General features: G+C 39.3%; 3 long non-coding RNA genes across 4 annotated transcripts; 1 reads left to right on the top strand and 2 right to left on the bottom strand.

Annotated features, from left to right (window-relative positions):
• Positions 1–123: 123 nt before the first annotated feature.
• Positions 124–2,490, bottom strand: LOC135971111 (uncharacterized). Its single transcript, XR_010587193.1, has 2 exons — positions 2,342–2,490; positions 124–525 (listed from the first exon to the last, which is right to left on the bottom strand). It is a non-coding gene; the product is annotated as an uncharacterized lncRNA (long non-coding RNA).
• A 15,469-nt stretch (positions 2,491–17,959) lies between these two features.
• LOC123573979 (uncharacterized) lies at positions 17,960–33,692 on the bottom strand. The gene is made up of 2 exons (XR_010587408.1): positions 33,127–33,692; positions 17,960–18,259 (listed from the first exon to the last, which is right to left on the bottom strand). It is a non-coding gene; the product is annotated as an uncharacterized lncRNA (long non-coding RNA).
• An 8,270-nt stretch (positions 33,693–41,962) lies between these two features.
• On the top strand, positions 41,963–43,940 carry LOC123573978 (uncharacterized). 2 transcript variants are annotated; one of them, XR_010587407.1, is made up of 3 exons: positions 41,963–42,076; positions 42,744–42,883; positions 43,768–43,940. It is a non-coding gene; the product is annotated as an uncharacterized lncRNA (long non-coding RNA). The 2 variants fall into 2 exon arrangements; XR_006698742.2 differs by lacking the exon at positions 42,744–42,883.
• The last annotated feature ends 28,149 nt before the right edge of the window (positions 43,941–72,089 follow it).

Raw genomic sequence — 72,089 nt, 5'->3', positions numbered from 1 at the left:
CTGAAAGTCTGTCAATTCCTAGCACTTCACGCTTCCCCTAAAGAAAAATCCGATATAAGGCTAACAGTCTGCTGTGCCTGACTGGCATAGCCCTCCCTGATTATAGGAAGCAACACATTCAGCTTTGTCTTGTCAATATTTTTGATGTTTAGTGCTGGTCTCATGATTCTTTGACCAACTCCCCTGATTCTTTTATCATTTTTTTAACCTCTTCCTGTTTAATACTACTAAGAGTAATAGTAATGATGATGATGATGATTTTGTAACCGCTACTCACCATACGCCATGCACTGTGACAAGGGCTTTCATTGTCTTAATATCTGGCCACCAGCACTTCTTAGATTTTCAGGTAGCACTCACACCTGAGGCTATTCCTGGCTTATTCCGTGTGCCAGTCGTTTGCTGGTTGCCTTCGATTCACTCCTCATCCTTTCTCTGCTCTGTCACGGAAGGCTGACTCCTGAAGACAGGGTTTGCCAGGCTCTTCTGTCAGCTGGCTTCCAGCTCATTTTTGCTAATGGGAATCTGTGGTGAAAGATGAAAGACCAGAAGGGAGAAAGAATATTTCTTTCTTCTCTGCTTCTGGAGGTGGCTTGGCCAATAGCTGTGTTTCTTCCCATTGCTCCAGCTCTTTGAAAATACCTAGTTTTTTTTGGTGATAAAGGCATGATGCTGTAGATATCTAGGTTGTTTGGCAATCCTGTTTGGATTCTCAGCTTTTACAACACCCAATAATACATTCTTTTTTAAAAAGCTTCAGTCTTTCTAATTTCCTAGACCATTGATAGAATCAGCAAGAATAGGTGGTAGAATTTATGTCAGGTAAAACTGAGAGTCTTGAGATTTAGTCCCAAGTCTGTCTCTGAATCACTTGTGACCTTGAAACAATTACAGGTTGGTGCCTCAGTTTTGCTATCTGTGTAATGGAATTGTTGATCTTTAAAGGCCTCCCTCCTGGCCCTCCGCCACCACCCTGCCCAATTAGAACCTTCTATAATGCTGGGCTTGCAAGAATTGGTTTAACATTTGTAAGAATTATAGCTGTTCTATTCTCTCATGTAAGAGTTCAAAAATTGCTTTATAATGAAAATGCAGAGCCCACGTTTAAAGAGCAGGAAAAAAATGTCATTAAAAGTGTTATAAATAAAGTTTTTCCTTTAAAAATTTGTATTATTTATAAAATATTAGAGAGGTAATAGTGATATATGAGCAACAATTAACTTAAAAAGTACAAAAATTGGCCGGGCGTGGTGGCTCAAGCCTGTAATCCCAGCACTTTGGGAGGCCTAGACGGGTGGATCACGAGGTCAGGAGACCGAGACCATCCTGGCTAACACGGTGAAACCCCGTCTCTACTAAAAAATGCAAAAAACTAGCCGGGCGAGGTGGCGGGCGCCTGCAGTCCCAGCTACTCGGGAGGCTGAGGCAGGAGAATGGCGTAAACCCGGGAGGCGGAGCTTGCAGTGAGCTGAGATCCGGCCACTGCGCCACAGCCTGGGCGACAGAGCTAGACTCTTGTCTCAAAAAAAAAAAAAAAAAAAAAAAGTACGAAAATTTTCTGGCATTATAATATTTTCTGGCATTATAATATTATACAATACAATATATAATACCACTTTATTAATGTGATATCCTGATTACTGGTAAGATTTTTCAGGCTTGCTTTTCCACAGACACATTTAATGGATCATCAAAATTTAAACTTTTAGAAATTTTATTTTCAATTGATGCAATTGAAGGTGACATTAGTTTCTCTTGGAAAATGACAGATTGCCAATAATTTTTGATAATTTTAAATTTTGATGAGGATCTTACTGCTGATGCAATTGTTATTGGAGCTGTTAAGAGTATTTTGTAGCCTGTTACATTTGGGATTCATTTCTGATAAATTATTATTGTTATTATATTTTAAGACTAGTCAAGTATAGTAGTGAGAAAGGGGAAAGAGTAGAACAAAGAGTTTGATCTGTATCTGACTGAATAATCAATTGAGATAACTCACTACCCTCAGGTCAGCCTGATAAATTGTTTTGAAGTAAAAATTTTAGAATATGTAGAGCTGATGATTCTCTTAGAGCAATTTTTCTAAAAATATTTAATTCTTTATACAAATTAGTTTTGTATGAGACTAAATTTAATTTTAAATGTAAATGTATACAATGGCATCTTAATGTCTCCTTTGACATTTCCTATAACATGTAGAGGTTGTATAAGAAACTAAATGTGGCTTCATGATTTGTATAAAATTCAAAATAATGGTTTATGCAGTCTACCAATATATCTTCAATTATAAGGTAAAAACTAATTTAAACATGGTCTCAGCTGCCATGGTGGCACCTACCTGTAGTCCCAGCTCCTTCAGAGCCTGAGGCAGAATGATCCCTTGAATCCAGAAGTTGGAGGCAGAATCCCTTAAGTCCAGCAGTTCGAGGCTATAGTGTGCCATGACCATGTCTGTGACTAGCCACTGCTTTCCAGCCTGGGCAGCACAGCAAAAGCCTGCCTCAAAAATAAATAAATAAATAAAAGTGAAATTGTCTTACTCATTAATAATTTGTTCATTTGAAGCTTCATATGAAACTAGTGTATTTTTCTATCAAATGCCACCAACTTTAAATTTATTTTATATTTTTAAGCCATGATCTTTAAATTTCTTTTCCATTTCCAAGCCTATTTCTGTTTCTAAGCAACTTTGTAATGTTGAGGCTGTTTTCAAAATCTGAGATTCTAAACTCTTTAGAGAATTTGAATGACTCCCTCATATGCTTTCTTGCAGTGTCCATGTGTGCACTTTTATTTTGTAATAATCTGATGAGAGTTTACTGCCTGTGTCCTGGCAATTCCTGTCCTGGCTTCAGGCCAGAATTAATATTTGTACAGATGCCACAAGGTTAGGCTCCAGGGACTGATGACCAAGCCTGTCTCCCTCTATGGGTCCCAGTGATGCCTATATGCAGAATCCCTTCTTTCTCCCTTGGCTGCAGCCACTGCTGCTGTTGCTGCTACTTTTGTGCTGCTGTCACTCTCCCTGCTACCATCCTGGTCCCATATCTAGGTCCAGCAGCCTTAGTCAGGTAAATATAATCTTTTTGTCTACCTAAGACCTTGAAAGATGAGCAGAATACTGCACAAGAGGAGCCAGGGGTGTTTATCTTCTTTGTACAAGAAATTTTTGTAGCCTCAAAGGTGAGGGACCTCAGTCATTGAGACTTATTGGCACCAGTAAATCTAAAATCAGGGGTCCAGACACAGAGCCACAGATGCTCAGGAAAAGCCGTAGCATTGCCAGGGGACCCAGGGGATTGAGCACAATTGTTTCCGAGATGTTCAACATCATATTCAGTATTATAGGTGACTGGGAATCTTCCAGAAGTGGTGTTATGTGAAGATTGGTGTGTTGGAGCAAACAGTATCTGACCACCTTGAGGAAACTTGAGAAGTTTACTTACATGTCAGCATGTTATCTTTAGTATTTCTTGAATATTCTATATGATTCATTCACTGTAGGTGTGAGATATATTGTACCTTTTTTTTTTTTTACAATGATACTGTAAAAAAATGTTTTAAAACAAGTTTTGAAAACTTTTTGTTATGGAAAGTTTCAAACATATTCAAAAGTAGAGTGAATAGATAGTATAATGAACCCCGCTTTAGGTACCCATTAACTCAGCTTCGTTGATTTCATGACTGAATTTTATCTACATCTCCTTTCCCTTCCCTCAGTCCTAGGTTATTTTGAAACAAATCCCAAACATCCTATCATTTTATCAGCAAACATTTCAATAATATATTTAAAAGATTTACTATTATTTCATCTAAAAAATGAATGATTCTTAATACTATGAAATAGTTATTAGTTAAATTTCTTTAATTATCTCAATTTTTTTTCAGAGTTTGTTTGAACCATGATCTAAACACACTCTGCATACTGCTATTAGTTGGTATGCTTCTTAAATCTCTTTTAATATATAATTGTTGGCTGGGTGCCATGGCTCATGCCTGTAATCTCAGCACTTTGGGAGGTTGAGGTGGGCAGATCACTTGAGCGCAGAAGTTCAAGACTAGCCTGGGCAAAATAGAGAAACCCTGTCTCTACAAAAAAAGACATAAAAAAGTTAATCGGGCACAGTGGTGTGTGCCTGTGGTCCCAGTGACTTGGGAGGCTAAGACAGGAGGATTGCTTGAGCCTGTGAGGTGGAGGTTGCAGTGAACTGAGATTGCATCACTGCAATGCAGCTTGGGTGACAGAAGTAAAACTCTGTCTGAAAAAAAAAAAACCCTGCTGAAAAGAAAAACCCCAAATATATATGTGTGTGTGTATATATATTCATATATATATTCATGAATATATATATGAATATATATAAGTGCATATATATATATACAGTTGCCCCATCTCCTCGTTTTTCGTTTGTAATTTATTTGTTGAAGAAACTGGGTCATTTTGTCCTGTAGAATGAATCATCGTATGGATTCCACTTCTTGCATCCTCCTATGGTCTGAATGTTTGTGTCCCTGCAAAACTCATATGCTGAAATTCCAGCCCCTAAGGAAATGGAATTAGGAGATGAGGTTTTTGGGAGGTAATTAGGTCATGAGGGTGGAGCCCTCATGAATGGCATTAATGCCCTTCATCAAAGAGATGCAAGAGAGATCTTGTGTTCCTTCCATCATGTGGGGACACAGTAAAAATATGGTTGTCCATGAACTATAAGTGGGTACTTGCTAGACACCAAAGCCTTGATCTTGGAGTTCTCAGCCTCCAGAACTGTGAGAAATAAATTTATGTTTTTTATAAGCCATTAGTTTATTGTATATTTTTTAGAGCAGCCTGAATGGACAAAGACACACCTCTAGATGATTGTTTAACATATTCTGCTGTTCTTTGTATTTCTGTAACTTGTTCCTGGTATTTCTGTAGGCTTAAGAGATTTATCTTTGATTATTTGGTGTGTGGCTACTTCATAGGTGGTCTTGTGTACTTCTATCCAGACACAATAATGTCACTTTTTTGTGATGTTAACAGCCATTAAATCTTTTTTCAGATCCATTATTTCATGAAGGTTTACAAAAGGATTATATTTAAATTGTATTATTATTTATTGGCTGGGTTATTTCTACAAAGATAAACCTTTCTGTATAAAATATGGTTATTATGGCCTGAAGTATAGTATGCATAAAAAAACAAGACTTATGCTTGATTTTTTCTCTTTATTTACCAGTTTTCGAAATAGTGAATTGCTTCTCCAGCATCCTCCATATGTGACCAATGAGAGTTTTTAAAGGAATAATTATGAATTCATGACTTTAAATTTATTTGATGTGTTTTAATCCCTACTAATGCCCACATTGTCTTATCTTTGGCCAGTGAGAGAATTGCTTGGCTCTAGAGTCCTTTGACAGGCTCACACTAGTCTTTTATAGTTTCCTTGCTTTTTGGTATAGTCTGATATTCCAGCTTCATCTGGTACATTTTCTGTCCCATGTTTGGAAACAGCTATTTCTCCAATGTATCCTGTGTTTTTTAGAGGAAATCATGTTTTCAAACTACAGTCAAGTTTCTAGGTTTTTCCAGTAAACAGAGCCAGGGGTTTTTAGAAATAAAATAAATGATGAATTCATACTGATACTTCTAATTCAAACTCAGCATCACAGGGTTTTTGTTTAACATTATCAATCTTACGTCATCTGTATCTTCTTTTTCCATGAAGAAAGTGGTTGCTTCTCAAGGACACCAACATAATTATTCATTTGCTTTGTCCCACAGAACATAACCCCCCAAAATAACTGTGTCAACACTATAGCAACAATGTGTTTACTGCAGACAATTTATAATTATTTTATTTTATTTTTAGAGACAAGGTCTCACTTTGACACCCAGGCTGGAAAGCAATGGCACCATTATTGTAATCTTGAGCCCAAAATAGCTGGGACTACAGGAGCACCCCATTACACCCAGCGAATTTTAAAAATTATTTGTACAGGCAGGGCCTCACCAGGTTGCCCAGGGTAGTCTTGAACTCCTGGGCTTAAATGACCCTCCTACCTCAGGCTTCTAGAGCCCTGGGATTACAGGTGGGAGTCACTGCACTGGCCCAATTTATGGCTACTAGGATTAAACAATCAAATTATTGTGTTGTAAAGTCACTGGAAATAATTTGTGTGATCTATTTTTAAAATTTTGTTTTTGTTTTATAGAATTTAATTTTTAAATTTAATTTTGTTTTATAATTATGTAAAATATTTATGTGTCCTCAAAGTCAAATATACAAAATTAAATATATTCAGAGTAGTGTAACTTTTGCTTCTCCCCCTACTCTATCTTCTCTCTCTCTCCCATTATTTTTTTAAAATTAAATTTTTTGTTTAGTATTCTATTTTTTATAGAGTATATATTATTGTGTCAAGAAGATATATAAAATATGTCAGGGTCATTAGCAAACTAGGTATCTTTCACAGTCTGAAGTTGTAGAGTCTGGGGGTGAGGAGGGAAAAGGAGGATGGAGGTAGGCATTGGGCTTCTGATGGGCATGGCAAGAGTAAATACGGCCTGGAGATTGAAGAGTCTGCCGTTGCTTGCTCAAGTAAACAAAGGAAAATGCTATACATACCTGGGAAGATATTAGAAAAAGTAGAATGATAGTGAGAAGCAAGGTAAAGATTCATTCAACACTTATCAAGAACTCATTGTTTTCCAGGAATGGTGACAGGGCAAGACTGATCAAGTTTCAGGGAAAGTCTAATTTCTTAGTCAGTATACATTTTCATTTGTGATTACTTGGGTTCTCTTATTTTATTCATATAGTAATGAAGTTGTTGAGAAGAAGTTGACTTTGGATTGGGCATATCAGGAAATGTTTCAGTCCAGTTCTTAGGTTCTATAATGTCTTGTTTCAGTAGATGGCTCTTGATAGATAGACAGCCAAAGAGATAGATAGAGAGGCAAAGAGAATAAATTGAGAGGCAAAAGATAGACAGGAAGACAAAGAGAAAGGGCATCCCAGGAAGAAGGGGACAGGTGACCTAGGTGTGTTTGTGAGCATTCATTCATGGCTGTTCTCATCTTTTCTTTTCCTTTTTTTTTTTTTCAGATGAAGTCTTGCTCTGTTGCCCACCCTGGAGTGCAGTGGCACGATCTTGGCTCACTGCAGCCTCTGCCTACCGGGTTCAAGCAATTCTCCTGCCTCAGCCTCCAGAGTAGTTGTGATTACAGGCACATGCCACCACACCCAGCTAATTTTTGTAGTTTTGTAGAGACAAGGTTTCACCATGTTGTTCTTGAACTCCTGACCTCAAGTGATCTGCCCACCTCGGCTTCCCAAAGTGCTGGGAACACAGGTGTGAGCCATTGCCCCCGGCCAGGTAACTATGGAAGGTGATGGAGATATATATATATATACTTTTTTTAAGAGATGGGGCCTTGCTATGTTGCCCAGGTTGGTCTCCTGGGCTCAAGTGATCCTTGCACCTCGGCCTCCCAAAATGCTAGGATTACAGGTGAATCATATGAATCATTTCTAAAACTAGGACTTGGGCCGAAACAACTCAACATGCTTAAAATACTAGATGATTTGGCAGAACCAATCAGTATTGTATAAACGAAACATTTTTAAATAAGGAGAATTTATTTTCTCTCATAGAATTATGTTATCTAGAGTAAGATGATTAATTGTGTGTGTCCACTTGACTGGCCACAGGGTGCTTAGACTAAATATGATTTCTGTTGTGTCTTTCTAGATGTTTCTGGGTGAGATTCACATTCAAATTCATGGACTCATTAAAGTAGATGGCCCTCTCCAATGCGGGTGGGCATCATCCAATCTGTTGAAGGCGTGAAGAGAACAAAAGGGGGAGGAAGGAAGAATTCACCATTTTTCTTGCTGCCCACCTGCTTGGGCTGGGACATCTCATCTCACCTTCTCCAGCCTTTGGATGAGGATTTACACCTTGGTTCTCAGGCCTTCAGGTTCTAACTGGAGCTACACTATCAGCTTTCCTGGCTCTCCAGATTGCAGTTGGTGGATCACGGTACTTTTTAGCCTCCATCATAATGTAAACCAATTCTTAATAATAAATCTATCTATCTATCTATCTATCTATCTATCTATCTATCTATCTATCTATCTCCTCTCTAGTTCCATTTCTCTGGAGAACCCTAACACATAGAGTTAGAAATTAGGTTTTTTGTTTTTTGCTTTTTTAGAGACGGAGTTTTGCTCTTGTCGCCCAGGTTGGACTGCAATGGCATGATCTTGGCTTACCGCAAATCCCATTCTCATGCTTCAGTCTCCTGAGTAGCTGGGACTACAGGTGTGTGCCAGTATTCTTAGTAGAGATGGAGTTTCATCATGTTGACCAGACTGGTCTCGAACTCCTGACCTCAGGTGATCCACCCACCTCAGCCTCCCAAAGTGCTGGGATTACAGGCGTGAGCCACCACGTCTGGTCAAAATTAATTTTTTTTTTAAATTTAAACAAGGCCTGTCTGTGAAAAAGGCAAAAAGAGATCTTTTAAACAATCCTGTTATGTCACAAAAATCTCAGTTGCTCTTATCACAGCTCTAAAAGTGAAATAGTCAGGTGAAATGGGAAAAAATTGTTCTTGATTATTCTAAATGGTTGTAAGGCACCACTTGTTATAGTGCTGCTTTTATTTTTTCTGTGTTACTTGTCAGGTTTGTGAGGGAGTAAAATATGTTCTTGGATACAGTAGTAAGAGAGAGAAGAAATTACTGCATTTCATCAACTTAAGATGCCACTGACTATAAGATGTACTGTTATTTTATGCACATTAAGAAAGAGAAAAAACTGTCATTAAACCATAACACAATATAGATCCATTTCAATTTCAGAGATGTTAAAATGTGAAAATAAGTGTGCATTTTAGAATCAATATGATATAGTAATTATTGACTGCCTACTATGTACCAGGCTTTGTTGCTGATCCTTGACAAACACTATCTTCATTAACCTAGTGATGTGTACCCCTGGCCCTATTTTACAGATGAGAAAAAAGAGGCACAGTGAAGCTAAATATATTGGCTAAAGATCACAAAGTTAGTAAGCAGAACAAGCTACTTACCTACTTGAAGAAGAAACTTTCTCTTTTCAAACCTCTGTTCTGTTCTGTTCTTTTTTTTTTTTTTTTTTTTTTTAACTACAATAGTCATTTATTCTCTCTAACAGTTACTATTGGTGAGGAATTTTGGAGTAATTTGATTGAGTGTTCTCGCTTAAGGGTCTCTTATGAGTTTGCAGTTAGATGTCAGCTGTGGCTACATCATCTGGACACATGACTGAGGCTGGAACATTCAATTTCAAGGTATCTCACTCATATAGCTGTTAAGTTGGTGCTGGCTGTTGGCTAAGAGTCTTAATTTCTGGCCACATGGGCCACTCCATGGCTTGAGTGTCCTCTCAACATGGTGTCTGGATCTTTGGATTACAAAAGGCCGATGTGGAAACTGCAATGCCATTTATAATTTATCCTTGAAAGTTCACACACTTCTGCTGTACAAACTTCTGTTCTTACTTGTGACTCTTTTGTCAAGCTGTGCCTTGATAAATTGTAATACTTTTGAGTCTTTGAGGAAAGTGATCTGTTTTTAGTGTGGGTACTTTTCATTGATCTCAAACTCTTGTAGCATAATACTGGGAAGATAATGAGTCACTGAGTTTTAAATCATTACTTGAGTAATGTTAATGAGAATCTTTTGGGGTATATATTTGAATACCAAATAGTTTTTGACTATCCAAAAAGTGGTTTTCCTTGTTCTCTAGACAGGGACTTTGCATTTATCAGTGTTCTTAAGTAGATAAATAGAAAGAAAGAAAGATAAATCGATAGATAGATTCAGATATAGCTATATGAGAGGAGATTTAGCAGGGGAATTGACTTACATGATTATGGAGGCTGAGAAGCCCCACAACAGGCCATCTGCAAACAAGAGACCCCGGGACACCTGTAGCACGTCTCAGTCGAAGTCCAAAGCCCTCAGAACCAGGGAGGCTGATGTTTAACTCTCAGTCTGAACCTGAAGGACTGAGAACCCGGGGGACCACTGGTATAAGTCCTGAAGTTCAAAAGCCAGAGAGCCTGGAGTTCTGATATCCATGGTCAGAAGAAGAATGTATCCCAACTCTAGAAGAGAGGAGATTTCTTTTTGTCCTATCTGGGCCCCCAGCCAATTGGGTGGTGCCAGCTCACATTGAGGGCAGATCTTCACTGGTCAGTCTACTGACTCACCCACAAGTCTCCTCCAGGCACACCCAGAAATGATCCATTACCAGTTCTCTAGATATTCCTTCATCCAGTCAGGTTGGCACCTAAAATTAACCACCACAAGGGCTTTACTTTATATGTCTAACATTCCTCAAAGAGTTCCTGGCCAAGGGCTATTGTTGTGCTCCATAGTAGAATGCTAAAGAATGCCTTTTAATAAGACAGTTCCTTACTGCTTTTAAAATGCTCTGGGCTATTTCCATTCTAAACTACTGAAGCATACACTTGTGGAAAAGCAGCAAGGATCCTTAACACATAATCTGGTGGAAAGCAGACAGGTAAGCATTTGTCTTTGGGGTGAAACTTCCCTTTGTTTTAGTGTGGACAACTTGAGTGAATTCTTTTAGTAATATATTTGTAGCGCAAACACCTATCCATGTTTTGGGGGGAAGCCCAGGATGTAAAGTAATAATCTCAAATGCAAAAGCTTTAGAGTAAGCTATTGTTTAATAACATAAATGTAGTGTTTTAGCAAGTTAATGAAAAAAAAATTACCTAAATCTGGATTTAGACTATCCTTTACGTGAAAATGATTGTGTTAGTGGAATTACGTGTCCTTTTGTTCAAGCGGTGTCCTTTCAAGGTTGGGAACCATGGCAGGAAGATCACACATCTGGTCTTCCTTTCCCCTCAAGACAAATAGAATTCTGTGATAAGGATATAGACCAGCTTGAAGCTAGATGAACTGGACCGTAGGTGTCCTACACAGGAGCTATTTACGAAGGAACAGCCCTGATTTGGAAAAATGTTTAAAGACTCACTCTAGTGATTGTCCTGGGTGTGTCTTTGAGATGAGGGCAGCTTCACCCTGAAGGAACTGGGTTCTCATGTTTCTGCCATCCTGAGGTGAAAAAGAAAAGGGTCTTGGACAATGGAGTGAAGGCAATTAATCCTTGTATCTTGGGAGCAAAGAGGGAATTGAGATTGTCCTCTGGTATATGGAAGGGTCTGAAGATTTCTACAGATGAGGGTGCAGCTGATCCCCACTCCTATCAGGAAAAACTTGTGGGAGTCGGGTAGAGAGAGTCAACTTGTGTTTGGGCTGTGGCTTTCAAAGTAACCACTTTTAGTCATGCAATAGGTTGCCTTCAAGGGGTATTCTATTCTTTCAAATCTTTTAGTGCAGCCTTATTTAAGGGGATAGGCCCCTCCTAGATGTGCCTTGGGGGCATTAGTGAAGAGGTCTATGTCCTTGCTTGGGATCTACATGACACTGGGGAGGCAGAAAGAGTCTACGGCAAGGGGTTAGGTCTGAGTGGAGATGCTGTGCACGGATTGGTGCAATAATCCAGTAACAGTATCTGTCTTGGGGATCCCAAGAATTTGCAGAACTTGCCATCATTCCTCAGGTTTTCACTGCTATACTTGAGAAAGTAACCAAATGAAAGATGTGACTTTCTGCTTTTACAGGGATGTAGGTCAGGCTATTGTCATTTGGGCATTGAAGAGAAGGTTGCCTTTGGAAAGCTGGAGAACTTGGGGGAAATAGCTGACTTGCACATCCTTCAGTACTCCACTTAGCTATCATTCCTTCTAATGTCTCCCCAACTTCATGTCTGAGTTCAGTGTCTTTTCTAGTGTTCCTTTAGCCCCTGGATGCTATCATTTACACAAGCAAATAATAATTACAACAGACTCTTATTGAGTACTTACATTGTGCCAAACACTGAGTTAAGTGCTTCACATGGATTATCTCATTCAGTAATTTGGTAATCTCCATTTTTCAGCAGAGGACACTGAAACCTAGAGAAACCATGTGATTTGCTTCAAGTCCTACAGAGAGACACTCATAAGCCAGATTTTGAACCAAGATGGTCTAGTCCAGAGCCAGTACATGCAGGATTTAGAATATACTAATTTTATTTATCTCCTTGTTCATTTTTTTTAAGTACTATGAGCTTTCTTAGGATAGTCTCTTTCCTTTATATCTGTATCCTTATCTTTTAATATAGGGCTGGGCACCTTAATAAGTGTTTGACAAATGTTTATGAAAGGGATAAATGAAAGATACAGCCTAAGGCATAAAATTTTAAGACAACACACTGAAGCTCTTATAGTTTATGACTGAATAAATAAAGTACTCAGCTCTCCTCTTGGTACATAATTATCATTTAATAAATGTTAATTATTTGTTATCATTAAGGTAGTTATTTTATTATCATTTAAGGCTGGAGGATCACTTGAGGCCAGGGTTTCCTTTTTTTTTTTTTGAATCTTCTCACATCTGTATTTGAAAGGCACAGCTAAGCCCACCCTTGATACAGCATTTTCCACTTCTCTCTGTAGAGATCAAACGACTGAACACAAGATAAGCTGACTGTATACAGACACAGGTGTGGGTGTTGCTTTTTTTAGAATCATTTTTGTCTTTTTTTTTTTTTTTTTAAGATCCCCTTTCTTAAAAGACAAGCTAGTACACTGGAAAAAGAATAAAATAAAATAAAATAAAAACCAAGACAACTTTAGTACCCTCATCTTTATTTGGGAAGGTGGGGGGAATCCTGGGTCGCCCACTGTCACCCTGCTCTTCCCAGCTCAGCTAAGCTCGTCCCTTGTGCCCCCGCTTTTGTGGGCGATGGGAGAGGACTGGGTGGGCGTGGAGGCCTCTGGAACTAGCAGAGGCGGTGAATGGGGCAGGAGGTGGAGGTGGGAGCATATCTGGGACCTGGGGTCGGGGGAGACTTGGGTGCCCAGGACAGGAAGGGGGCAGCTAGCATTGCGTGCATGCAGTATCAGAGTGAGAGAGCTGTGGCGTGTGCCCCAGGGAGCCCGGGCAGACTGTCAGTTACACGTGTTCAAAATGGGGGGGGGGGGAGAAGGGCCGAGGGTGCTGGGCTTGTCGAGGTCTTGCTGCCTTGGGACCTGGTTTCCCATCTGACCCTCCAGGCCTTAGCTTGCCTCACGTGTCAGGGCAGGTATCCACCTATCCAGGCTGCAGGGGAGGAGGAGGGAGGCCGGGACTGGGGTACGAAGAAAGCTAGAGGTGGCCTGCAAGCCGTGCTGGGGCCCCCGCAGGCGGCCGCCATGAATACTATGGGAGTTTAGCCAATCCTGAGCTCCACTGTGTCTTGTGCTAAAAATTCCTTTCTCTCTGTGTGAGGCCAGGATTTCAAGACCAGCCTGGACAACGTGGTGAGACCCCTGGATCTCTGCAAAAAAAAAAAAAAAAAAAAAAAAAAAAGTTATATTTATTAGAAAAACAATTATTTTTGCATAGGAATGCATCATACGTCTCAATTTTTCAAAATTTCCTTCACTTTAATCACATATTTCCATATGATTTTAGAAAGAGGTGAATGGTTAGTTTCTATGCAGTATTTTGAATGTATAGGAGTTAAATGTCACTTTTGATAGAGTTTTCCCTTGAAATTTGAGCTGTGCTTGCTTGAAATATGAATATATTTAACTAGAAAAGCAGGCTGCTACAAGTTCAATGTAAGAAATCTGTCGTGTAACAATTTGAGAATGAGGATGACACTAAATGTAAAAGGTTTCTTATCATATGTGTCCAGCACCATAGCCTGAGGACAAAAGCCAACTGCCAGATTAGAGGAATATTGTGATTTTAGTATACAAAACTAGCTTTCTTATTTTTTGCTTCATAGCCAATCTATTCTCATTATTCTTACTACAAAAGTTCCTAAATTGATTTTACATTAAAAATTTTATAAATATAAAATGTATTATGATACCTACTTACGGTATTGGAATATCCTGATGTGGATGTCTTTGATGAGGTAGCTCAAGTAAATTATTATATTCTCATTATTGTTATATTTATCATTTACCCATTTGTGGCAGAGCCTGGTTGTTGTACCTTCAAATATCCATTCTCTTCCTCCATAGGAACAGAATCTTGCATTTATATGGAGGCAATACACCCAAATAATGGACTTAGCCTTCCTTGCAACCAGGTGTGGGTGGATTCTCTGTTCAAAAAGATCAAAATGGAAGTGTTGTGAGTTATTTTGGGAAAATCTCTTTTAAAAGGAGAGAGTAGATCCTTCTTTCCGCTTATTTTTTCCCATTGCCTGGATTGTACACCTAATGCCTGGAGCTCCAGCAGCTATTTTGGAACATGAGGTGACATTGAGAATAGAAGCCATAAATGACAAAACAAAATGTAGAAAGATCCTGGGCCTCTAACACCATGAAGCCTTAACACTAGCATTGAACTACCAATTTCCTGCCTTCTATTATGTGAAAGAGGTATAAACTTTCATCTTATTTCCACTGTTACTTTGGGTCTTTCTGTTACATATGGTCAAACCAAATCCTACTAAATAAACCATTATTTTAATGAGGTATCAGAAACTTTTCAAGAGAACTTTCTTTGTATTTCTATTAGTGTGTCGAGGTGCCTTCATTGTGTGGTGTTTTGTTTTGTTCATCTCTAACCTCCTGGTCCTATCTTCCCTTCTCTAATACTCTCGTTAATTTCTCTTTAAGATGTCAGCTATTTTGAGGACCCTTATTGCTATACTCCTGTTTTCAGTATTACTCTAAGGATCTTATCATTTTCTCAGATATCTCTCTTTTCTCTGAAATTTGCCTGGGGCCGCAGCATAAATCTACAGTTACAACCATGAAGATAGAACTTGCTCATTAATTCAGAGGGCAGGAACTTGTGAACACAACTGTTCTAAGTGATATTTTATTTAATAGGATTTGTGGATACTAATTTTTAGATAGTGTTTCTAGGATGATAGATTAGCAAATAATGAGTTGAATACAGACAGTCTTGATTTCAGCCAAGCATTTGATAGTCTCTAATGAGAAACTGCATACAAAGAACCCTGACCAAGGAGTCTAGAGCTTTGACTCCCGGCTCTGACATTCATAGCTATAAGAAAAGATATCTTTTGACTTGGAAGACATCGAAACTCCTTGAGCCTCTGTTTCCTTATCTGTAAAATGAGCTGTGATAATGATAAAATGAGCTGTGATAAATATTAAATGAGTTAATGCACATGTAATAATACAAACATTTTTGTTTTTAATTCTAACGTACTTTGCAAACATAATGTACTTTGCAAACATAACATACTTTGGGTCAATGGTAAAAATCTGGGTCCAGAACTAAGTATAATCTTGCTAGCTATGTGATTTGGGCCAAATTATTTAATGTCTCTGAGCCTCAGCTTTCTTACCTATAAAATGAAAATGACGATAGTACAGCCTTACATGGGCTGTTATGAGAATTAAATGAAATAATGTATGTGAAGACTCCAAGGCAGTACCTGGTACTCAAAAAATGAAAAATATTATGGTTATATATACCATATATATTATGGTATAAAAAATACTTGTGGTTATTGCCATTATTATTTTCTTGGAGATAAATGGTGAACTTGGAGAGAAATGTCTTGCTGACATTTAGAGTAGATAAATGGATGTATAGTTGACCCATACTATAAAAAGAATATCTATTACTAGCTTAAAATCAACTTAAAGGAACAAATTGGGTAGAATCTTGCAGGCTCAGCCAATGTTTTTATTAATGTGATGTGTGAAGATCAAGTTTGCTTATTACATGTGATCATAACACCAAGTTGGGAGGAATGAAACCATGGATGTAATATAATGGAAAAGACTTGGAGTTTGAAGACTTTGGCTTTGAGACCCAAAATTCAACCATATGACTCAGTTTCTTCATCTGTAAAATGATATTAACACTAGCAAAATACCAGGAAGATGCATTGTGAGTATATGTTTTAAAGTATCTCACATAATTCATGACTCATTCTGAAAAATGACAGTAGGTTTGCTTGTTTACCATTTAAAGTAGATCCAATAAATGGCAATAATATAAATACCATTTACCAGCTTCAAACTTATGCAATTTCTTTTAAAAATAGGAAATTTGAATTATTTCAAATTTTATTCACAAAATGTACCTTTACTAGTATTTCCAATTCATGTACTAAAAATTTGCATAAAATGAATCAACCTGGGCTGCTACTCAGGAGATGGCTGGATTGTTTGGATTCTGAAACCAGTCTGAAACATTGGGAAGATTTGAGAAGAGCAATTTGACCAAAACCTGATGGTTGTTCCTAAAAAGATCAATTTTGATAGAAGACTGACAATATACTTTTTTTTTTTTGGTTTCTCAGCCTTATCTCGGAGACAATGATGCCCTGCTGGTGTGGGGTAAAAGCTGGTTGGAGTTGACAGATAAGCTAGATTTATGTATTAAGTTGGATAAAACTGAAATTTGAAGCTATACTGGGTACCTGTTATTTTCCTGTTTGTCATTCAGACTACAGGAAGGGTCTAGCCACAGATATCTACCAACAATGGCTATATCAAATGCATTCTTTCAGTCTTACTTGACTTCTAAAGCCTTGTGTTTTTATGGCTTTGCCATAGCTACTGTGGTGAAGAACTCTATGTGGGCCCATGCATTTCTCTTACCTGAGGCTAACGCTCAGAGTCTCTGGCCTGTCTTAGCATTACTAGATTTCTATGAAGTCCTACAAAGAAGACTAGCTGCTAGTGGCTGCTGAAGTGGCCACAGCCTGGGTGTTTAGAGGAATCCACTCCTCATAGAGCAAATCTTGATTAGGGAGAAATAGGAATCAGGATGGAGCTAGCAGATAAATTCCCTCTCTACTTCTCCCTGCAGTGGACTGTTCGGAGTTATGATTTTTCCATATAGCCTGTCCAGACATGTCCTGCATGGCCAAGTGGGAGTCAAGCAATGCTTGTTTTGGAATGGTAGCCAGTGTGATCAATGCATTATCTTACATTTGCTTTCCATCCTCTGCTTCTTCAATTGTCTTTTCCTTTTCTCTTGTTGCCCTGGGATTACACTTGTCCATAAGCCTTGCCTCACACTCATTTTTTTTTTCTAAAGAACTCAGACTAGAGCACTTACTATGAGCAGTAAATTCAGCTAGGTACTGAGTCCGTACCTTCTAAAAGCTACCATTTAGGTTAAGAGACAGACACATGAAGCATACACTACAATACAAAGCCACGCATGATGACAACACATGATCTCATCTTTGAGATCCTCCAAAACTTGGGTAGTTATCTCGGGTTCTGGTGATTTCTTTTTGCACTACTCATCACATCCTGATTTGCCTCTAACGTTGCAGTTAGTCCTCTGAGATTTATTTAAACTCTTCACCTTATGTGAAGGCCAGCATTTTCCTTGGAGTTTCAATATTTTGAATGTGTTTGTTTCTGTGGATATTTTGCTTTAGAAAATATGCCACTTAGTTTTTCTTTAATAATAGCATTTTATCATAGTTCTCTTTTCAAATCAAATTACTGTCAGATTTTTTGGCTATTTGTCTGAGTCAGATAATTGAGTATAATGATGTTGTTTATCCATAGACATTGTTTAGACTAATTTTTGTCCTGCTTTGTGAAATTAATTTAGCAGTCCTTGCAGCCGAGCTAGCTGCCTATATGGTACTATGGTGGGTGTTTTGGACCCAGACTTTATATTTTTGAACACAGTTGTCTTGAAGTGGAGACAAAAATGTGATTCAATTTGAAAAGTACCAGAAATTTGCTTTAGTTGACTAAAGGTAGAAGATAAAATGTGTTGTGTGGGAAGTCTTTTTCTTCATTTTGGGAGGATTACTTTGTTGAATTGTCTTATTCATGTGGATATAAATTAGGTATATAGGTTAAATATTGCTGCTTAATAAATCATCCTAAAACTTGCAACAAGAACAGCAATTTATTTTTCACAAAGTTTCTGAGGGTCATTAACTCAAGAACAGCTTAGCTGGGTAGTTCTGGCTCAGGGTCTGCCATGAGATTTGTTAATCCATCACTTGGCAGTTACGATGTTGATCAGGGCTGTAGTCTTCAAAAGCCTTTACTGGGGCTGGAAGATCCATTTCCAAATGGGCTCACTCATAGGGTTGGCAAGTTGATGCTGGCAGTTGGAGGAGGCCTCATTTCCTCATCACTTGGATCTCTCCATGGGGCTGTTTTGGTATTCTCATGACATGGTAGCTGGTTTCCCCAGCATGAAAGATCAAAGAGAAAACAAGGATGGGGTAGAATGTTTTAAATGCCATAGCCTTGAAAATCACACATTGTCACTTCCACTGGATTCTACTGGTTGCACAGACCAACCCTGATACACTGTAGGAGGGAACTATACAAGGAAGGTAATGAGCACCAAGAGGCAAGAGTCATTAGGGAGCCATCTGGAGGCTGGCTACCACATTAAATTTTATCAGTTATTTTTCTTGAAAGCCTTTTAACTATGGAGTAATCCAAATGCAAATCTCATCAGACAGTGATGAGAGGTATTTTGTTTGATAATAACATTCTCAAAGGCTGACCTGATAGGAGATCAGCATGCATCTCTGCAGAGATTAATTTAATGGTAAGTGATTTTTCTTCCTCCTCTGCTGGAGAGACCACAAGTGGTAGTGAGAAGGGAAAAAACGAGATGCCCACTGGAAGGATTCATGGGGATGGGGTAAAATCTTAAGTTCTTTGCAGTTATAACTTGAGTAACTCAAAGTTCCGGTGGCTCACACTTCCGGCAAAATTCCCACAGAAAGTTATGTGATTCTCGAAAGGGGCCCTGGCTTCATGCATGCCCACAGTCCAGCCCATTAGGAGCAATCATCACATGGGACTGTTGTGTTCTCTCTCATGTTCCAGCTTCCCTGAGTCCACATCTGCAGCCTCCACTTTGCCTGTGATAATAGTGCCTATTATAAGAATGCCAAAATCTTCACGGAATATACTTTTTCCCTGAAGCTACAAATCCCCTAGGAGCCAAAGGGATGCTGGGCCCAGTGCAGCAGTCACACAGGGAAATCAGCCCCTTTTCTAACTTTTGGGTCCACATCATTGCCAGGGCCCTGAAGCTGCACCACCTGTGCCCAGACCATCGCAAAGTGTTTCATGAAAACAGGTCCTTTTTGCCTTTGATTAACTCTCCACCAAAAATGCACAAGGACCAACAGTAGTATTTAGGCACAGTTAGTCTAAAACCACAATCCAAAAGGAAACATGCCTCCAAAGGAAATGGTGTTTGCAGAAAATCAGTTTGTCCTATAACATAGATAACATTTTCTCATCTCGGCTTGAGCATTCTTTTTTCCTTGAGTGGTACTCTCAACTATTTCTGTTTTCATTATGGCCTGTGACTTGCATACCCAAGGACCCTTTCTAGTAGGCCTTCCTAGAACAAAGAATGAGTCTTCTGTAATGCCTTATCAAAATCTCTACTTCTAAGGCCTGTTCATGCCTGTAATCCCAGCACTCTGAGAGACTGAGGAGGGAGGATCACTTGAGCCCAGGAATTCGAGATCAGCTTGGCAACATAGCAAGACCCTCCATCTCTAAAAAAATTAAAAATTAGTCAGGCACGGTGCTTCGGTGAGCCATGATCATAGCACTGCACTCCAGCCTGGTGACAGAGTGAGATCCCGTTTCAAAAAAACAAAAATAAAAACAAAAATTCTACTTCTTGCATATCAAAAGCTCTTGCATAGCTAGACTAAATTCTTCTTGGTCATGGTGTATAATTCTTTTTACACATTGTGGGATTTGATTTTCTACTGTCTTAGAGGATTTTGTGGCTAAGTTAATGAAAGACACTAGTCTGTAATTTTCTGTTTTCTGGAAGAGATTGTGTAAACTTGGTGTTAAATTTTTGGTAGAATTCTACAGTGAAACCATCTGATAATTGATTGGCTTCTCCTTCCTGCTTTCCTTCTCTCCCTCCTCCCTTCCTTCCTCTTTCTCTTCCTTCCTTCCTTTCTTTTAGTAGATTTTATTTTTTAGGGCAGTTTTAGGTTCACAGCAAAATTGAGCAGAAGGTACAGAGATTTTCCACATGCTCTCTTGTCCCCATGCGTGGGTACCCTTCCCCATTATCTACTTCCCTCACCAGAGTGGTGCATTTGTTACAACTGATGAACCCACATTGACACATTATTATCACCCAAAGTCTGTGGTTTACATTAGGCTTTATTCTTGGTATTATACCTTCCATGGATTTACACAAATGTATAATGACATGTATGCACCATTATAGTACTATACAGAGTTGTTTCACTGCCCTGCGAATCCTCAGCCTATTCATTCCTCTTTTCCCTGGCAACCACTGATCTTTTCACTGTCTCTGTAGTTTTGCTTTTTCCAGAATGTCATATACTGTAGTATATGACACACAGCACAGCACATAGCTATGCATAGCACGTAGATTTTTCAGGTTGGCTTCTTTCACTTAGTAAAAAGCATTTAGGTTTCCTCTATGTCTTTTCATGGCTTGACAGTCATTTTTCTTTAGTGCTGAATAATATTCCATTGTTTGGATGTACCACACTTTATTTATCTGTTCATCTATTGAAGGACATCTTGGTTGTTTCCAAATTTTAGTAACTGTGAATAAAGCTACTATAAACATTCGTGTGCAGGTTTTTGTCAATTATATCCAGTTGATTGATGGGTCATTGAGTTCAACTATGTCCTTATTGATCTGTCCTAATGGATCTGTCCATTTCTGACAGAGGGGTATTGAAGCCTCTAACTACAGTATTGGATTCACCCGTTTCTCTTTGCAGTTCTATTAGTTTTTGCCTCCTTTATTTTGATGCATGCTTGTCAGGTGACAGGTTGTTATGTGTTCTTGGAGAATTAGGCCCTTTATCATTACATAATACTCCTCTCTATCCCTGAGAACTTTCCTTGCTCTGAAGTTTGCTCTCACATTAATATAGCTAATCCTGCTTTGTTTTGGTTAGTGTTAGCATAGTATATCTTTTTTTGTTCATTAACTGTTAATGTATGTGTGTCTTTATATTTAAAGTGGGTTTCTTGCAGACAATGTAGAGTTGGGTGGTTTTTTTGATCAATTTGGATAATCTGTCTTTTAAATGGTACACTTACACTACTGACATTTAAAGTGATTATTAATATATTTGGATTAATATCTAGCATATTTATTACTGCTATTTGTTCCCCCTTTTTCTTATTCCATTTTTGTCTTCCACTCTTTTTCTACCTTTTGTGATTTTGATTGAATATTTTATGGTTCCTTTTTTCTCCTTTCTTCACATATCAGTTGTATTTTTTTTTTTTTTTTACCTTTTTCTTAGTGGCTGCCCTAGAGTTTGCAATATATATTCACAACTAATCCACATTCAAATAACACCATACTGCTTCACAATTAGTGCAAGTACCTTATAGTTAAAAAATAATCACAATTCCTCCCTCCCATCCTGTGTGTATCACTGCTTGCATTCATTTCACTAACACACACACACATTCACACACACACACACACACACGCACACACACACACGCACACAGAAGGATACATAATCAAATACAGCAGACCCCTCTTATCTTCAGTGGATACCTTCCAAGACCCCCAGTGGATGCCTGAAATCAAAGATAGTACTGAACCTGACTGGCATTAAGTGGAACACACTTCTGTTCACATCTTCCACCCATAAATTTAATGCCTTTTTCATCTTAACAAAGTACTTATCATGCACTATGGCTGTAACTTTTGCAATCTGAAGTCTGACAGCAAAACTAGCATGCTTTTTTTTTTTTTTTTTTTTCTGCACAGTTCACGGATTGAAATTCATTCTTATTATAGAATGTAGCAGCCTTGGCATATGGTTTTTTCCCTTTCCCTATTAAGTAAAAAACTCACCTTTTCATTTAAAGGCAGCACTTTAAGGCTTCTCTTGGCCCATTCAAATTGCCACCATCATTACTTTTGTGCTTTGGGGCCATTATTAAATAAAATAAGGGTGACTTGAGCACAAGGACTGCGATACTGAAACAGTTGATCTGATTGCCAAAATGGCTACTAAGTGGCTGACATGTGGTTAGGGTATACAACAGAGGTCCCCCTACCCGCCTCCGTTGCGGACCTGGATCTGTTTGTGGCTTGTTAGGAACGGGCCCGCAGAGCAGGAGGTGAGCACCCGGCAAGCATTACCGCCTTAGCTCCACCTCCTGTCAGATCAGCAGCGGCATTAGATTCTCATAGAAGCTCGAACCCTATTGTGAACCAGTAGGCTAGGGATCTAGGTTGACTGTTCCTTATGAGAATCTAATGCCTGATGCTCTGAGGTCGAATAGTTCCATCCGGAAAGCATCCCCTCACCACCCCGCCGTTCTGTGGAAAAATTGTCTTCCACATAACCCGTCTCTGGTGCCAAAAAGTTGGGGACCGCTAGTATACAGCATAGATTCTCTGGATGAAGGGATGATTCATGCCCCAGGCAGGATGGCATGAGATTTCATCACACTGCTCAGAACGGTGGATAATTCAAAACTTCCAAATTGTTTATTTCTAGAATTTTCCATTTAATATTTTATTTTATTTTATTTTTCTGAGACAGGGTGTCTCACTCTGTTGCCCAGGCTGGAGTGCGGTGGCGCCATCTTGGCTCATTGCAACCTCCGCCTCCCGGGTTCAAGTGATTTTCCCGCCTCAGCCTCCGGAGTAGCTGGGATTACAGGCATGTGCCACCAGGCCTGGCTAATTTTTGCGTTTTTAGTAGAGATGGGTTTTGCCATGTTGGCCAGACTGGCCTCAAACTCTTGTCCTCAAGCAATCCACCTGTATTGGTCTCCCAAAATGCTGGGATTACTCGTGTGATCCACTGCCCGCAGCCTCCATTTAATATCTTCGACCTTGGTTGACCATAGGTAAAGGAAACCGAAGAAAGTGGAATTGCAGATAACTGGGAACTATTGTACATTGTTGCTATTATTGTTTTGAACAAACTCTTCTCTGTGGGATTAATTAAAATAAGAACAAATAAAACTTTTAATTTTACCTTCACTTGTACCTTCTTTCTTGTTCTTCCTTTATGTAGATATGAGTTTCTGACCTATATATTTTCCCTTCTCTCTAAAGAACATAACATTTCTTGCAAGGCAAACCTATTGGCAATCCATTCCGTCCATTTTTATTTGTCTGAGAAAGTCTTTATTTCTCCTTCACTTTTGAAATATAATTTTGCAGAATTCTAGGTTGGCTTTTTTCTTTTTATCTCGACACTTTGAATGTTTCACTCCATTCTCTTCCAGCTTGCATGGTTTCTGAGAAACTGAATGTAATTCTTATCTTTGCTTCTCTGTAAGTTAGGTGTTTTTTTCCCCTCTGGCTTCTTTCCTGATTTTTGGTTTATCTTTAGTTGTTCTGTAGTTTGAATATGCTGTGGCATAGTTTTTTGACATTTATACTGCTTGGTGTTCTCTGAGCTTCCTAGATCTGTGGTTTGGCATCTGACATTAATTTGGTAAAGTTCCCAGTTATTATTATTTCAAATATTTTTCTTCCCTTCCTTTCTTCTCTTTCTTGTATTGTCATTACGTGTATGTTATGCCTTTTATATAGTTGTCCCACAGTTCTTGAATATTCTGGAGGGTTTTCAGTCTTTTTTTCTCTTTGCTTTTCAGTTTTGGCAGTTTCTGTTGAGATATCCTCAAGTTCAGAGACTCCTTCCTCAGCCATGTCCAATATACCAATAAGTTCATTATTCTGTAGTTCCGTGTTTTCGATCTTTAGCATTTCTTTTGGGTTTCTTCTTAGAATTTCACCTCTCTGCTTACATTTCCCATCTGCATGCATAGTGTCTACACATTAAAGCCCTTATCATCTTAATCATAGTTGTTTTAAATTCCCAATTTGGTAATTCCAACGTCCCTGCTATATCTGGGTCTGGTTCTGATACTTAACTCTGTTTTTCCACATTATATTTTTCACCTTTTAGTATACCTTGTAGGTTTTTCTTTTTTGATGTCATCTGAAATAAAGATAATTTATTTTTTACTTTTCAAACTGAAGGTCTTTTTTTTCCTTGCATGATTTTCCTGGCATCACCAGAACGATGTTTAGAGGAAATAATAAAAGTGAACATTCTTATCTGGTTCTCAGTCTTCTGAGGAAAATGTTCAGTGTTCAGTCTTTCATCATTAAAAGTGAGACTGAAGCCTGGCGCTGTGGCTCACGCCTGTAATCCCAGCAATTTGGGAGGCCGAGGCAGATGTATCATTTGAGATCAGGAGTTCAAGACCAGCCAGGCCAACATGGTGAAACAGTCTTTATTAAAAACACAAAAGTTAGCCAGGGGGTAGTGGGCACTCCTGTAATCCCAGCTACTCTGGAGGCTGAGGCAAGAGAATTGCTTGAGCCTGGGAGGTGGTGGTTGCGGTGAGCCGAGATTGCACCACAGCACTCCAGTCTGGGCGACACAGTGAGATAGAGTGAGATCCTGTCTCAAAAAAACAAAACAAAACAAAACAAAAAAAGTGATGCTGGTCACAGATTTGGAGTCTTTATCAGTCTTCTGTAAATAGCAATCATTTTTTTTTCTTTCTACATAATTTTTTCTTGATAGCCTTACATGATGTACTGGGTAAAGAGAACTTCGTAGATAAGCCTTTAGTAATGTGGTGGTAAGGTGTGAGGTGAAGGGAAGCCTTCCATATCCCTATGGTTAGGTCTCAGTCTTTTAGTGAGCCCATGCCTCTGGACTGTAAGCTTGGGGAGTGCTTCTCAGTTTTTTCCCCTTTAGGTGGGACAGGATAGCTAGAGGAGGCTTAAGTTGGGTATTTTTCTTCTGTCACTAAGAAGGCTTGAGCCAGCTGGGGTTGGATATTTCCTTTCCCCAGGTCAGCTAGGCTCTGACAAAACCCCAGCAGGTTAGGCTGTGATTTGTTTCTTCCGAGGGCAGACTTTGTTAAGAAGAACAGAATTCTCTGGAGCATTCAAAATTACGCATTTTCTTTCCCTTTGCTGGAATCATTAAGGGATGTTTCTCTGATATTTACTCTCACAAAAATGTGCCATCTTCCCCATCCCCCATGACTGGGTATCCCTGGAGTTTTTTTTTTTTTTTTTTTTTTTTTTTAATTATACTTTAAGTTCTAGGGTACATGTGCACAACATGCAGGTTTGTTACATATGTATACATGTGCCATGTTGGTGTGCTGCACCCATTAACTCGTCATTTACATTAGGTATATCTCCTAATGCTATCCTTCCCCCACCCCTCCCTATAATAGGACCCGGTGTGTGATGTTCCCCTTCCTGTGTCCAAGTGATCTCATTGTTCAGTTACCATCTATGAGTGAGAACATGCGGTATTTGGTTTTCTGTTCTTGCGATAGTTTGCTGAGAATGATGGTTTTCAGCTACATCCATGTCCCTACAAAGGACACTAACTCATCCTTTTTTATGGCTGCATAGTATTCCATGGTGTATATGTACCACATTTTCTTAATCCAGTCTGTCACTGATGGACATTTGGGTTGATTCCAAGTCTTTGCTATTGTGAATAGTGCTGCAGTAAACATACGTGTGCATGTGTCTTTAGAGCAGCATGATTTATAATCCTTTGGGTATATCCCCAGTAATGGGATGACTGGGTCAAATGGTATTTCTAGTTCTAGATCCTTAATGAATCGCCACACTGTTTTCCACAATGGTTGAACTAGTTTACAGTCCCACCAACAGTGTAAAAGTGTTCCTATTTCTCCATATCCTCTCCAGCACCTATTGTTTCCTGATTTTTTAATGATTGCCATTCTAACTGGTGTGAGATGGTATCTCATTGTGGTTTTGATTTGCATTTCTCTGATGGTGAGTGACTTCCAGACTTGTCCACACTGAGCCTCCAGCAATTTGTCAATTACAGTTCAGGTTCTCCCACCCTGCCACCAGTTTCACATAGGTTTCTGCTCACAAGCTCCTGCTTTGGTAAGTTATGATTCTCTGTATTTACCTGTCTTCCAAATTTTGGGGGCAGCAGTTTGCCCTATGAGCTCACTTCTCTTATGGACCTAAGAGGAGCTGTTGATTTTTCAGGTTATTCAGTTTTTTACTTGTTATTAGGGCAGAGTGACCACGTCAAAGTTTCTTATATGTTGGACCAGAAATTGGGAGTCCAAGATTTCTTATTCAGAAGTTTTAAATTATGAATTTGATTTCTTTAATGGCTATAGGAGTAATTTGGTTATCAATGTAATCTAGGCTGAGTATTGGTAGTTGGTTTTTTTAAGGAATTGATTGGTCTATTTCTTCCAAGTTGTTGACTACATGAACATGAGGTTGTTATGTAGTGATATGGTTAGGCTTTGTGTCCCCACCCAAATCTCATCTTGAATTGTAATCACCATAATCCTCATAATCCCCATGTGTCAAGGGAGAGACCAGGTAGAAGTAATTGAATCATGGGGGAGGTTTCCTCCATGACGTTATTGTGATAGTGAGTGAGTTCTCGTGAGATCTGATGGTTTTTATAAGGGGCTCTTCCCCCTTCTCTTGGCACTTTTCCTTCCTGATGCCTTATGAAGAAGGTGCCTTGCTTCCCCTTCAGCTTCCACCACAACTGTAAGTTTCCTGAGGCCTCCCCAGCCATGCTGAACTGTGAGTTAATTAAACATCTTTCCTTTATAAATTACCCAGTCTCAGGCAGTTCTTTATAGCAGTGTGAAAATGGACTAATACATGTAGTATTTCCTCATCATCCTTTTACTGGCTACAGGATCTGTAGTGATATCTTATTTCATTCCTGCTATTGATAATTTTTGTCTTCTCTTTTTTTATTTTTACCAATATCACTAGAGGATTATCAATTTTATTCATTTTTTTAAAACCACCTTCTTATTTCATTGACTTTCTCTATCGTTTTCCTGTTTTTTATTTCATTGATTTCTGCTCTTATTTATTATTTCATTTCTTCTGCTAGGTTTGAGTTTGTTTTGATCTTGTTTTTCTAACTTCTTGTCGTGGGAACTTAGTTTATCAATTTGAGATCTTTCCTCTTTTTTAATGTAAGCATTAGAAATGCAAGTGCTGTAAGTTTCTCAGCATTTCTTTAACTGCATCCCACATATTTTGATATGTTGTAATTTTAATTGCATTGAAATTCTATGTTTTTAAAAATTTTCATTTGAACTCCGTCTTTGACCCATGGGTCATTTAAAAGTGTGTTGTTTAATTTCTAAGTATTTTAAGAAAATTTTATCTTATTACTGATTCCTGGTTTGTTTCTGTTATGGTTAGAAAAACACTCTGTATGATTTTAATTTTAAAACATTTGTTGAGGTTTTATGGCCCAGGAGATGGTCTACCTTGGTGAATGTTCCATGGGTACTGGAAAAAAGTGTCTATTCTGTTGTTGTTCTGTGGAATGTTTTATATGTCAATTGGATACTGTTGATTAATTATATTTTTCAATTATTCTATATCCTTGATGATTTTCCATCTAATAGTTTTCTCATTTGCTGAGCGATCAAAAGCTCTTTAGTTTTAAAAAGAGGCTTTTTGGAAGAATCATCATTCTCAATAATAAACAGTTAAAGATCAATTTCAAAGCAACTTGTGCTTTCTTTCCTTCTAGGAATGTCTCTGTTGTTTCCAAACTCAGGCTAAAATCAATCAGTGGTCACTCTCTCCTTTTGTAAATAACCCAAATTATTTTCTAGATTCTTTATTTTGGATGCAACTGAATAACCCTCCAGCCTGACTTATATTTATAGGTTGCTATTTTCTTCCCACATATTTACACAGTCTGCTAGTTATTCCCCATACTGCCAAATGTCTTCTGAAATAATCAGCTGTCAAAGGTGAGAAAAATCTGTTAACACATGATGTGTGGCATAGCACAGAGCTGTGATAAAAAATGATCTGGAGTATTAAAAATTCAAGCTGTCCTCTTCTAGCTAAGCTTTAAGTAAGTGCTAGTCACCTGCCCAAGGTCATCTGACTTTTGCCAGATTCTCTGTACTTTGAACGCTCTTATAATACTTCTTATGTGGCACCGTTTACAATTTTCTTGCATACTGTCTAGATATTTTACATGGAAGTGCTAAGGAAACTGTGCTTAATGTCTTGGATCCATCAGGTCTCCTGGGCCAGAGCTCTGGGAATCCCTAGTTGGCGGTTTCTCTGTTATTGCACACATTGCACGTATCTCCTGTGGATTCTGCCTCCAAAATACCTTTCAAATTTATCTCTTTCTCCTCATCTCCACTGCCACTGACTTGGTTCAGGCCCTTATCAAGACTTTCCTGGATAATTCCAATAGTATACACACTGGTCTCATCTTGCTTTAATTCATCCTCCATGTTACTACTGTGAAAATAATCTAAATGTAAATAAAATCACATTTCTCCTTCTTAAAGTCCTTCTATAAATCCTCCCATAGATACTGGGATCAAATTCAAGCGATAAGTTAGCTGACAGATATTTGCCTACCTCTCTAACCTCATTTTCACCAACCTCCCTTCTGTGCTTATTTGCAGCCACTTAACCTGCAATTGCGTTAAGTTTAGGCTGTTTAGTGCCCTATGCATTAGCAGTTATTGTTCCTTCTGCCTTACATGCATTTTCTACTCATCCTTCAAGACGTAGATCAGGCATCATCCCCTCTAAAATGCCTTTCGAATGTGGGTTGGATGTTTCTCCCATGTTCCACAGCATCTTCTACATGATTCTTTCCATATGAGATGCAGTACTGCATTGTGTTGCGGGCTGTGAAGCCACAGTATGTGAGTGTAAGTTGCCCCCCTTTTTTTTTTCAGAGTCCCGCTCTCTCACCCAGGCTGGAGTGCAGTGGTGTGATCTCGGCTCACTGCCACCTCTGTCTCCTGGGTTCAAGCAATTCTCCTGCCCCAGCCTTCCAAGTAGTTGGGATTACAGGCCTGTGCCACCATGCCTGGCTAATTTTTGTATTTTTAGTAGAGACAGGGTTTCCCCATGTTGGCCAGGCTGGTCTCAAACTCCTGACCTCAGGTGATCCACCCACCTCGGCCTCCCGGAGTGTTGGGATTACAGGCATGAGCCACCGCGCCCAGCCATAAATCACCTTTTTAAAATGACTATCTGTGTGACCTCTGCAAGTTTTTTAGCTTTTTTCATTCCTCAGTTTCCCTGTCTGTGAAGTGACTATCTCATGTGTCACTTCACATGTGTCACTTCACAGTATCTGTCTCATGTGATTGCTTTGGGTTTTATATTGAGGTCACAAACATGGAGTCCTTAGAATTATGCTTATGTCAGAGTCAGAGCTCAATGCCTGTCAGCTGTTCCCAACAATTTGTTTTATTTTCAGTTTGCTGTTTCATAAGATCCTAAGCTTTCAAAGGGATGGAATTAGTCTTTGTTTTCTCAGCATCTAGTACAAGAAGGCATTCAGTACTTTGTGAATGCATAAATGAACTATAAGCACCATATGTAAGGTGTTATTTTACTTGGTGGACTTTCATATTCCCTGTACTTTCTGACACATTTAGCTCATACAAGAACAAGCTAGCAGTGTGCATAGCAAGTCTTTAAACAATTATAGTAAATTATAGCATATATATTATATATTATATTATTTATTGCCAAAGCAAATTTTCTTAACTTAGTGAAGAATTATCTGTAAATTTGATAGAATTTTATTTTTTGGGTGATTTGTTTTGAAAAGTCAGCACTATTCTTTCTTGTTGGTGTGTGGCATCTTCTATGATACCGTGTGCCACTAGCTTCAAATTATGACAAAATCCACATATTGCTCATGTTGTTGGCATAGGGGAAAATTCTGTTTCCTATCTTCTTTGAATCTCTCACATATTTTTGCATTTTACACAATGTTTTATAATCACATCATGTGTCCAATAGACTAAAAACAAGCAAGCTCCTGCCATCTCCCTGAGAAAAGACTGCTAAATGGCACAAGATTTCATTTTCCAGCAACATTGTCTGGCAAATACACAAGACGTTCATCTTCCTCCATTTCTAGATTAATATGTTTTTATTTAATAAAACTAACCACATTGTGTAGCAGTCCATAATCTTCTGGATGTCTATATTAGAATTAGGTTTGACTGTGAATGATAGAAACTCAAAATAACAATGGCTTAAACAAGTTAAAAGCTTATTTCTCTTATGTAAACAGAAGCAGTCCTGAGCTAGAATGGCAGTTCAATCATCAGAGACCAAGGCTCTCTCCAGCATGCTGCTCTGCCATCCTTAATACACAGGTTCAACTCCTAGTTTAAAAGAGCTGTTCCTTTCCAGCCTTCACATCCTCAGTCCAGCCAGCAGGAAAAGGAAAACACTCTGTTGCTATTTAAGGACACTCCCTGTAAGTTGCATATGCATTCCCAATTATCAGAACTTGGTCACAGGGCTACATCCAGCTCAAGGGAAGTCTTGGAAATGCAGTCTTTGTCCTGGGTGGCCATGTGCTCAGCTGAAAATTGTGGATTCTATTTCTGAGAAGGAGTAAATGTATATTAGATGACTACTACCAGTCTGTGCTACTTTGTCTTTGCCATTTAAGTGTCTCAGCTTACTCGGGTCCAAGATTTAAAAAATTGTGGGTAAAATGGCCTATTGATGTAAAAAATATGTATTTGATCCTTCAGAAAGGGTCAAAATTAGAGTGTTAGCTAGTATGAGACTCTTTTTAAATTTTAGAAGCTATGTTAATTTTATGAATTGACTCCAAAATATCTTTTAAAATATTAATATTGTTATAGCAAATGTTTCTCATAAAGGAGCAACAAGAAAATAAACTGGCATATGACACCAAAGGCACAGGCAACAAAAGACAAAGTAGACAAATTGTACTTCATCAAAATCAAAAGTTTTGTGTATCAACGACCAGGTGCAGTGGCTCATGCCTGTAATCCCAGCACTTTGGGAGGCTGAGGTAGGAGGATCACTTGAGCCCAGGAGTTTGAGACTAGCCTGGGCAACATGGCCAGGCCCTGTCTCAAAAAAAAAAAAAAAAAAAAAAAAAAAAAAGAAAAAGAAAAAGGAAAAAGAGATACCTAAGATATCTGAGAAGGGAGAAATATCAAGAATATGTGAAGAACTACAACTCAACAACGAAAAAACCATACGATCCAATTTTAAAAATGGGCAAAGGACTTGAGTAGACATTTCTCTAAAGAAACTATATAAATGGCCAAAAAGCACATGAAAAGATGCTCAACATCACTAATCACTAGAGAAATGCAAAAACAAAAAACAAAAAACAAAACAAACAAACAAAAAAAAACCACAAGGAGATACCACTTTTCACCTATTAGAATAGGTATTATTTAAAAAAAAAAAAAAAAAAAAAAACAGTAAATAAGGATTGGCAAGGATGTGGAGAAACTGGAACCCTTGTGTAGGGCTGCTGGGAATGTAAAATGTTATGACCTTGGTAAAAAACTGTATGATGGTTCCTCAAAAAGTTAAAAATAAAATTACCTTATGATCCAGGAATTTCACTTTTGAGTATATACCCGAAATAATTGAAAACAGGGCCTCAAATGGACATTTATACACTCATATTGATAGCAGTATTATTTACAATAGCCAAAAGGTGGGAGCAATCCAAGGATCTATCAGCGGATGAATGGATAATACAAATATTGTGTCTACATATAATCAAATATTATTCAGCATTAAAAAGAAAGGAAATTCTGATGCATATTACATTATAGATAAGCCTTATAGACATTATGTTAGGTGAAATAAGTCAGTCACTAGAGGACAAGTACTGTCTGCTTCTACTTATATGAGGTATCTACAATAGTCAGATTCATAGAGACAAAAAGTAGAATGGTGGTTGCCAGAGGCTCGGGGAAGGAGGAGTGGAGATATTTTGTTTAATGGGTATGGTTTCATTTTGGGAAGATGAAAGGGTTCTGGAGATGGAAGATGGTGATAGTTGTACAATATGAATATATTTAATGCCACTGAACTATACTCTTAAAAGTGGTTAAAATGCTAAATTTTATGTAAATTTTATATTTTACCACTTTATATAAAAATAGTTTATATTTTTATGCACATGCATTTATATAATCAATCTCGAAGCCATTTCTAGAATTTTTTCCCCAGGAATCTTGATCTTATTTTGAAATGTTATTTTTAAAAAAATGCTATAAAACATACACAAAACAGAGATAATAACATATGGAAAATTTCTAGTTCCCTTTACTTAATGTTAATACCTCAATTTGTAGTAAATATTTTCTGTGAATGATTAGACCATTGCCCCAATTGTTGAGTGCCATTTGTATTCATCCCTCTCATTCCAGTGATTTGAAAAGCCAACTATGAACTTTTCATATCTGTGAATTGAACTGAACTAAAAAAGCTTTAGAAAACCTGACTTATTATAGATTCTGCAAAAGTAGCAGCATTGTGCAGACCAAGAGTTGGAAAACTTTTTCTGTAAAAAGCCAGATGGTAAATAAACATTCTAGGCTTTGTGGGCCACATAGGACTGTTGAATAGTCTTTAAAAATTTTTTTAAAAAACATCCCTATAAAAATATAAAAACTCTTCTTAGCTAGTGGAGCCTTGCAGTAAAAGGCTATAATTTGCTGACCTCTGGAAGACCAGGAAGCCCTTCTGTCACCAAGCCACAGTTAATAGGTAGATGTGGGCATGTGATAAAGGTAAGCCAATCTTTAGGGTGCTAGCAACCTCTCTCTAGGCCTGACTCAAGTAGAATGAGTGAAGCATATTGGGTTTATTTCCTGAAACTCTGATAAGGAAGCATGTAGAAGTAAGCCACCCCAGGAGGAACAGAGTGGGTCCTAAGTGAGAGACGAGTGGGTGGTTATTCCCTAGAATAGGCTCAGTTCCAGTCCCACTGCATAAGTATAATAAACCACTTTTTCTTGAGGGAATTTATGTGTTCCTTGTTACCAGAAGAACCTAAATTACTTTCATCCATTACAAATGTAAATTGATACAACACAAGACAGCCTGGCAATATTTAATAAAGTTGAATATGGGCATATTAGTGATCCAGCAATTCCATGCTTAAATAGTTTTCCTAAAAAATTATTGGATATGTATACCAACAGATATTTATAACAACACTCACAGCATGTAGCAGAAGGTCCACAGAGACTCTTTCAACCTGATCAAATCCCAGCTCTGCTCCTTACACAGCTGTGTGACCTCGGATAAATTGCTTAGTTCTCTGTGCCCCATTTTCCTCACCTGTGGGGTGAGAACAATTATTTTATTCTTACAAGGTTGTCATGGGGGTTAAATAAGTTAATATACATAGAGTGCTGGGCACAATCCAAATGCTATATTTTTAGCTATTATTACAACTCTCATTATTATAGCATCATTGTTCATAATAGTAAAATACTGAAAACAAGCTAAACCTCTATCAGTAGAGCATGGGTAAATAAATTGCAGTATGTTTCTACTATAGAATCTTATAGCATAGGAGTAAAAAGAATGAACTAGACCCACGTATATCAATAGGTACAAATCTTGGACACATAATGTTAAAAGAAGAACACATGTAGTATGATCCCTATGTTATAACATAAGCAAAATTAAACCTATTCTTTAGAGACACACATATAGGTAGGAACAGTACAAAGAAAAAAATGGGAAAGAAACAAAACTCAAGATAGTGAAAAGGCAGATGGGATTGGGAAAGAGCTTCAGAGACCTTTGTGAAGTTCGTAAGTTCATAAATTTGGTGGTAGGTTCATAAGTGCTCTATGTTATAAACATGGAACAATTAACCTCAATGAACCAAATCTTTAAGAAATTTTCTTCAAGAAAATTTACATGGATATAAACTGAGCTGGTGGAAAATCCAGAAGAAAGAATGAAAACAAATAGTTTTAATAGTTAATATGCTCTTCCAAGAATTCATTCAGGAACTAAATTGGTTGAATGGAATTTGCTCTATGAAATACTTTTTGATGGAAATTTATCACTGCTAGTATACTTATTAGGATGTTTGTCTAAATATGTCTCAATAAATTCAAAGTCATTATGATCTGATGGTCATATTTAGATGAATAAAATCATCCTGTGCATAGTTAACAAAAACTTAATGGTACAACAGACATTAAATTTATTTAATGAGCTTTACATATTCATAGGAAAAACAAGGTTTTGACAGAAGTCTGGGTGGGAATCAGGTGTCAGGAAAACCTAAATGGTCAACTAGCTTTAAGGCAAAATAGCAAGAAAGTATTCATCTCTGGAGATAAGAGAAACAGGAAAATACCAAGAAATAGATCATCAAGGCAGAAAACTAACAAAGATATTTGGGACCCAAACTTGGCACTTGACCAAATGGACCTAACAGACATCTATAGAATGCTGCACCAAACAACAACAGAATATACATTCTTTTCATCTGCACATGGCACATACTGTAAGATTGACCACAGACTCAGCCATAAGGCAATTCTCAACAAGTTAAAAAAACCTGAAATTATGCCAACCACACACTCAGACCATGGAGCAGTAAAAATAGACATCAATACCAAGAAGATCTCTCAAAACCATACAATTACATGGACATTAAGCAATCTGCTCCTGAATGACTTTTGGATAAAGAATGAAATTAAGGCGGAAATTAAGAAATTCTTTGAAACTGATGAAAATAAAAAATACAACACACCAAAATCTCCAGGATATAGCTAAAGCACTGTTAAGAGGAAAGTTTATAGTGCCAAACGCCTATGCCAAAAAATCAGGAAAATCTTTAACAACCTAACATCCCACCTAGAGGAGCTAGAAAAACTAAGAGCAAACCAACTCCAAACCTAGCAGAAGAAAAGAAATAACCCAAATTAGAGCTGAACTGAATAAAATTGAGATGCAAAAACCTATGCAAAAGATTAGTGAAACCAAAAGTGGGTTTCTTAAAAAGAATAAATAAGATAGTAATAAAAAGGAAGATCCAAATAAACAGCATTACAATTGACAAAGGTGACATTACCACTGGACCCACAGGAATACAAAAGCAAACCCCTCAGAGACTATGATGAACACCTCTATGCACACAAATGAGAAAACCTAGAAGAAATGGATAAGATCCTGGAAGCCTACAGCCTTCCAAGATTGAACCAAGAAGAAATTTAATAACTAAATAGACCAATAATGAGTTCCAAAATTAAGTCATTAATAAAAATCTTACCAACCAGAAAAATGCCCTTGGACCAGACGGATTCATAGCCAAATTCTACCAGATATATAAAGAAGACCTGGTAGGCCACGCACAGTGGCTCATGCCTGTCATCCCAGCACTTTGGGAGGCTGAGGTGGGTGGATTATTTGAGGACAGGGGTTCAAGACTGACCTGGGAAACATGGCAAGACCCTTCTCTACAAAAAGTACAAAATATATCAGGTGTGGTGGTGCATGCCTATAGCTCCAGCTACTTGGGGGGGGGGCTGAGGTGGGAGGATCGCTTGAGCCCGGGAGGTCAAGGCTGCAGTGAGCTGTGATCACACCACTGCACTCTACCCTGGGCAACAGAGCAAGGCCCTATCTCAAAAAGAGAAGAAGGAGAAGGAGAAGGAGAAGAAGGAAGAAGAAGGAGAAGAAGGAAGAAGAAGAAGAGGAAGAAGAAGAAGAAGAGGAGGAGGAGGAGCTGGTATCAATTCTACTGAAAGTATTTCAAAAAATTGAGGAGGAAGGACTCGTAACTCATTCAATGAGGCCAGCATCATTCTGATACCAAAACCTGGCAGAAACTCAATGAAGAAGAAAACTTTAGGCCAATATTCCTGATGAACATAGATGCAAAAATCCTCAACAAAATACTAGCAAATCGAATCCAGCAGCACATCAAAAAGGTAATCCACCTTGATCAAGTAGACTTTATCCCTAGGAGGCAAGGTTGGTTCAGTATATTCAAATCAATTAATGCAATTCATCACATAAACAGAACTAAAAACAAAAGCCACATAATCATCTCAATAGATGCAGAAAAGGCTTTTGATAAAATGCAACACCTGTTCATGTTAAAAACCCTCAACAAATAAGGCATCAAAGGAACATGCCTCAAAATAATAAGGGCCATATATGACAAACCCATAGCCAACATCATACTGAATGGGCAAAAGTTGGAAGCATTTCCCTTGAAAAACGGACGAGAAGGATGCTCACTCTCACTACTCCTATTCAACGTAGTGCTGGAAGTCCTAGCTGGAACAATGAGGCAAGAGAAGGAAAAAAGGCATCTAAATAGGAGGAGAGGAAGTCAAACCATCTCCCTTCGTGGATGATATGATTCTATACCTAGGAAACCCCATAGTCTCTGCACAAAAGCTCCTAGAACTGATAACTTTAATAAAGTTTCAGGATACAAAAATTGATGTACAAAAATCGGTAGCGTTTCTATATACCAATAATGTCCAAGCTGAGAGCCGAATCAAGGATTGCATTCTTGTGCCGAATCAAAGATCGCCACAAAAAGAATAAAATGCATAGAAATACAGCTAACCAGGGAGGTGAAAAATCTCTACAACAAGAATTATAGTAAAATACTGCTGAAAGAAATCAGAGACGACACAAGCAAATAGAAAAATATTCCGTGCTAATGGATAGGAAGAATCAATATTGTTAAAATAGCCATAACTGCCCAAAGCAATTTACACATTCAATGTTATTCCTATCAAACTACCAATGACATTCTTCATAGAGATAGAAAAAACGTTTCTAAAATTCATATGGAACCAAAAATGAGCCCTAATAGTCAAAGCAATCCTAAGCAAAAAGAACAAAGCTGGAGGCAATCTGACTTCAAACTGTACTACAAGGCTACAGTAACTGAAACAGCATGGTACTGGTATAAAAACAGACACATAGACCAATGAGGCACGTTAAACAACCCAGAAATAAAGCCACACACCTACAATCATCCGATCTTTGACAAAGTCAATAATAAGCAATAGGTAAAGGATTCCCTAATCAATAAATGGTGCTGGAATAACTGGCTTGCCATATGCAAAAGACTGAAACTGGACCCATAGCTTTCACCATATACAGAAATCAACTTGAGATGGATTAAAGACTTAAACACAGAACTGAAAACTATAAAGACCCTAGCGGGGAGAACCTAGGAAATACTCTTCTGGACATAGATCTTGGCAAATATTTCATGACAAAGGCTCTAAAAACAATTGCAACAAAACAAAAAAATTGATAAATGGGACCTAATTAAACTAAAGAGGTGGGACATAGCAAAAGAAACTATCAACAGGGTAAACTGACAGTCTACAGAAGGGGAGAAAATTTTTGCAAACTAAACATCTGACAAAGATTTAATATCCAGAATCTATAAAGAGCTTAAACAAGCAAAAAAGAAACCACCTCGTTAAAAATGGGCAAAGAACATAAACAGACACTTCTCAAAAGAAGACATACATGTAACCAACAGGCATATGAATAAATGCTCAACATCATTCATCATTAGAAAAATGCTAATCAAAACTACAATGAGATACTATCTCACGCCAGTCAGAATGGCTATTATTAAAAAGTCAAAAAATAATAGATGTTGGCAAGATTGTGGAGAAAAGAGAAGACTCATACACTCCTGGTGGAAATGCAAATTAGTTCAGCCACTGTGGAAAACAGTTTGGTGATTTCTCAAAGAACTTAAAACAGAATTACCAGTAGACCCAGCAATCCCATTACTGGATATATGCTCAGAGGAATATGAATTATTCTATCATAAAGACAAATGCATGTGCATGCTTATTGCAGCACTTTTCACAATAGCAAAGACATATAATCAACCTAGATGTCCATCAACAGTGGACTGGATAAAGAAAATGCGGTACATATACGCCATGGAATGCTATGCAGCCATAAAAGAATGAAATCATGTCCTTTGCAGCAACATGATGCAGCTAGAGGCCATTATCCTAAGTGAATTAGTGCAGGAACAGAAAACCAAATACTGCTTGTTCTCATAAGTGGGTGCTAAACATTGAGTATACATGGACACAAAGGCAGGAAAAATAGACACCAAGACTCACTTGAGGGTGAAGGGTGGGAGGAGGGTGAGGATAAAAAGCTACCTATTGGATACTGTGCTCACTATGTGAGTGATGAAATCACTCGTACACCAAACCCCAGTGACCGCAACTTATCTATCCATGTAACAAACCTGCACTTGTACACCCTGATCCTAAAGTATAAGTTGGAAGAAAAAATAAATAAATAAAAAAGAATGAATTCAATGTTGAGGTGATCATTTGGATGATAAGTTTGATCCATGAAGCTGGCATATGCAGTTTAGGAGTGGACATATCTGCGGAACACTTCACTTCCAAAAGCCACTGCGTAGTTAGCTGTTTTCTGAGGCAACAGCAAATACGCTGCCTTCAGGATATCTTCAGGGGTGAGAGTACAGCGATTTCTGAAATACATCAACCTGTAAGCTTTCATGGAAATGTGTTGAAAGAAGTTGTTAATCAGAGTGTTCATGAGGTCCAAGGTGCGAGACGATGTGCCTCTATGGGACACCACTTCCTTTAGGACCTTGTTTACGAAGAATGAGTAATTTCCATGGACAAAATCAATGCTGGAATGTGCTTTCTTTCTGGAGGTTGGGCTTTGATGTCTTTTGGAGTACTTATGCTTTTTGGTGCTGGATCTAGCCATTGTGGATGTTGTTCCTCTGATCAGTTATGAATGGAGAGGAGAAGGGCCCAAGAACAGGTGGGAGTGCTCATCTTTATAGTGACATGTCACAGTCAGACTTCAGAGGCTTCTCTGATTGGAGGTTGCTTTTCCTATGTCACAATCACCTAGCAATAGCACTAATTTGTTGTTAAGGGCAAATCTTGTTCTTGACTAACCTAAAGCTTTCCTAAGAAGGAGAATTGAGGCTGATTTCAGGGCAGAAAAGAGGAGTGCTCATTCTTTCAACTTTGTTTCTTAGCAATTTGCAAGCATAATATACAATATCCTCAGAATTGCAAAATCCCATCAAACTGGGAGGGTTAGTGAAAGGGAAGGAAATTTGCCATAGGCCTTTTCTCAGGGCCACTGTATTCATAAAAAGCATTCATAAATTCATTTTATGAGCAAATGAATAATTAAATAAGCCACTAAAGTCTCAAAATGATTATTTTTTAAAAATGTATGGCTAATCTGGTTTTAAGAATTGTTACCATTACTTTAAAAATGAACTTAAGTTTTTGTCTAGACTCATACTCCTCAGGAATGAGTATGTACAACTGAAGAATAAAACAAAAACTCCCCTATTTTATTGTTAAAATTGTGACACAAGGACTGTGTTCATTAACCTTTTATAATGACATTAATATTATTCTTGCAAATTTCACAGATTTCATTGCATGGTCTGCATTTACTTGATATTGTAGTTCTGTCATTAACCAAAAGATGTTTGTAGGGTCACTCTTGAACATGTGCTTTTAAAACATATTTCATTTGCTTTCTTAATCAAATTTATCCATAAGTAAAAGAAAAAGACATACAAGTAACCATAAAAATAATAGGCTTGGTGCCATGGCTAACACCTGTAATCCCAGCACCTCGAGAGGCTAAGGGGGGTGGATTGCTTGAGCCCAGGATTTCAAGACCAGCCTGGGCACCATATAAAAACCACATCTCTACAAAATGTATAAAAATTAGCGGGGTGTGGTGGTGCACACTTGTAGTCCCAGCTACTTGAGATGCTGCGTGGGGAGCATCACCTGAGCCCGGGAAGTCAAGGCTGTGGTGAGCTGTGATCGTGCCATTGCACTCCAGCCTGGGCAATACAGTGAGACCCTGTCTCAGAAAAAGAAAAAGAAAAAAATCAGTGTATGAGCATTTCAGTTATTCACAATTGCCACAACCCTTAATGCTGTCACTAAATGTCCTTCACTAGGAGCTTCTTCACAGATGAGGTAGACTGGCTTATGTGTAATTTCTGGAACGTAATCTGTAATTTCTCCCCTTTCTCTCCCACTCAAGAAAGTAAATCTGAAATGAGGTAAGAATAATGTTACTATAGGGATACTTTGAACAAGCTCTTAATTCTAAAGACAACAGACAGCGTTTGTAAATAGCTATACCATATTGTAAGTACCACACCTCAGACTGTTTTCATTACACTAAGAGGGAGGCTGCTGCTTCCAGGGATGCTTGGGAGTGACGGATCTGTAGTCAGCTCTTGCTAATTTTGCTTTCAAATTTCTCTCTATATAATTACTTAGTTTGCTTAATTATAGCATAGCTTTATTTGCTACCATTTAGAAGTAACTATCAGGTGGAGAACGTTGATTCCCTCTTCTTCAACATATCCGTGTTAAAGAGCTTCCACAAGCCTAACGATCCTGGCCTCTCTTGCTGCATCACTTACTCCTCCTGGAACAAATGACTTACTGATGGGGAGGTGAAGACAGGACAGTCATGCGGATCTCACTCCCTTCCGGATTCTCCCCGGGATATGACTGTGGGGAGCTCTGTCACTGGGAAAGGGTCACTATTTGCCAGCTGCTCGTGACTGAGTAGGTCCTTCTGCTTAATGATTTGGTGCTGTATTAGAAGCCTATTGTTGCACCACACCTAAAGACTGTTCTCCAAATAGCTTGTCAGTAATAAAGTTGATGTTTTCATCTTCATCTTTCTGGCTCCTTTGACTCTCTCAGTTGGTTCTATGCTTGAGTGAGGAGAAGGAAGGATCCAAAGTATTACAGTAGCTAAATGAAAAGTTTTTAAAGCCCAAACAATAAGCTGTATGTTGAAATACTGAACGGCCAGAAAGGCCAGAAAATGAGGAATACTGGTTATATAAAATTTCTGGTTAACTTAGGGTTAACTCAAATTTCCTTCTAAAATTCAGCGAATTATTCTAAAATACATATGAATTCACCACTGATGGGCTATTTTTTTTTCTTTTCTTTCTCACTTCCTCCTCCTCCAGACAGACCGGGACAAAGGATAAACACCTTTTTGCATAATGGCCTGCAGGAGATGCCCACAGTATGATTAATCCAGGCAGTGCAGCAAGTCTGTTTACTTTGCATCTATCACATGCTGAGAATGGACAGTGTAAGAATCTCTGTCTTTTCTCCCCTTCCTCTCTGCCTCTATCCCAAGACCCTAGCTTTAGAATGAAGCCTGGTGCCCTTCAGCAGGAGACACAATAGATTGAAAGGACAGACGACCAGTATACCAGAGGTCCTGGGTCTCCAAGCTATTCAAAAGGCAGGCTGGAATCCAAAGTCAAGAACTGTTTCATGCATTTTTCCGGGCTCTTGTTTTGTGCTCCATCATATTATGTCTATATAGGACATGGACTGTATTGTGTCCTCCTTTCCATGATTGAGCGGGTAAAGGATTGGAGTTATAGCGGCTTATTCTTGCCTTGATGACTCAGGATCTTGTAATGATTCAAGGTCATCAACAAGACTACCCGTGATTATATCGCAATAATGTAACTACGGCAGAGGTGACATTAACTCAAAGCAGAAAGCATGCACTGACAGGTATGAGTGTACTCTAGGAACATTTTTATAGCCACAGTATTAGTTTTCTATTGCTTTAACAAATCACCACAAATCTAGCAGCTCGAAACAACACAAATCTACTGTCCTACAATTCTGGCCTCTCACTGGGCTAAAATCAAGACGTGGACAGGGTTGCTTTCCTTTCTGGAGGCTCCAGGGGAGAGTCTGCTTTCTTGCCTTTTCCAACTTCTCGAGGCCACTTGTGTTCTTTAGCTTTTCCTCCGTCTTCCAAGCCAGCAGTGGCGGGTAGAGTCTTTCACACACTGCATCATCCTGACCCTGACTCTCCTGCCTCCCTCTGTGACTTAGAAGGACCCTTGTGATTACATTGGGCCCACCCTGATAATCCAGGATAATCTCCCCATCTCAAGGTCTTTAGCTTAATCACATCTGCAAAGTCCGTTTTGCCATGCAATGGAACATATTCATAGGTTCCAGCGTTTGAGACATGGATGTCTTTGGCAGGGGGCATTATTCTGCCCACCACGGCCACCATCAACAGAATGGGATTGTCATAGAAGATCTGGGTCACTGATGGTAAAGTAGTCCGAGATGAAAAATACTGTCCTTAGTAGGTGACCAGAAATATAGTTTAAAAAATACCTTCTATATATGTGGGTTTTCTTGTCACTTGCTTATTTTTCTTCTAAAAAATAGAGAATTGTCTTGGATTTTTACTTTCTGTGCTATGTCTCTATATTATAGTTCCAAAAATATGCTTAGTAAAACATTTTACCCTTGGAAGGCAGGAGGATGACAGTAGAGGTGAGGTATTTCCTCCTCCTCCTCCTCCTCCTCCTCTTCTTCTTCTTCTTCTTCTTCTTCTTCTTCTTCTTCTTCTTCTTCTTCTTCTTCTTCTTCTTCTTCTTCTTCTTCTTCTTTTTTAATTTGAGACAGTCTCACTCTGTTGCTCAGGCTGGAGTGCAGTGGTACAAGCTCGGCTCACCGCAATCTCTGCCTCCTGGGTTCAAGCAATTCTCCTGTCTCAGCCTCCCGAGTAGCTGGGATTACAGGCACCTGCCACCATGCCTGGCTAATTCTTGTGTTTTTAATAGAGATGGGGTTTCACTATGTTGGCCAGGCTGGTCTTGAACTTTTGACCTCAAGTGATCCACCTGCCTCGGCCGCCCAAAGTGCTGGGATTACAGGCAAGATATTTCTTCTTTCTTTCTTACTTCTCTCCTTCTCACATTCCCTTCTCCAGCTCTTCTCTCCTGCTTGCTCTTTTTCACAAGTATTTATCTGATGCCAACCATGTGCCAGGCACTGCATGAGTTACACTGTGCAGATACAGAGATGAAGAAGATATAATTCCCACTCTCAAAGAACTCACACTTTATTGAGGTAGTCAGACATGGAAATAGCTGATTATTATAAACAGAGAGATAAAGGCTATGGCAGGCATCCATAGGATGTAAGTGAGAAGAGAGGGAGAGAGTGTGGTTCCTAGATCACTTGGCCTGTCAGGGCAGTCCTCTAAGAGGGAGAGTTACTGTTTTAGTTGCATTTTGAAGGACACAGATGTTATTCAGGCAGATAAGGTTGGTGGTGGTGGGGAGAGGTGGCATGGGACATGTAAATAAAGTACTTTCAGGAAAGGAGTAATGTTTTTCTTTGTTTGTGCATGGGGATGGGAGACCCACGGTCTGGAAGAGGCAATCTGGGGCCTGAGATTGACTGTCCCATCTTGTCTGGCAGTACTCTGGTAAGGGAGGATGTGGAATCTCTAGAGAGGGGTGCAGGAAGCATGTTTGCCAGGAGATAGTCTAGGTTCCAGTTAAGGCAGTGGTTCTTTAGACTGGGTACACCCTGGAAACACCTAGGGATGTTAAACAAACAAAACCAAAACAACAGAACATCCATACCAGGGCTAGACCCAGGCTAACTAAATCAGATTCTGCAGGGGCCAGGTTCAGGCTTTTTTTGTTTTTGTTTTTTTTTTAAGTTCCCCAGGTGCTTTTAATGTGCAACCAGGGTTGAGAATCACTTAGCTAAGACAAAGCAAAATATTTGAAGGTGTTGGGGAGCTTTTAAATTTTTTTCTTAAACACAGAGGAAAGGGTTAAGAGGGAGGGAAAAGAAGAAGGATAGGAGGTGAGCAGATGAGAGGACGGATGAGTGGAAAAATGGCCTCAGAGGGCAACACATGTCCTCTGATCACCGGACTCCCACCACTGAGACATGAAGAGAAGTAGACTTTGATGTAAACTTGTTTCCGTGCATTATAGATTGAAACAATCTGAAAAGTTCCTTCAGCGTTTGACAAGAAAGAGACCTAGAAGAACTAAGAAGGGCTAACTGAGGAGGAAGGAACCAGGCTGGTGTCCTCTTTGCTGGGGAGACCAGTTTGGCTTTTGCCTGTCTTATATTTCTACGTTTGAAAATAAAACAACAGACAATGTTCCATGCTCCCCTTTCCTGACTTGTTGACAATTTTCTGGCCTAGGTCATTTCTCTTTAACTTCCCGTCTTTCGCTGCATTCCTAAGGCTGGTGCTCCTGACCTCACAGTGCAGAGCTCTACCACACCCGAGTCACTCATGTCCTGCTTTGGCTAATCTGAAAGCTGGGTCATTGTTCTCAGGTGACCTGAGTGAGAGAGAGAGAGAGAGAGAGAGAGAAATTAGAGTAGCTTTGTGCAGAGTAAGAATGTCATAATAAAGGAATTAGCCTTGAGTAGGTTGAAGGTTGTCAAATCCTGGATGAGGTTCCTGAGAAGTCTGATGTTCTTTAGTAGAAAACAGAAAATGTACTAGGACAACAGAAAGGAGAAAAATTCTAATTTTGTTTTGAGTTCTCATTCACTTATTGTAGTAAAACATCAGTGAATTAAAAGGCAATTAAAGCCCCCCGAATCAATACTTTTATCACTGTAAGTGGATTTTTCTCTTACTATGCTGAGTGTCCTTGTTCAGCACACGGAATTGGCATTGAAATTGCCCAAGATCACATTCCTGCCAAGTTATGGAGCCAGGAGGTAAACCAGGCCTGTCAGACTTCTAAGCTGGGGTTCTTAATCACTATACTACACTGCCTCCCATTCATTGGCCCAAAAGGCAGGATGTTCTAAGCAGGAAGAAAAGAATAAATGAAAACAGTGAGGCATGAAATCACAAGCTACATTCAAGAACAAGGGGAAAATTATTTTGCTAAGAGTAGAAAGATTACATGTGAGAGAGATAGATGGTTCAAAAGGTATGGTGGGCTCCGGGCAGGCATGGTGGCTCACACCTGTAATCCCCGCACTTTGGGAGGCCGAGGCAGGCGGATCACGAGGTCAGGAGATAGAGACCATCCTGGCTCACACGGTGAAACCCTGTCTCTACTAAAAATACAAAAAAAATTAGCTGGGCATGGTGGTGGGTGCCTGTAGTCCCAGCTACTAAGGAGGCTGAGTCGGGAGAATGGCGTGAACCCGGGGGGCGGAGCTTGCAGTAAGTCGAGATCGCGCCACTGCACTCCAGCCTGGGCGACAGAGGGAGACTCATTCTTAAAAAAAAAAAAATAATAATAAAAAAAGAAAGGTATGGTGGGATCAGTTTATAATGTCTTAATTGTAGTCTAAGGTATTACAATTATTCTATAGGTATTTGAGAATCACCAAAAATTGGAAGCTTGAATGTAATTGGCTTGAAGTGATGTTGTGAGAGGATCGATTTGGAGCCAGGTGCAGGAGGGAATAGAAAAAGTGAGGTTAGAGAGTCCAGCAATGCCATTGCTCAGTGGCTTGGGAGGGGCCAAATAGAGGCCTGGACTGAAGGTAATGGGAATGAAAAGGAGGAATCATCTCTGAAAGAAATGGTGAAGTGTGATGATTGATTCACAACTCGAGACCAAAAAGAAAGAAGCCTCTAGTAAAATGCTAACATGTACTGAGCACTGATGATGTGTCTAGGCACTGTTCTACATGCTTTCTATCAGTTGGTTCTCACAACAACCCTACGATACAAGTACTATCATTAGCATCTCCTGTTCCCAGGTAAGGAAACTAAGTGGGCCTCAGATCACATAGCTAGTAGCAGAGCCAGGATTCAGAGCCAAGCAGCTTGGTTGCAGGCCCCGTGCTCCTTACTCTCAGACACCCTGCTTCTCCCCCGGCCCTTAGGTGTGTGGTGTTCTACCTGCACGTAACCACTGTGTCTCATTCATCTCCACAGGCGTCCAGGCAAGCAGGGAGCACTTCCGCCTCACAGCTGTAAATGTGTCTGTTGCCCACAAATAAGTCAGAATCATGACTTGAACCCAAATCTTCTAACTCTGTCTCCAGTTCCCTGGCCAAAACTTCATGCTTGAGACTACAAGGAAAAAAGAAAAAAGAAAGATTCATGAACCAAAATAGTGCACTGGGGGCAATGGAGAAGATATGATTTTAGGATTTAGGATGAAAAATCTGATTTTAAGCAACTTTAGGAGTATGCTTTTCTCATTTTACGTTCAGTAGAATTCCTGAGGCTGTGGTCTATATAAAGGGGGAATCATTTCTTTTCTCAACAAAAGATAAGATTCTGAAGGCCTTAATGTAGATTTACATTCTAGATGAGTCAGAGGGAAAGCCATACCTTTACCTAGGGAGAAAGGATGACTGATTCTAAATTGGGAAGAAAGGATTTAAGGAAGGGAGCCTACACTCAGAGAATCCTAATGCGGTTTTAAAAGCATATATCTTCTTCAGTTGTCCTGCAATGCCCTTTTGAGCTGGCTTACACATAAAGAAACCAGAAAGACAAATATATTAGACATCATAAAATCAGAAGCTAACAAGCATAATAAGAAAATTATGTCCATTGCAAAACAGCCAACTAGAAACCAGGGGCTGCCAAGTGTTTTCTTTAAGTGCACAGGAATGTTTTCCAGTCTAAGTGATATAATAAAGTCCTGCCTTAGTTGTACTCAAATAACAAAATCCAGTACTGAATTTAGTAAAATCTAAAGACCTAGATCCACTGTCTCTCCAGGGCCTGATGAAAGAAAAGAATTCTCTAAGGAGCTCAGTGTGAAGACATTCACACTAAGGCTAGTTCCCAATGTTCTTGTTGCTGAGTTTGATTTTAAATAAGTTTTATTTCAACGTAGTACAGTCTTTCTCTCGGCTTCCCAGTCTCTCTAGTCTCGCTAGGCAAGGCTGTGCTGCTAGAGACCTCTTAGAGGAATGCTGGACTGAGTGAGGCAATTCATTTCAGTGTGTGCTGGAGGCTGCCATCTGGGGACATAATCTCTCTGGTCTATTGTTTCCTGAAATCATCATTTATGATTAACATCTGCAGAGTACTTTCTACCTTCCAAAATGTTAAGAGTTGATCAACTGAAAGAATAATGCTATACGCTGGAGTAGGCCTTGTCAGTTTCCCTGATGAGGCCCCATCTCCTCTCTCTTGTATAAAAATGTATTATTTTTTCACAAGGAAGGGTTTAGGGGACATCTGCTTACATGAGTCTGTCTAGGATCCACAGAATATTGTAACCAAGAGTCTCAGGCCAATAGAACACCTTAGAAGTGCTTATTTTTTTTCCAGTTATACAGATGAGGCAAGTTGTGATGTAACTGAGGACTCTAAAATAACCCTGTGGTTCTTCTCTGAATGGTGCTTCCAACAGAGCTGGTTCAAGAAATCTCTTGCCTTCTGGGCATTTTATCTTCACTATTGAGAATCTCATCACCTTGAAGAAGTCAAGGCCATACAACACAAAGAATTTTTAAAACACAGTTTCCTTCCATTTCCTTAATAATCCTTTGATAGCTGGGTAGCTCTACTGCTTTACAGGCGAAATTCAGAGAAATTAAGCTCCTTAATTCAAAGATGCATACCCCAGAGGTATGTGGTAAAACTGAACCTAGAACTAGTTTATTTATTTATTTATTTTTTTGAGACAGAGTTTCACTCTTGTTGCCCAGGCTGGAGTGCAATTGTGCGATCTTGGCTCACCGCAACCTCTGCCTCCTGGGTTCAAATGATTCTCCTGCCTCAGCCTCCCGAGTAGCTGGGATTACAGGCATGGGCCACTACTCTCGGCTCACGCTTGTAATCCCAGCACTTTGGGAGGCTGAGGTGGGGTGGGGGATCACCTGAGGTCAGGAGTTCGAGACCAGCCTGACCAACATGGAGAAACCCTGTCTCTATGAAAAATACAAAATTAGCAAGTCTAGATTTCTTTTACCCTGCATTGTGCTGCTGGAATCAAAGCACATACCTACCTCTGCAGCCTTAGTGCAGTTGTTGGTTTTCAGGGGACTTAGTGGTATTTGTTAGAGAGTCTCTTTGGGGTTCTGTAGGTCCTTCATTCTTGTAAGAATCTTTGATGTGCACCCCAGTACCCCAGTACTTAGGGAAATACCGACTTACATGTCTCACTGAGACTCATGAGCTGTTTCCTTTCCGAAATGCTCTTCTTCTCCTACCTGCCACCTCATGATTTGTTCTACCATCTTGCCATCCAAATCAACTGCAATTTCAAAAAAAAGAGAAAAGACTATTATAAAAAGGACTGTGGAAGTAGTCAAAATTGGCCTCTGTTTTCTGTGTGGGCGTTTCCTCTGCCTCCTCACCTCCACTACAGATCATACTCCTAATGACCTAAATCAGCCACTTAACACTTGCATTTCTCTACCTTTTCTCTCTTCACTTAAGTCGGATTTTAATGCACTGAGAGGTAAAAACAGATTATGGAGAAGAACTCAAATTCTGGATCTGCCACTGATGTTTAAGCTGCATGTCTTTGTGCATACCCATTCTCTATCAGTGCTTTCTTCATTTTTAGGAAATTCTCTAATGGAAGACAGCATCTAAAATTCCTAGAATGATAGGAAATGGGAGCTCCTGAGGGTCTTACTCATTATTATATTCCTAGTGCTAGCGCAATTACTTATACCTACTGGTGTTCAAAAAGTAATTCTAAATGAAGGAATAGGGCCCTCCCAGAGCAGTCGGCAGGCCACATCTCAATCTTTCACATTGCAGGGAACTGCAGGGAACCAACATTTGTGAATGCTGTTGTGCAGGTGCTTTATATGTGTAATCTCATTTAATCCTCATAATACCTCTATGAAGTGATTTTTTGAGCACTGTGCTCCAGTGAGGGAAGCAAGGATCACAGACAGAGGTGAAGGAATGTGCTCAAGATCATAAGTCAGTGATAGGACTGGAATTGGAAGTTCATTCTGCCCACTTTTGGAGCCTGTGTTTTCTGATACACTGAGCTACTCCTGAAGGATGTAGGTATTGTCTCTAGAAGTAATCTTATTTTATTTCACTCTCCTCCGCCCCTTCAGAAGGAACATGGAATACCACTCTATTCAAATATTTAAACGTTTTCTCTTGGGATCAGTTCAAAGTTTTCTTTTTTTCCTTTGGCTGTTTGTCTACTTTCTCACCTATGATGTAAGTATTTCACAAAATGCTCCTTAAGTTAAAACCCAATATAACAATATCAGGAGAAAATTTAGAGAAAAGATGTCACATGAGTTAAGAGAGTTATATTTAGCCATGTGTATAATACTGTGAAAGTATTTTTGTGGAATAGCTCTTACTATAGAAGTTTTTAAAATAGTTAATCAAGAGTTGAGGTTATTACTGATTCTCTAGCATGCAAGCATCCTCCACCTTTTGTAATTGTTAGTCCCCTCCATGGTGAAGTGACTCCATGGCTAAGCTGGGTCCGCTGTGCATCCAGACCCTCAGACATCCTCAGGTGTTAGATCTGCCACAGGAAGCAATGAGATGTGAGATGTGTTGGCTTTATGTCTGAAGATGTCTTTACCATGATAAAATTTAACTGGTTCAATATTACTTAACCATGCATACTTTAGAGTAGTCAATAAAGATTCCAAATGGGTGCAGAAACCCAGGAACAGGAATGAGCAACTTAAAGCTCTGGAGGTATTTTCATGACAAAATGTTAGAAGCTAAATGTTAAGGCATTTATCTAATTTTGCTTCATATTATACATGTTTTATCTTCTCTACTAGACTCTAAGACTTGATAAAAAAGAATTTTTTGTATTCCCCCACTGCTCTTATCACAGCGCATTTTAAAGAATATTTTTTCAATAAACATGTATTTTTCCTACTTATTTTCCTATTTCTTATATTACACCTTGCTAAATGCTTCGTTGTTTCATTTTGCCCCTCATCAGCAATGTGAGGAAGGTATTTTTTCCCTTAAATTAGTGGTTTCATGGTTATCTCTATAATTATATGTATCTTTTTCTATTTCTTACATTCCTATTTCTTTTATTTCTGTTTCTTATTTCTTATGGAAAATGGGATAACTCTTTTATCTTTCCTAAGTAGCCAACATAAACTCATATTTTTCTTAAATAGTTAATTTCTATAGAATCCACTAGCCTGTTAGAACCAAGGTAATTCTTCTACTTAGAGTAATAAGATAAGGTTCTGGAAGGAAAAGATATTATGTGGATCTCAATTTTCTTAGCTATGATGTAAATAAAAAATTAATATGGACTCATGATGCCCTGAATTAATAGAAAAATAATTTCCTGGAGACGAGGAGAAAGTGTTCTTTAGGGGAGATGACTGCCGCCTTCTTGGAGCAGCTCCTGCTGGTGTAAGTGATGGCCACAGTCCTCAGACACAGTAACTTTTGGTGATGAGATCATGTCAACTTTTTTCAACTGAGCAAAAATCACTGAATTTGTTGAGTAATTCATGTAAACGAAGAGGAACAAATTATTGAGTGCCTACTGTGTGCTAAGCTCCCTGTTAAATGCTTCATTGTTTCATTTTTGGCGTCTCAGCAGCAATGTGAGAAAGATATTATTTTCCTCAAATTAGTGGTTTCATGGTTATCCCTATAATTATGTTCACTCACTTGTATTCTGATATACTTCCTCGAATAAGAAAAAAATAGGGTAGGGCTCCAGGTCTCCATAGGAAGTTGCCCAGAAGTTCAGACACTCACATGGGATTGTTCTGGTGATGGGAATGCCATCTGTGTGTATCTTGGCAGAAAGGAAAAAAGATTGAGAATGGCTGGACTGTAACTTGAAATGTAACCCTGGGCAGAATATCCTATCATAATAGGTGGCTCATTCATACATATTTTTATTTGTAAAGTTGTATGTTTAATTTAAGGTATAAATGAACAGCACATCCTCAAGTTATAATTTCTCACATTTTATGACTTAGGACAAGTATAAACAAAAACCCAGGATGATTTACTTACAGACAATGTAAAGGCAAATATTAAGTAATTAATGGTGATATGAATGGATGATATGCAGATATGACAAAATCTTGGAGATGACATGTAATCGACTGGCATTTGGAAAACCAGGGTGCTGCCTGACCTAAGGTCTGGAGCTCTGTGTCAATCTTTATTGAGTAGCACTCAGTCACCTTCTAGGATCCAAAGAATCTTCTCTGAGGTGACTCTAGGCACTCCAGATTGGAGTGTTTAAGAGTGGAATAAAGTTGAATCTGAGTCAGACAATCAATAACCTAATATGTCAGTTCTCCCTTCTAAATATTGGCAGAGAACAAATTTATTTTATAAATTTATATATAACTATCTATAGAGAGATGGGGGGAAGAAAAAGAGAGATTTATTATAGGAATTGGCTCATGCCATTTTGGAGGCTGGGAAGTTCTGTGAGCTGGTGTCCACAAGCTGGAGAACCAGAAGAGCTGGTGTTGTAACTTAGTACAGATCCAAAGGCCTGAGAACTAGGGGAGCAGATGGTATAACTCCCAGTGGAAGTCCAAGGGTCTGAGAACTGGGGGCAGAGGATGAAGAGGGGGATGTGGGTGGGGAGGGAGCTGCTAGTGTAAGTCCTGGGGTCTGAAGGCCCTAGAACCAGGAGCTTTGATGTCCAAGGGCAGGAGAAGATGGATGTTCAGCTCAAACAGAGGGAGTGAATTGACTCTTCCTCCTCCTTTTTGTTCAGTTTGGACCCTCAACAATTGGGTGGTGCCTACCTGCATTGGTAAGGGTGGATCTTCTTTATTCAGCCCATGGATTCAAACATTCATTTCTTTTGGAAACACCCTCACAGACACACCTGGAACTAATGTCTCACCAGTCATCTGGGCATCCCTTAGTCAGTCAAACTAACACATAAAAACCATCACATGGGTGAAACTCAAGGACTCTTATCAACCAGCTTTCTATGGAAGAGATAGAAAACAATCTGTTTTTCTTTGACATTGCTGAGGCTTCCATGACCCTTATTTTATTTTATTGTAGCGATTTTCTTCACTTCTCAGAATGGAAAATAGTCCAGGGACAGTTTATCAAGTACTCTCTATGTGCCAGACAGTGCTGACCAGAGAAATAACAGGATCGTGCCCCTGAAAAGCTAAGTAAAACATTTTTAAGGAGATCTTGGGATACTGATCAGGGAGATGCACTAGGTTTAAGATGCTGATTTAGGACAGCATCTGGTAAACCCAGTAAATAACAAAGACTTCTAAGAAAATCTCTGTATATTATACTGTGGTGAAGAGGGAATTGGATTGGAGAAAATTCAACGCAGAATCATAGTTGCGTATGGACGGATGCATTTGTGAAAGGTCAGGTATCCCAGGTATCCAGGTTTGCCCTTAAGCCACTACTAAAAGATAATAGTTACTCCTATTTCTTAATATCTTCAGAGATGGGGTTTCCACATTTTCCCCACAATGCTTATACCCAGGCTATTTTCTAATGTCTATCATAAATCCCTCCTATTGAAAGTTAAGCACATCCTTTCTTGGGGAATGGCTGTCTCATGTTTCGTTCAATATCATGAATGATTGAAAAGAACTTCTTATGAATCTGCCCTCCCTGTCCATCTATATTCCATTCCAAATTCTACTTTTTTTAGCACCTCTTGCCATGAATGCTATCATCCTGTTTTTTCCTTCTTGTATTTTTTTCTACCCCCAGATAATTGCACCATTACTTTGAGTATTTCCTTTCAACTATATAAACATAAATGTCTTTTGGCTTATCATGCCTTCTCCCATATTTCAAATTTCCAAGGTTTCACATTCTCTCTTTTTGCATGTTTTATTCTTCTTCAAACTTCTCTTCTCTTCTAAACTCTAAATTTTAATTTTGTTTAAGGTCCACATCTTTTTATCTTTTAGCTGGATTTAAATTCCTTCTTAGAATCAGTATTGCCTCTTTCATTCCAAGCCTCAGAGTGTATTTAGGCATTTTAATTCCTCTCTCTCTAGAGATATCTTTGGGCTAAAGCTTGATGAGAAGAGTCTGCTTCATGGAGATCTGTAGAGATGGGCTGAGAAGGCAGTGGAAATGCTTTCACGTGGGCACCCACTGCACTTGGTGCACCACATTGGGGCAGTTATTGGGAGGTACATACTTCTTAAGGGGGTCTCAGATTATTTCTTACCTCTGGACCAGAAGAAACATGGACAATGGTCACCTCTCATATGTATGTACCATGGTACGTACAAGACAAGGGAGCCCACCGATTTAAATTGTGCTTTGCTGTGTTCTGAGGGTTATAGCTACATTATTCAGTGTGTGAGAATTCAAGGGAAAAAATTATACCTCCGCTGTTTTGAATCCTTTTCTGGGCTGTAATTTCCAGGACCTGGATCTTTAGGGGTGTATTACTGTTATTGCAAGAAGGGAGGGAGCAGATGGAAAATAAATATACTCAAGGGCTCAGAGGCTATTACTGATGCTGGAGGCAGGTAGTCAGGCAACAGGAAGTAAATACAGTGAAACAGTGGGAGAAAGACATTTACCTTTGGTCTCTTGAGCTGCACAAGTCAGGAACTAGGGGATGATTAGTCCCAGGGCTTCTGCATAGGCCAGCCTTAACAGGTGGTTCGTAGAATGTTCTAGTCATATAGCAATTGACTCTGAGCAGTTGCATCTTATAGACCTAAAAATAGCCCCAAAATGAGATTTCTGAGACCCCAGAGCAGCATACGCAGAGCTGGTGACCGTAATGACAGCTGGGCATTGGTGATATTGAACAGCTCTTTACAAGGCACCTTCCATGCCCATTGTTGGAGAGCACCTTGTAACAACTCTGTCAGGGAAAAGGGCAAATATCACCAAGACTCTGTTGTGCAGATGAAGAAACTGAGGCTGAAGGAGCTTAAATAAATTGTCCAAAGCCACGTACTTAGTTTTAATGTTATCCCACGCTTCCCAGCGCCTAACAGCTTCAGGGTAGAATTGGATCCTAATAACAGTGTCTCAGCAGTATTTCTTTTATTGCTATTCACCAACTTTTGGGAATTCCAGGTCTCCTAAAATTTCTTCATAATAATAATATTAATAATGGCAACTGCATTTAAAATTAGCTATTATTGTTTAAGCATTTACCACATGCTGTTTAAACCTCACAAAAATCCTAACACCTCACAGTGTTATTGTTACCCCTACTTAAAATATACTTAAAAAAAGGTTCAGAGAAGTTTAATAATTTCCTGAGATAATACAGCTAGTAAGCAGCTGGTCTAAGATCATAACCTCAGGATATATAGTTCCAGAGTCACGTATTTGCATTAGGACATATTCAGGGACTCATTTAGGCAGTCCCCGGGGATGTTCCCGTGTGCTTATAAGCACAGCCCTCCTGGCAACAACAGCCTTTCCTCTTCTCCCGGGTGTGGCACATTGGGTCTGCTCTGACTCTTGGTCTTGGTGGGTGTGGGTCTGGGTCTCTGTTCATGGTGGCTCCAGCTGCTTCATCTCTGTCCTCATTTCTATTCCCTGTTAAAGTGGCAGCAGTGTAAACTACTTCTCCAAGAATCACAGCCTGATGTTCTGGTTTCTTAAAGAGGTGTCAGCAGTAAATACCTTTTAACCTTTTTATGTATCTCTTCTTCCTAAGAACTTGGGCATAGGCACGAACCCAGAGGGGCAGGGCAGAAGGGCATGCTCTTTGATCTGTGAAAAATTGCTCTTCTCTTTCAACGGCTACTTCTCAACTTTTCATGCCTAAGCACACTTTCTTACCTTTCACCTACTTAGGGCCCAGGGGGCCATTCAGACGTGAGCAAGAGAGTCTGACCTCTCAGAATTAATATTTCCTTTGGGCTGTTAAACGGGAAGACCCATTATCCCCACCGTTCATTGCTTATTATACATGCCTTAGAACTTCTCCTACGAAGTTGTGGATGTGAGGGTAATTTTTTTTTTTTTTTTTTGAGATGGAGTTTCTCTCTTGTTGCCCAGGCTGCAGTGCAAAGGTGCATTCTCAGCTCACTGCAACCGAATGTGAGGTTTATTTTGAGGCAACACATTTGCATTTCCATACACAGCAGGGTGCTTGATATGTAGTTTATGATATGAATGAAAATATGAATGAATGCACATAGGTAAACAACATTCAGTAGTGTAGTTACTGTTGATTTTAGATTATATTTCTATCAGAACATTAAATTAAACCTTGGCTTATACTCATTGGAAAGAATTTATATTTTTATTAAAAAAGAATGTTAAAATAAACCCAACTCATTTCTGCCACAGGGTATTTGTACTTTCTATTTCCTTTCACCGAATACTCTTCTCTGAATTTTGCATGGCTTCCTTTCTTATTTCCCTTAAATCCAATGTAACCTTCTTATAGAGGCTGTCCATGATAGCGCCATTTAAAATATTATCTACAGAAGTTCTTTACTCCTTTACTCTGATCTATTTTTTCTTAAGAGAGCTACTGAATGTTTTCTTACTGTGGGTAAAATGAAGTTCCATGAAGATTGAGATCCTTGTCTTATTTCCTGCTGTATCTCTAGGGCCTTGAATAGTCACTGACAGGTAAGTAGTGATGGTGGTAGTGGCCCATCTGGAGCAGCTGCTGTGGGAATGCCAACTGCAGCAGGGGAGGTATGGTTGGGGCTGCACACTCCATGGAGCTAGCAGGGCCTGGGAACAGGCAGAAACCCTGCCCCCTACTGAGTTGGTGGGATGGGAGCCCTCTGGTCCTGGGCAGGGCTGCAGCTGCCCAGCCATGGCTCCAGATCCAGGCCTCCCAGTGCACTAGGGAGCCCAGGAAGCCCTCCTTCTCCACAGGCTCAGAAGTGCCCACTCCTGCTCCCTGGCCTCTCCCTGCTCCTGGTGCCTGCTCCAATTTCAGAGCAAAGTTGAAGCCAAGCCCAGGCATTGTTGCAACCATCCCTCACACTGCCTCGGCCCCCTCTGAAACTTTGGACACCAGTGAGCTCAGAGAGGGAGGCTGGGGGCTGCTGAGGGCAGTTTGGTGCAGGTCTGTAGGTGCCCTTGGTGCAAGCAGTCTGGGCACCATGGAGAGCATGTTGATAGTGGCAGGAGGCAGACAGATTTCTAGGAGGGAAGGGGTGGGTCCCTGGTGAAGCTCCACCTTCAAGCCAGGGATGACCTGCAGCCTTGGGGCCAGGCTGCCAGTTCCAGGTGGGGTCCGTGACCCAGGGCAAGAACTTATGGTGCATTTTCCAGGCCTGCCCATGGCCACCCATGGACAAATCAATACGCACTTCCTCCCTTCTGAGCCCATGAAAATCCCAGACTCAGTCAGACTCGCACACTCATTGGGATTACCTGCCTGCAGAAAGGAGCTACCCACTGCGGGTCTCCTCTCTGTTGAGAGCTGAACAACCTGTCTGTGGAAAGAAACCACTCACTTCAGGTCTCCCGCAAGCACTTCTGTTACTCAGTAAAGTTCTCTCTGCCTTGCTCACCCTCCAGTTATCTGTATACCTCATTCTTCTTGGATGAAGAACAAGAACTTGGGACCCACTGAATGGTGAGATTGAAAGAGCTGTAACACAAACAGGGCTGAAACGTCCTCCCTATTCACCACCTTGCAGGTGATGAGGAGAGAAGAGCTGCCACCTTTCTGGAAGCCTAGACCTTGGAGCTCCCCAAGCCAGGGTCGTGACATGCTGTAACACCCTCTTAGGGGCTCTGCAGTTCCTGGTGTCCCTGAGCTTTCTGGCACCATTGTGTTCTCCTTGTCCAGGTGCTGGTGCCCACAGTGGAAGCTGCTTGTAGTATTTCTGGTCCAGCTGTAGTCTTACATGGAGCCAGCACCTGTGCTGGCAGCTGGAGCTGCCTGCCCTGCTCTAGCTGGTGCACCTGGCTGTACACAGTGGCCAGACCCTGTACTCACTCACTCACACACCTCCCACTGCTCACCTTTGGTGGGTATGGGATCTGGACCAGTAGTGCAAGCTGAGTGCAGCTGCTGGACCGAGTGGGCAGAATGAGCCAGCGGGCACAAGCAAAACCCAAGCAGAGGTACTGCTGGCCACAGAGCTTTCCAGTTGGTGAGGCAACACCCTAAGGACCCTGTGACAATAGGAGCTCAATAAATATGTACTGAGTCAAAGAATTAAGCCAAGAAAGGCTCCCTAAAGGGGTGTGTGCCCACATGCAGAGGTTTCCTTAGTTTTTGTTAGATGCCACTCTAGTGAAGACATTCAAAGTTCAACAGTTTGATAATATCTAAAATGTCAACTCCGCAAAAAAGTTAATTGTTTATTGATCTTTTGTTGTTGCTCCTTGAAAATGTGTATCTAGACCTATAAAACTCTTTAGTTGAGAGTCCATTATTTCCTAGTTTTTACAGCTGGGCAGTCTCATGATAAACAACAGCTTGTATGAAAACCTGGTTTTATCTGCCAAAATTGAAAAATAAGTAGACTTTAGTGCAGTGTAGATTTTAAAAATACATTTATACTAAAAAAACAAACTATTTTGCTGACATTAAAATATTTGACAAATTTTGGACCTTTGTTTCTGGTCATGATGGAGTAATAATGATTAGATTTACTCTCTTGCCTGAAATAAGTAAAAAATAGGACAAAGTGTATGAAACAACGGTTCTCAGGATATTGGACATAAGATCGGGCACAACAGTGACCTTTGAGAGATGGTAAACAAGCAAGGCGAACCCTACAGTTGCCCCAGCTTACTGTCTTGGGAAAGTGTCTAGGCTGTGGGACAGGGAGAGGAATCTATAACAGAGCTTGGCAGCTTCCCTGAGTCTAGGAGTTGGAGCTGGAAGTCCAGGTAAGGTAGGCCAAGAGGTTAGAGTTCAAGGATGGACTGCCAGAGAAAGAGAGATGCACAGAGAACTCAGAGACATGCACAGGGTCCCCTCAAGCATTCAGCTGAGTACTGATCAGCTCATGCATATGTAAAACCCAACTGGGCCCTGGGAAGAACCACTCAGAATGATTAGAGGGAGCAACCTCTCGGGCTCACATGGCACAGGGAATAGTGCCTGCTCCCACCAGCAGTGGTGGGAAATGTAATTCACAGGGTATCCGCTGAAGTATTAGAAGTATTTTCTCTCAGTAGCACAGCAAAATTAGTTGTATCCTAAACGCTGCTCTGGTCCTGCCTGACAAAGCCTGAAAGCAAGATTCGAAGTTTCCAAGTAACTTAACCATGTCCCAGATTGTGATAAATATGAAATACACCCTGCAATTAGGTAAAAAGAAAAAAAAAAATCTGTCAGTAGAAACTGACCCCAAAATGACACAAATATTAGAATTACTAGACAAAGACATTAAAACAGCAATAACTATATTTATTATCTGTTCAAGAAGCTAAAGGAAAGGTTGAACATGTTAAGTAGAGATATGAAGGATATTTTTAAAAGACCCAAATTGAACTTCTAGAGATTAAAGCAACAATAACACCAAAAGCATACTAAATTGTGTTAGTGGCAGATTAGACATACAGAAGAAAAGACTAGGAAACTTGAAGGCATATCAGCAGAAAGTATAATTGATAGGTTCAACAGTCATATCTCAAAAATTGCTAGAATAAGTAGACTAAAATTCAGTAAGAATATAGAAGACTTAACTAGCACTATCAAGCAACTTGACCTTTTTGATATTTCTAGAACATTCCACTTCATAACAGCAAAATACACATTCTTTTCAAGTGTGCACAGAACGTTTACCAACACAGGCCTTATTTTAGACCACATAACAAATCTCAATACATTTAAAATAATTCAAGTCACACATATGCTCTCTGACCACAAGAGACTGAAATTAGAAAGCAACTGAAAGATATCTGTAAAATCCCCAAACATTCAGAAGATAAAGAAACGTTTCTAAATACCCTATGGGTTCAAGAAGAAATTAAAAGAGAAATTAGAAAGTATTTTGAACTGAAGAAAATGAAAATACAACATATCAAAATTTGGGGCATACAGCTTAAGCAGGACTTAGAGGAAAAAAATACAGCACTATATAACTATGTTAGAACAGGAAAAAGTTATCAAACCAATGACCTTAGGTCTTACCTTAAGAAACTTGTAAAAGAAGAGCAAATAAAATACAGATAGTCAGAATAAGGAAACAATAATTATCAGAGCACCATTGAATGACACATAAAACAAAAATAATAGAGAAAAGTTAATAAAACCAAAAGCTTATTGAGAAGGTCAATACAATGGATAAACCTCTAGCCAGGCTGATTAGGATTGAGAGATGGCATCACTACAGATTATAGGGACATTAAAAGGATAATAAGGGAATACCATGAACAACTTCTTGCCAATAAATTCAACAATATAGATGAAATGGAGAAATTCCTTGAAAGATACAAATTACTAAAGCTCATTCAAGAAGAAATAGATAACCTAAATATCCCTATACCTACAAAGTTTGAGTTTGTAGTGAAAAACATCCCACAAAGAAAAATTCAGTACCGGATAACTTCAATGGTAAATCTGACCAAACATTTAAGAAAGAAACAATACAAATTTTACACAATCTCTTCCAGAAAACTGGAAGGGAGAAAGTACTTTCCAACTCATTTCATGAAACTAGAATTACACTGATACCAAAACCTGACAAAAACATTACAAGGAAAAAAAAATAATAATCACAAATCTGGAGCCTGGCTCTGGCCAAAATTCTATGTGTGATCTTTTAGGCCTGACCAAGGTAATTACAAAGGTTTTATCTAGCAGGTCTCATGGGGAAAGCTGCCCTCCCAACACCAGCCTTGTACTGAAGTTTCTGAAGGGAGTAGCAGTCCAGGACTCAGGTCCCCTGGCTAGCCATTTGGAGAGGCCTTTGGTTGAGACATCTCTGCTAAGACCTCCTTCCTTATTGGAAAGTGGAGTTGGAGAGGATTTAAAGACACTCTTCCCCACTCTGATTCAGTACTCGGTACTTTTCTACTCTGGTACTTCCCCTTTGCCCTCTCCCTCAACGCTCTAGGTCCCACAGAATGGCAGGACCCTTTAATATGGTGATCCCTTGACAGTGAGACAACGTCCTTCAGTCCATGCTGAGACATCTGACCCTCACTGGATGTCATTCTCTAGGGCAAAAAGGGGACATTGAGGGAACCAGCACTTTCTCCTGTTTGGCCTCTTGCTTATACAATTGCAATAAGTGATTCAGTTAGGGGTGTCTAATCTTTTGGCTTCCCTGGGCCACATTGGAAGAAGAAGAATTATCTTGGGTCACACATAAAATACACTGACACTAAAGATAGCTGATGAGCTAAAAAAAAAAATAAAATAAAAAGGCAAAAAATGGGAGGGCGGAGCAAGATGGCCGAATAGGAGCAGCTCCAGTCTCCAACTCCCAGCGCGAGCGACACAGAAGACCGGTGATTTCTGCATTTTCAACTGAGGTACTGGGTTCATCTCACTGGGGAGTGCCGGACGATCGGAGCTGGTCAGCTGCTGCAGCCCGACCAGCGAGAGATGAAGCAGGGCGAGGCATTGCCTCACCTGGGAAGCGCAAGGGGGAAGGGAGTCCCTTTTCCTAGCCAGGGGAAGTGAGACACACAACACCTGGAAAATCGGGTAACTCCCACCCCAATACTGCGCTTTAGGAAACAGGCACACCAGGAGATCATATCCCACACCTGGCCGGGAGGTTCCCACACCCACGGAGCCTCCCTGGTTGCTAGCGCAGCCGTCTGTGATCTACCGGCAAGGCAGCAGCGAGGCTGGGGGAGGGGCGCCCGCCATTGCTGAGGCTTAAGTAGGTAAACAAAGCTGCTGGGAAGCTCGAACTGGGTGGAGCTCACAGCAGCTCAAGGAAACCTGCCTGTCTCTGTAGACTCCACCTCTGGGGACAGGGCACAGTAAACTAAGACACACAGACACCTCTGCACAGACGCAAACGACTCTGTCTGACAGCTTTGAAGAGAGCACTGGATCTCCCAACACGGAGGTTGAGATCTGAGAAGGGACAGACTCCCTGCTCAAGCGGGTCCCTGACCCCTGAGTAGCCTAACTGGGAGACATCCCCCACTAGGGGCAGTCTGACACCCCACACCTCACAGGGAGGAGTACACCCCTGAGAGGAAGCTTCCAAAGCAAGAATCAGACAGGTACACTCGCTGTTCAGAAATATTCTATCTTCTGCAGCCGCTGCTGCTGATACCCAGGCAAACAGGGTCTGGAGTGGACCTCAAGCAATTTCCAACAGACCTACAGCTGAGGGTCCTGACTGTTAGAAGGAAAACTATCAAACAGGAAGGACACCTACACCAAAACCCCATCAGTACATCACCATCATCAAAGACCAGAGGCAGATAAAACCACAAAGATGGGGAAAAAGCAGGGCAGAAAAGCTGGAAATTCAAAAAATAAGAGCGCATCTCCCCCGGCAAAGGAGCGCAGCTCATCGCCAGCAACGGATCAAAGCTGGACGGAGAATGACTTTGACGAGATGAGAGAAGAAGGCTTCAGTCCATCAAATTTCTCAGAGCTAAAGGAGGAATTACGTACCCAGCGCAAAGAAACTAAAAATCTTGAAAAAAAAGTGGAAGAATTGATGGCTAGAGTAATTAATGCAGAGAAGGTTCTAAACGAAATGAAAGAGATGAAAACCATGACACGAGAAATACGTGACAAATGCACAAGCTTCAGTAACCGACTCGATCAACTGGAAGAAAGAGTATCAGCGATTGAGGACCAAATGAATGAAATGAAGCGAGAAGAGAAACCAAAAGAAAAAAGAAGAAAAAGAAATGAACAAAGCCTGCAAGAAGTATGGGATTATGTAAAAAGACCAAATCTACGTCTGATTGGGGTGCCTGAAAGTGAGGGGGAAAATGGAACCAAGTTGGAAAACACTCTTCAGGATATCATCCAGGAGAACTTCCCCAACCTAGTAGGGCAGGCCAACATTCAAATCCAGGAAATACAGAGAACGCCACAAAGATACTCCTCGAGAAGAGCAACTCCAAGACACATAATTGCCAGATTCACCAAAGTTGAAATGAAGGAAAAAATCTTAAGGGCAGCCAGAGAGAAAGGTCGGGTTACCCACAAAGGGAAGCCCATCAGACTAACAGCAGATCTCTCAGCAGAAACTCTACAAGCCAGAAGAGAGTGGGGGCCAATATTCAACATTCTTAAAGAAAAGAATTTTAAACCCAGAATTTCATATCCAGCCAAACTAAGTTTCATAAGTGAAGGAGAAATAAAATACTTTACAGATAAGCAAATGCTTAGAGATTTTGTCACCACTAGGCCTGCCTTACAAGAGACCCTGAAGGAAGCACTCAACATGGAAAGGAACAACCGGTACCAGCCATTGCAAAAACATGCCAAAATGTAAAGACCATTGAGGCTAGGAAGAAACTGCATCAACTAATGAGCAAAATAACCAGTTAATATCATAATGGCAGGATCAAGTTCACACATAACAATCTTAACCTTAAATGTAAATGGACTAAATGCTCCAATTAAAAGACACAGACTGGCAAACTGGATAAAGAGTCAAGACCCATCAGTCTGCTGTATTCAGGAGACCCATCTCACACGCAGAGACATACATAGGCTCAAAATAAAGGGATGGAGGAAGATTTACCAAGCAAATGGAGAACAAAAAAAAGCAGGGGTTGCAATACTAGTCTCTGATAAAACAGACTTTAAACCATCAAAGATCAAAAGAGACAAAGAAGGACATTACATAATGGTAAAGGGATCAATTCAACAGGAAGAGCTAACTATCCTAAATATATATGCACCCAATACAGGAGCACCCAGATTCATCAAGCAAGTCCTTAGAGACTTACAAAGAGACTTAGACTCCCATACAATAATAATGGGAGACTTCAACACTCCACTGTCAACATTAGACAGATCAACGAGACAGAAAGTTAACAAGGATATCCAGGAATTGAACTCATCTCTGCAGCAAGCAGACCTAATAGACATCTATAGAACTCTCCACCCCAAATCAACAGAATATACATTCTTCTCAGCACCACATCATACTTACTCCAAAATTGACCACGTAATTGGAAGTAAAGCACTCCTCAGCAAATGTACAAGAACAGAAATTATAACAAACTGTCTCTCAGACCACAGTGCAATCAAACTAGAACTCAGGACTAAGAAACTCACTCAAAACCGCTCAACTACATGGAAACTGAACAACCTGCTCCTGAATGACTACTGGGTACATAACGAAATGAAGGCAGAAATAAAGATGTTCTTTGAAACCAATGAGAACAAAGATACAACATACCAGAATCTCTGGGACACATTTAAAGCAGTGTGTAGAGGGAAATTTATAGCACTAAATGCCCACAAGAGAAAGCAGGAAAGATGTAAAATTGACACTCTAACATCGCAATTAAAAGAACTAGAGAAGCAAGAGCAAACACATTCGAAAGCTAGCAGAAGGCAAGAAATAACTAAGATCAGAGCAGAACTGAAGGAGATAGAGACACAAAAAACCCTCCAAAAAATCAATGAATCCAGGAGTTGGTTTTTTGAAAAGATCAACAAAATTGACAGACCACTAGCCAGACTAATAAAGAAGAAAAGAGAGAAGAATCAAATCGACGCAATTAAAAATGATCAAGGGGATATCACCACCGACCCCACAGAAATACAAACTACCATCAGAGAATACTATAAACACCTCTACGCAAATAAACTGGAAAATCTAGAAGAAATGGATAATTTCCTGGACACTTACACTCTTCCAAGACTAAACCAGGAAGAAGTTGAATCCCTGAATAGACCAATAGCAGGCTCTGAAATTGAGGCAACAATTAATAGCCTACCAACCAAAAAAAGTCCAGGACCAGATGGATTCACAGCTGAATTCTACCAGAGGTACAAGGAGGAGTTGGTACCATTCCTTCTGAAACTATTCCAAGCAATAGAAAAAGAGGGAATCCTCCCTAACTCATTTTATGAGGCCAACATCATCCTGATACCAAAGCCTGGCAGAGACACAACAAAAAAAGAGAATTTTAGACCAATATCCCTGATGAACATCGATGCAAAAATCCTCAATAAAATACTGGCAAACCGGATTCAGCAACACATCAAAAAGCTTATCCACCATGATCAAGTGGGCTTCATCCCTGGGATGCAAGGCTGGTTCAACATTCGCAAATCAATAAACATAATCCAGCATATAAACAGAACCAAAGACAAGAACCACATGATTATCTCAATTGATGCAGAAAAGGCTTTTGACAAAATTCAACAGCCTTTCATGCTAAAAACGCTCAATAAATTCGGTATTGATGGAACGTACCTCAAAATAATAAGAGCTATTTATGACAAACCCACAGCCAATATCATACTGAATGGGCAAAAACTGGAAAAATTCCCTTTGAAAACTGGCACAAGACAGGGATGCCCTCTCTCACCACTCCTATTCAACATAGTGTTGGAAGTTCTGGCTAGGGCAATCAGGCAAGAGAAAGAAATCAAGGGTATTCAGTTAGGAAAAGAAGAAGTCAAATTGTCCCTGTTTGCAGATGACATGATTGTATATTTAGAAAACCCCATTGTCTCAGCCCAAAATCTCCTTAAGCTGATAAGCAACTTCAGCAAAGTCTCAGGATACAAAATTAATGTGCAAAAATCACAAGCATTCTTATACACCAGTAACAGACAAACAGAGAGCCAAATCAGGAATGAACTTCCATTCACAATTGCTTCAAAGAGAATCAAATACCTAGGAATCCAACTTACAAGGGATGTAAAGGACCTCTTCAAGGAGAACTACAAACCACTGCTCAGTGAAATAAAAGAGGACACAAACAAATGGAAGAACATACCATGCTCATGGATAGGAAGAATCAATATCGTGAAAATGGCCATACTGCCCAAGGTTATTTATAGATTCAATGCCATCCCCATCAAGGTACCAATGACTTTCTTCACAGAATTGGAAAAAACTGCTTTAAAGTTCATATGGAACCAAAAAAGAGCCCGCATGGCCAAGACAATCCTAAGTCAAAAGAACAAAGCTGGAGGCATCACGCTACCTGACTTCAAACTATACTACAAGGCTACAGTAATCAAAACAGCATGGTACTGGTACCAAAACAGAGATATAGACCAATGGAACAGAACAGAGTCCTCAGAAATAATACCACACATCTACAGCCATCTGATCTTTGACAAACCTGAGAGAAACAAGAAATGGGGAAAGGATTCCCTATTTAATAAATGGTGCTGGGAAAATTGGCTAGCCATAAGTAGAAAGCTGAAACTGGATCCTTTCCTTACTCCTTATACGAAAATTAATTCAAGATGGATTAGAGACTTAAATGTTAGACCTAATACCATAAAAATCCTAGAGGAAAACCTAGGTAGTACCATTCAGGACATAGGCATGGGCAAAGATTTCATGTCTAAAACACCAAAAGCAACAGCAGCAAAAGCCAAAATTGACAAATGGGATCTCATTAAACTAAAGAGCTTCTGCACAGCAAAAGACACTACCATCAGAGTGAACAGGCAACCTACAGAATGGGAAAAAATTTTTGCAATCTACTCATCTGACAAAGGGCTAATATCCAGAACCTACAAAGAACTCAAACAAATTTACAAGAAAAAAACAAACAACCCCATCAAAAAGTGGGCAAAGGACATGAACAGACATTTCTCAAAAGAAGACATTCATACAGCCAACAGACACATGAAAAAATGCTCATCATCACTGGCCATCAGAGAAATGCAAATCAAAACCACAATGAGATACCATCTCACACCAGTTAGAATGGCAATCATTAAAAAGTCAGGAAACAACAGGTGCTGGAGAGGATGTGGAGAAATAGGAACACTTTTACACTGTTGGTGGGATTGTAAACTAGTTCAACCATTATGGAAAACAGTATGGCGATTCCTCAAGGATCTAGAACTAGATGTACCATATGACCCAGCCATCCCATTACTGGGTATATACCCAAAGGATTATAAATTATGCTGCTATAAAGACACATGCACACGTATGTTTATTGCAGCACTATTCACAATAGCAAAGACTTGGAATCAACCCAAATGTCCATCAGTGACAGATTGGATTAAGAAAATGTGGCACATATACACCATGGAATACTATGCAGCCATAAAAAAGGATGAGTTTGAGTCCTTTGTAGGGACTTGGATGCAGCTGGAATCCATCATTCTTAGCAAACTATCGCAAGAACAGAAAACCAAACACCGCATGTTCTCACTCATAGGTGGGAACTGAACAATGAGATCACTCGGACTCAGGAAGGGGAACATAACACACCGGGGCCTATCATGGGGAGGGGGGAGGGGGGAGGGATTGCGTTGGGAGTTATACCTGATGTAATTGACGAGTTGATGGGTGCAGTACAGCAACATGGCACAAGTATACATATGTAACAAACCTGCACGTTATGCACATGTACCCTACAACTTAAAGTATAATAATAATAAATAAATTTAAAAAAAAAAAAAAAAAAAAAAGAAAAAAGACTAACATTAAAGATGAAAGGGCAAAATTAACTTCATTTGAAGATTGTATGCTTGCATACTTAGAAAATCCAAAACACTGCTAAATGAATGAAGATTGAACAGTGTGGTAATATAAAAGATAAATATATGTTAAAAAAAAAAAAAAAAAAAAAAAGGCAAAAAATGTCATAATGTTTTGAGAAAGTTTACAAATTTTGTTGGGCCACATTCAAAGCCATCCTGGGCCACATGCAGCCTATGGGCCATGGACTGGGCAAGCTTGGATTCAAGGCTTCAATTGTTACTTTCATTTTGGTTTGTCTTAATGGCTACTCTGACATCTAGAAGCTAAGCTCTCTCCAACTCAGTTCAACTCTTGACAAAACCAATATTCTTCATGAAATATAGAAAATCAAACCCTACAATATATAAGAAGAATAGATATCATTACCAAGAGAGGGTTATCCCAGGAATGCAAGATTGGTTTAACATTTGAAAATTAATGAATATATTTCACCATATTAAAACAAATTAAAAAGTAATAATCATATGATCATCTCAAAAGATGCAGAAAGAGCATTTGACAAAATCTAATACCCATTCTTGATTAAAAAATAATTTTAGCAAACTAGGAATAGAAGAGACACATCCTCATTTTGATAAAGGACATTTATGAAAAACACAACTAACATCATATTTAAAGACAAAATGCTTTCTTCCTGAGATAGAAACAAAACAAAGTTATTTGTTATCATACTTAGCATCTTCATTTTGATTAAGGACACTTATGAAAAACACAACTAACATCATACTTAAAGACAAAGTGCTTTCTTCCTGAGATAGAAACAAAACAAGGTTATTTGTTACCATACTTCTATTGAACTGGAGGTTGTGGTCCATGCAATAAAGCAAGAAAAAAATAAAAAGCATCTAGATTAGAAAAGAAGTAGTAAGTGGTTTTTATTCATAGATCATCTATGTGGACAATTTTATGGACTCTACAAAAAAGTCACTAGAATGAAAAAGTAAGCAAGTTTGCAGGATACAAGATTAATATACAATTAAAATTGCATTTCTATTTACTAGCAACAAATAATGTGGAATTAAAATTTTAAAAGAATACTATTTATAATAGAATTAAAATAATGAAAATCATGAAATATTTAGGGATAAATCTGACAAAAGATGTGCAAGACCTGTGCACTGAAAACTATAAAATATTGGTGAGAGGGATAAAAGAAGACCTAAACAAACAGAAAGAGATCATGTCTTCATGGATCAGAGACTCAGTATTTTAGAAATTTCAATTGTCCCCAAATTGATTGCTAGATTCAATGCAATCTATCAATCTAAATTCCAGAAAGTTTTATATAGAAGTTGACAAGCTGATTCTAAAAGTTATATGAAAATGCAAACAGTCAAACAACTTTAGAAAGGAGAAAGTAGAAGGCTAACATTACCTTATAAGATTTTTAAGTCTTATAGTAATCAAGGTCAGTGTGGTACTGGCATAAAAATAAACAAATAGATCAGCAGAACAGAATAGAGTCCAGAAATAGACCTACATATATTGGGTCAACCTGATTTTGACTAAATAGCAAAGGTAATTCAAGGAGGAAAGATACTCATTTCAAAAAATGGTGTTGTACAATGGGATATGAAAGAACCCCTGACATTATACACAAAAATTAACTCAAAAGGGATCATGGACCTAAACGTAAAACCTGAAACTAAAAACTCTTACTGTCATTGAACAGAACTGGGTTCACTTGCCAGTACACAATGGAAAGCCAAACACAGAAGCACTAGGTTTTTGTACAGAGAAAAGTTTGTGGCAAGGCTGCTGAGCAAAGAGACCAGTGCCTGGCTCAAATTTGGAGTTGGGGTTTAGGGCAGATTTTATAGTCAGAGGATAATGAGGCATGATGTGATTGGATCTTGCAATGAGGTGATGCTGGGAGGCCTAATCTGACTGGCTTCTACAATGCAGTGGCACCAGGGCTTGATCCGATTGAATCCTGGATCCTGCCATGTGCCTTCTGCATCTTAATTTGGTCCTCGTTTCTTGGTCCAAGCACTTATGTTCTGCTCATCGCTGCATGCTTGGTTCATCTGCCTGGGGGTGTCCATGGCAACTGAAAAACAACTCAGCTTTGTTACATAAAAGTTGAACCAGATTGATTTGGTGATTATACTAGAAGAAAACATGGGTAGAAGACTTTCTGGCCTTAAATTAGGCAAATCCCTTCCTTCCTTCCTTCCTTCCATCCTTCCTTCCTTCCTTCCTTCCTTCCTTCCTTCCTTCCTTCCTTCCTTCCTTCCTTCCTTCCTTCCTTCCTTCTCTTTCTTTCTTTCTTTCTTTCTTTCTTTCTTTCTTTCTTTCTTTCTTTCTTTCTTTCTTTCTTTCTTTCTTTCTTTCTTTCTTTCTTTCTTTCTTTCTTTCTTTCTTTTCCTTCCTTCCTTCCTTTCCTTCTTTCTTTTTTGAGACAAGTCTCACTCTGTCACCCAGGCTAGAGTGCAGTGGTGTGATCTTGGCTCACTGCAACCTCCGTCTCCCATGTTCAAGAGATTCTTCTGCCTCAGCCTCCCAAGTAGCTGGGATTACAGGAGCACACCATCACGTCCAGCTAATTTTTGTATTTTTAGTAGAGACAGAGTTTTGTCATGTTGCCCAGGTTGGTCTTGAACTCCTGAGCTCAAGCAATCCACCTGCCTTGGCCTCCCAAAGTGCTGGGATTACAGGTGTGAGCCTCTGCACTCGGCAACATTAGGCAAATATTTCTTCATGAAACACCGAAGACATGATTTATAAAGGAACAAATTAAACTGAACTTCACTAAAACTAAGAACTTCTCCTCTTCAAAAGATCCTTTAAAGATAATAAAAAGACAAGTACAGATGGGGAGGAAATATTTGCAGATCATATATCTGATAAAGGACATGTACCAATAATATATAAAGAATTTTCAAAGACTAATAATAAGAAAACAGACAACTCAATTAAAAATTGGGCAACATATTTGGATAGTTGTTTTACCAAAAAAGATATATGTATGGGAAATAAACACATGAAAATATGCTGAACCTCATTCGTTATTAGGAAAATACAAATTAAAACTACACTGAGATACCACTACAGAATCGAAAATGAAAATGACTGACTCTCCACCATGTGTTGGTATAGATGTGGAGGAACTGGAACTCTCATATACTGCTGGAAGAAATGGAAAATGGTACAATCACTTTGGAAAACAATTTCTAAAAGTAATTTCTGAAAATGTTAAACATATACCTACTGTCTGATCCAGTCAGTCCTCTCTAAGGTATTAATCCAAGAGAAAGGAGAGCATATCTCCATACCAAGAGTTATACATAAATGTTTTCAAGAACTTTATTTTTAATAGCCCCAAGTTGGAAACAATTATAATATATCCATCAACAGGTAAAAGGGTAAACAAATTATAGCATGTTCACATAATGGAATTCTATTCAGCAATTTGAAAAGAATGAACTATTGATATACACAGCAATATGGATGGATTTCAAAACAATCATATTGACTGGAAGAAGCCAAACAACAAGAGTAGATAGTGTATGATTCCATTTATGCAAAATTATAGAAAATGAAAACTAATCTACAGTAACAGCAGATCAGTAGTTGCCCAGAGATTGTTCCTAGGGCAGAGATATGCAGGAGAAAGGTATTACAAAGGGGTGTGAATAATCTTTTGGAGGTAATGAGAATGCTCATTTTCATAATTTTTGGAATGGTTTTACAGGTGTATACATATATCAAAATCTCCAATAATGTACACTTTACGTATGTGGATTACATTGTTCATTAATTATGCCTCAATACAGCTCTTAAAAATATGTAACAATTTTTCATTAAAATCTTTTTAAAGAGAATTTCATTTGTTTTGCGTTTTTAAAAAGAGTGAATTGAACACAAGTCAATACCTTCTGAGTGACTCTGGGTCATCATTGTGAATATGAAGTATTATGAGACAGCCTTAAAAATGAACTCAGTTGAGTATAAGTGATTGAGTTTATACCTGGGATTTTGGTCTGCTCTTCAAGTTCTTCAGGCCCCTCTCTCTGCTGTCAGTGTTCATGACCTCCTGCCACCAGCACATCCTCTTCTAATCTGAAACTTTCTTTCAAGCATCATAGGCCAAAAGTGTATTGCCTAACCTTTCTACAGACTAAAGCTCACAGGCCACCTCAGCAGATGCCCTCACCCCTTATTTCTGAATACTAAGAAGTTGTCACTTGCTCAACATCATTGGGCTAGCCCCAGCCTTCTCTCTCTCTTCATTTTCAAGATCAATCCCAGACAGTGGGACATGTGTTGCCTTTCAAAGGCATGGCTAGTAAATGTTCTCTGTTCAGTAAGTGAACGAATGAAAAAGAGATGAAAAAAATGCTATAACATGACATATGCTATCTTCTTTTTGGTCCCTCTATCTGAGTTGCTTGTCTTTCAGTGCTGTTTTCTGGAAATGCTGCTCTGTGGTATCCTGCTGTGGCTCGTGGTGATGCGGACATTAGAGACCTGGGATCTAAGGTGTTAGTCACATTACATTGTGAACATCTAAGTCCCAGAGATGAAAGGAACAGCATGATTGCTGTGGAAAATGGCATAAACTTTGTTTTGTTGCTAGGTCTGTGTATATGGAAATCGGGATAATTTTTGTCTGCCAAGTAGAGAGCTAGATATTTTCACATTTCTTTTTCTCCTCTTGATCATCCTAATGTTTTAAGTTATTTCTGGTGCCTCTTCTATCATTTATTTTGAATGCAGCAAGCCTTTCTCTGCAGGTTTGTTGACGCCTTCTCATTGAACTTTCCTGGGAACAAGCATGTTAATGGCATATTTAATGTCGGTATAAACCATTGATTTGGGTTTGTGATATTTGCTGGAACATTGTGTCCTGAATAAAACATAAAAACACACTAAAATGTAACCTAAGAAACTGAATATTTAAATGGTCATGAATGAGAAAGCACAATCCAATTATTTTTTTCCCCTGGAGTATACAGAATGTAGAAATCTAAATCTGAGGGATTCATATTTGATTTTAAGAAGTGTTATGTTTCAGAAAAATTCTTTTTAAGAACAAATAAAGAATATAAATAATGACATCTAAAAAGTTTCTTGCTTAAAATTTCTATAAAAGCTGTAGTATATATGATAGTAAAAGTCACTTACTGGCATTTACCATTGAAATGTTGGTCTTTAGAAATGAATTGCTGTAAAAAATAAATTTGGTATTGCTGCTGTTCTAATAAAAGCATACTGAAATCATAATCCCTCTGAGGTTGATGACTCAATCATTTTTTTCATTGTTGAAAACTCTTACTTTGCTATTGGATTAATTAAGAGTCTGTGTTCAGAAATCTTTTTTTTTTTTTTTTCTTTTTTTGAGACAGATTTGTGCTCTGTCACCCAGGCTGGAATGCAGTGGCATACTCAAGGCTTACTGCAGTCTCAACCTCCTGGGCTCAAGCAATCCTCCTGCCTCAGTTTCCCAAGTAACTGGGACTACAGGCATGCACCACTACACCTGGCTAATTTTTGTATTTTTGTAGAGATGGGGTTTCACCATGTTGCTCAGGCTGGTCTCGAACTCCTGGGCTCAAGCAATCTGACTGCCTTGGCCTTCCAGAGTGCTGGGATTACAGGAGTGAGCCACTGCACCCAGCCTAGAAATCTTAACTTGAAATAGTAAAACAAAATTAAGTTTTTTTTCTTGCTGTGGTAAATGGCAGCATTGGCCCTAATCCTTCAACCCTTGCTGTGTCTCTGTCCCTTGCTATGTGAATTTACAGTTCCCTTCACTCCGGTGGGTGGAGGTTATTTTCTCTGTCCTGTGATAGTGTGCTAGCTGAGGAGAATAGAACAGAAGCAACAGCGTAACAGT

This window comes from Macaca fascicularis, chromosome 6, assembly GCF_037993035.2.
Source record: "Macaca fascicularis isolate 582-1 chromosome 6, T2T-MFA8v1.1".
Lineage (NCBI taxonomy): Eukaryota > Metazoa > Chordata > Mammalia > Primates > Cercopithecidae > Macaca > Macaca fascicularis.
Note: the sequence above shows the minus strand (reverse complement) of the source record. Positions and strands in the feature narration are given on the sequence as shown.